General features: G+C 40.2%; 1 protein-coding gene and 1 non-coding gene across 6 annotated transcripts; one reads left to right on the top strand and one right to left on the bottom strand.

Annotated features, from left to right (window-relative positions):
* Window positions 1-533: 533 nt before the first annotated feature.
* On the bottom strand, window positions 534-41939 carry STAMBPL1 (STAM binding protein like 1). 5 transcript variants are annotated; one of them, XM_010971248.3, is made up of 11 exons: window positions 40901-40921; window positions 20802-20884; window positions 16732-16949; window positions 15334-15409; window positions 13493-13588; window positions 11054-11411; window positions 9884-10008; window positions 7811-7948; window positions 3592-3704; window positions 2122-2221; window positions 534-856 (listed from the first exon to the last, which is right to left on the bottom strand). In XM_010971248.3, exons 2-11 carry the CDS (start codon window positions 20829-20831, stop codon window positions 800-802), a joined length of 1311 nt encoding a protein of 436 aa, XP_010969550.3. In that variant the 5' UTR covers window positions 20832-20884; window positions 40901-40921; the 3' UTR covers window positions 534-799. The 5 variants fall into 5 exon arrangements, with proteins under 5 accessions (XP_010969550.3, XP_074230089.1, XP_074230090.1 ...); XM_074373988.1 differs by lacking the exon at window positions 40901-40921 and adding an exon at window positions 41238-41939 and having other exon boundaries at window positions 534-2221; XM_074373989.1 differs by having other exon boundaries at window positions 534-2221; window positions 40738-40931.
* LOC123613160 (U6 spliceosomal RNA) lies at window positions 31512-31617 on the top strand. The gene has a single exon (XR_006720511.1). It is a non-coding gene; the product is annotated as a U6 spliceosomal RNA (small nuclear RNA).
* Window positions 41940-54077: the final 12138 nt, after the last annotated feature.

Genomic DNA, 54077 nt, shown 5'->3' on the forward strand with positions numbered 1-54077 from the left:
CTGCTGACTTTCATCGGAGCTTTCTGTCTTCCTCTCTCCAGTGGCTCTGCTTTTAGTCCTCTAAACCAAGGTAATGAATCACCTGCCAGCTCAGGCCCTTGGATGCCTGATCCCTGAGTAGCTCAGGGCTCTGGTATCCTACACTAAGACTGACCGCAGACACAGCTCCCAGCCAGGATTCCATGACACGGAACACACAGGGTGGGCTTGACTGTCTGCAGCTGTGTTTCTTCTCACATGTGGAAACTGTTCACCTTCTTCAACCACCCACAGAGAAAAGCAGCAGAAACAGATGGACGTTAGAGACCACCTGGTACTCAGAATTTCTTGTCTGGAACTACACTGTACAGGAATAAAAAAAAATACAGTGAAACAGCTAAAGTTCCGGAAATGTATGCAGAGCCCTCTATATATACCAGACAGTATAACTTTTAAAAATTGTGAATCCCCATGTTGCATACCTGAAACTTATATAATATTGTATATCAACTATACCTCAATCAAAAGAAAAGTTAAAAAAAATACCAGACATGTTATTGTTTGCGGCACAATTTATTATCAGGTCATGGTACTTAGGTACATTATAGGTATTGACTGAACACCATTGTGACCTTTCTTGAGACAAAGCAACCCCCAAAGAAAGCTTCAAAATGTGCAAAATTAATAAATATCAAATGTTCTGATCTAAAATGTATAAATATAAAATATCAGTCATTTCTGGAAACATCTTAAGAAAATCCAGCAACCACATGTCCACGGGTAGGTGTCTGGTGTTGACAGTGCTAATCTTCGGAACGTATCACCTCAGATCCAGCACGATTATTTTTATGTCTTTTACCAACACATGTTTGCATATCTACGAAAGAAAAAACTGGCTTCACATCATGATGTTTAACGTGATTCTCTTTAGGGAGGGACCTAGAATTTCCTAAATTAAAACTATTTCTAATTAAAAACAATTTCTGCTCAGAACACATGCAATCATATTTATTCATTTTCGACAAGAAAATGTTTACAAACGGTGCCAAGTAATTTTCACTTTAAATAAATTCTAACTTGAAAACAATGTTTCTCTGATGTCACAGCCAGAGAACAGCCAAGCAAACAGAAAAAGATGCGGTCCTTTAATGTGACTTTGGGGCCATCCAAAGCTCATCAGGAAGCAGGTTAACAGTTTTCACTGAACTATTTGGGCCATATCAAGCCGACATAGTTCATGACATTGAATATGATTTTCTTTAATAACTGCTTGCTTACTTGGACTCTGAAGAAGACTGTATTTAAGTATCACAGAGACACATAAACAGAAAAGCAACTGTATGCATAATGAACTCTGCTACAGAAATACCATCGTCCCTTAGTAAACAAGACAGTCATGAGAAGAGATCAGAAGAAAATACAAAGACTGATTAATTTTCTGAGATAAGAAAATTCCAAACTAAGCAGTAAAGTTTTATCCCATATTGCGCTGCTACTATTTCTCTCCTTAAAAAAATAAAGGCACATTTATTTTTATAATGGAGGTTGTGCCTCTTTTAACGCTTCACTTATTTTGCCCCACAGACCCAGGAGGAGGGCCCTCTGGTGGCCGCCCATTTGCTCTCTGTATTTATGACCCCATATTTGTTTGGTTTGGTTTGGTTTCGCTTTTAGGTTCCACATATAAGTGAGATCACATGGTATTTGTCTTTGACTTATTTCACTTAAACTAACGCTCTCTAGATCCACCCATGTTGTTGCAAATGGCAAGATTTCATTCTTTTTTAAGGCTGAGTAACATTTCATTGTATGTATATGTATATATATATATATGAAATGTATATATATATGTGTGAATATATATATATATATATATACACACATAGTACATCTCCTTTAAGCCGCAGGGATGTAATGTACAGCACAAGAAATATGGTCAATAATATTGTAATAACTTAGTATGGGGATGGATGGTTACTAGACTCATCCTGGTGATCATTCATAATGTAAAAAACCATCACTATATACGACAGCTGAAACGAACATAATATTGTAGTCAGCTCTATTTCAATCAGAGGAAAAAAAAGGAGGAGGTGAAAAATAAATCCTACGTGCAAAGGATAACCAACGTTGTGTACTCACGCTGAACAGCCTGGGGTCCTTGGTGTGCGGATGAAAGCCCTTCTTTTTACAAGCGGAGACTTCAAGCATGCCAGCATCGGTGAGCCTGAAGATGCCAGTGCTAAGTTTCAGGGTTAAAAAAAAAGGTACGAAAACCAAGGATCATTTGGGCTTTCCATACGATTCATTTGAATGGCACAAGCAGACATATTCCGCAAATGGGATGGAGAAAGAAATCACAAATGAAAAATTTCAGTGATTTTTTTTAAACCAATCTTGCACTGACTGACCTAGAGAAAGAAACACTGGAGAGACCAGTGCCACTGCCCAGCGCCTGCAGGGCGGTAATGGGGAAGGGGCAGCTAACTGCTGTGAGAGACCACGGAGAGAAAGCTGAGACCCTGGGGGAGGAAATTACAGGTGGAAGATATGTCCAATTTTTCTAATACAGGAATAACTCGTTTTATGGCTCTCTACTGTATTTCAAAGATACTGCACTTCTTACAAATTGAAGGTTGGTGGCAACCCTGCATTGAGCAAATCTACTGGTGCCATTTTTCCAACAGCATTCGCTTGCTTCATGTCTCTGTGTCACAGTTTGGTCATTCTCACAATATTTCAGAGGTTTTCGCTCTTATATTTGTTATGATAATGAGTGACCAGTGATCTCTGATGTTATTACTCTGACTCGCTGAAGGTTCAGATGCTTGGTTAGCATTTGCGAGCAATGAAGTTTTTAAAAATTAAGGCATGTATTTTTTTTTGACATAATGCCACTGCACACTTAATAGACTAGAACATAAACATAACTTTTACATCCACTGGGAAACCGAAACATCTGTGTGCCTCGCTTCATTGCAGTATTTGCTGGTCTACAACCGAGCCCGCAGTAATTCTGAGGTCTAGATGGTGTATATGGCAGCAGGGAGCATTTACCGAGTGCTGGCGGTGGCGCCAGGCATTGTGCTAAGCCCTTTACATAGTAAACTATTGTCTAGTTTCACCTTCACATCAGTCCGTGAGGGGCAGGTATCAGGGAGGCAGAGGCTGAGGCTCACAGTGGTCAGGTATCCTGCTAAACACACCCCTTGAGGCTGGAGCCGGGATTCCAGTATCAGTTTGTCTGACTCCTCTGCTCGTAATCATGCTACAACAGTCACTGTCCCCCAAACCTAAGAAGATTTTGGAGGTAATTACACTAAGGCTAGACATTGTCTCACAACAGAATTAATATTACAGAACTAAGACCTCAAATGGCAAACTGGAATAGCATCCACTTCCAGGTTGTGCCCACTGAAGAAAGAGAACCAGTCATTCCTCCATGCGAAGGACCTTAGTGACTGCACGGCTACAGGGATGTGGGAGCCAGCGGGCCCTGACCTCTTTTTCCCAAGGGTGCAGTGTGCCTGCTCATCCAAGTGCCACAACCTGGTGTGGGGACACCCTTGAACCCAGCAGCCCCAGACAAAGCCGTACTTGAACCTCACTTACTCTTTATGCCTCGGTGAACAGACAATGGCGATGGCCTCCGGCAGCATGAGCTGATAGGAACAGTGCGTGTGAAGATCAACGCTGGATAAGAATGCAGTTTGCGTCGGATGTGTCTATAAAAAGAAAAGGGGACGATCTCATTGGGTGAGCTGAGTCTTAGCTGAAGCCATAGCCGACTCTAAGAAAAAGAACTCAAGTCAGGTACTTTTTCCTTTTTACCATCATTAATCAAGTCAGGATTCTGACATCTTGCTGATATAACCCTTCCCTTTGTGCATCTGTGGAATAACTATGACTTTGGGAAGACGCTCTTGGGAGGGGTCATGTACTTTCTGCGCATTGGGAAAGATAAAACTGGAAATTTGCCAGCGGCTTTAAATAGATCCTCATTTAATCACTACAATGCATCTGGGAGATAATTATGGTATTATCTCGGTTTTATGCACAAGGATCCTGAGGCTCCTTTAAGTGACTTGCCTGTGATCACACAGCTGGTAAGGAGCAGAGTCGTGACTGGAAACCCAGAGATATTTCTATACAAAACTATGGGCACGAACGGAAAGTTTGCACTAAATATACCACACTTTGCTGGTATCCTTTTGTGGACTGTCACTGCCTGCAAATGGAGGAACAGAACTCTGCGATGGTGAAGGTGTTTGGGACTCATCTTGCATGATAAGAAGGAAGGGGACTATATGCAATATCCTGTAGTAACCTATAGTGGAAAAGAATACAAAAGCAATTATGTGTATGTAAATGTGTGGCTGAAACATTATGTTGTACACCAGAAATTGACACAACATTGTAAACTGACTACACTTCAATTAAAAAAAAAGAAAAGCAAACAAACAAACAAACAAATAAAAAAGGGAAGGGGAGATTATAAATTAAAAGAACTATCTTCCAGGTCTTTGGCTACATGCAAACTTGTGTTTATGAGAGACAGATCAAAGGTTCCTATTTGAGTATGTAAAATACATGCATCCATAATGATTTTTAAATTCACAATAAGCCCCAACTACCCCTGAAAAAAGGAATGTGACCATTTAAATCATGAATCAAGGTCTTAGTCATGCTGGGTCCTGGCTCCATCACTTACTAGTTGTGCGACACCTTGGAAATTCCTTATCTCCTCATGATTATTTTGTCCATTGTAAAATAAGGATACAATCATTTTCTTCATAGGATCGTAATGAAAATTAAATAAGACAATCCATGTAAAAGTCTTAGAACAATGCCTAGCACACAGAAAGGAATCAAAACCATTAACTATCGTGATTGCTGCTGTTGTTATTTTAATGTTGTCATTAACTAAAGGGCATAGATTCATAGAAATCACTTCATGTTTTTACATGTAACTATGATCTGTTGAAGAAATGTTGGGGGAGGGAAATAGCTCAGTGGTAGAGCTCAGACTTAGCATGCACAAGGTCCTGGGTTCAATCCCCAGTAATTACATTAAAAAAAGATTAAAAGAATAAATAAGTGAGAAAGATATGCAAGATTTTAAAACTCCTTTATACTCTAATAGAACGAAGGTAAAACCATTGATACCTATTCACAGAAAGATACATGTTCTGCAAGGAAGAAAATAACTATTGGTCTGCAAAGACCTAGATCAACTGAAGAATAGAAATTCTCTTAACTTTTGAAACCCAGACTTTTAGTGAGGGCACACGTGGGAGAGTCTGACTGCCTGCCACCTGATTCACTGAAAACCTTCTATTCATATATAGAGCCTTCGATGCCTTGATGAAAAAGTAAGAAGTGTTCAAAGAAATTCTAGTGCTGAAGAGGCAGCCAGCAGACTGTGAAACAGACAAATCACTCTCCTGTCAATTTATTTCCAGACTGAAAGCTCACCATAAGACATTCTTTTGTTTGTTTTTATTGCTTTTGTTTTGTGGTTTTGTGTTGCACCTTAAGACTTTCTGAGCCCTTCATTTCTGCCAAGAGGAATCATTCCCACTGCAATAAAGACCGCTCTACCATGGAAGAATGGTGCTTCAACCCCATGCCACATTCTACGGAAATAAAAATGATGATGGTGTTGATGATGATGACGTTGTCAACAGCAGCAAATGCCATTTATTGCAACTGAATATTGTGCCAGGCACTGAACTAATCACTTTCCATGAATTATCTCATTTAATTCTTGCAACAAGAAGAGTAGGTAAGTGCTACCATTATTCCCACTTTACAGATGAAGAAACTGAGCCAAGCAGAAGAGTAAACAACACGCTGAAGGACACGGAGCTAGCTAAGTCTCAATTCACACCCAGATCCGTCTGATTCTTTTCTGACAATTCCTATGATTAATCCATAACTAAAAAAAATTAGCTCTAGAATTTGTTGCTATCCTTATGCCAATAAAAATCATCACAAAAAGTCATCACAATCACTCTAATTTAGAATTGCATCTTAGTGTTTTCATTGAACGACAACGGTGAAATAAACAAAAAGCCAAGTCATAGGATTCTAAGATTATGCCAAATTTATTATCTAAATGTCAACTTCATTGTTGCATACATTATATGCACAGGTCATAAAGGAAAAACCTTTGTTTATAATGTGGGAAATATTTTGTAAGATAAACTAACATTGAGTTTTCAGCATAAGTGTAATTTGACTGTCATTCTTTCTCAATTTATGTTACAATTCTTTGCTATAATTTGTTTTGCTTCAAAGCACATTTCTTCTTACAGAAAATTACATTAAACTAAATAATGCCTTTAAAATTCAGCTATTTCTAAGCAAACAGTAAGGTACATTACTTCCTGTTAAGGAAAACAAACAGACATAGAAAGTTTCTGCAAACTCTTCATTATAACTTCCTGTATTTGAGAGGTGGTTTATACTTTTCAAAGGGCTTTTATGTAAAGCTGGTATCTAGTTTACAGCTCACACAAACCCAGTGAGGGAGAGAAGGCATTCATTAGCCCTACTTAATCAATGAGGGCACCTAGATACAAGAAGGTTAGGAGTCCTGCCCAAGGGCACACAGTAATTTCCAGGTGAGGTCAGGACTGTATCTTCCTTGCCCTCTTGAATTACAGAGCACCAGATGCTTGGTGATCGTGTGTGCAGGTGTGGATGTGAATGTGTGTCCTGCCCCTACTTCTCTAAAAGCAAGTAAAATAAATAATGGCCACTTATCACTCTTCAGGGCCCCAGGATGTGCTCTGGAAATCTTGGCCAGCATCCATGTAGTGAGATGACTTGTCCTTACTCCAGGCCCAGATGTGTGAGACCGAACAGAAAAATGTCCCCTCGACAGATTAAGCCATAGATGGAAATGTAGAATATCATCACTTTTGACAATAGCCACAATTTTCTGAGTCCCTAGAAAAATGTGCCGGGAAACTCACTGACATTATTTTATTTAATCCTCACCATCACACGAAGTCCATTATTATGATCCCCATTTTATGGATGATAAAGTTAGTACTAAGATTGCTTAGATAACCTGCCAACATTCCTACAGTGAATTCTGAACAGAGCTGAGATCTAAACTGGTGTCTTTGATGTGTAAGCCCTTTCCTGCCCCTATGATAGCCTGGTGGATGTTGGAACCCAGTGTTTTTGGCCCCATCCCTTTGGTCGTATACTGTGGCTGTAGTGTATATTCTTGATCTGTAGGGGAGGTGCAGAGGTCCCTATCTAATATACAAACACCTGTTTAAAAGAAACATTTTTGGAAATTTTTTTTTTCATTTTTGGGGGCAGGAGGTTTATTTAAGTTTGTTTATTTATTTATTTATTATTTATTTAATGGAGGCACTGGGGATTGAACCCAGGACCTCGTGCATGCTAAGCACACGCTCTTATCACTGAGCTATACCCTCCCCCCAGACATTTTTTAAAAAATAATCTACATTAGGCCCACAGCAAAGAGAAAAGAAAAAATTAATAATTGTCTGATCATATTAGACAATTTTAAATCTGACCAGGTCTCCATTAAACTATGTAAAGTCATCAAAACAAGTCACCTAATTTCCAAATGTTTCCCTCTCTTTTAACTTTGGATGGTGGAAAAAAGTATACCATAGCGGTCCCCAAATCCGGATTGAAGAAAATGCTTTAAGACGATGACATTTATTACGCTTGAAAAAATTAAACAATTTAAACTAAGTCTAATTTCCTCCAGGAGGAAAACAGCCCGCCACCTAAATAAATAAATAAATACACAAACAAACTGAAACCCAAAGGTCAAACGTACATGGATCCAGCCCAGAGTGAGGAGATCGTGTTGGTCCTGAACACTGAATAATTCTTCTACATTCTCCACGTCACAATAGTCTGGTCCTGCAGACTGCTTTGGCACAATTAAGTGGGTAATAGTAAACTCATTATATGTCTGAAAAATGAAGAGCGAAAAGAATAGTAAGAGTCTGATAGGAAGAAAAAAACAAAAAGCCTGAGTAGGAACTGCAATGCTTTGATAAGCCTAGAAAGTACCCCACCACTTAGGTCACCCTCCTCCCACTCCCCTCACAATTCAAAACCAAAGCCCCAGATCTGAAAATGGATTATTTGGCCAAAATTTGAGAGTCAGTTGTTTGGAGCTTGAAACCCATTTTCACAATAGAAAATGTGTCATAAATAAGAGTTAGCATCCCAGCTGGTCCCTGGAAGTTTAGTTAATAAATAATGTTGTGCTATGTTACATCTGCAGTGGAAAAATCAGAACAAAGCCAACAGGAAGTTTATTTGGAGGCGGAGATACTGAGAATTTCGTGGTTTTACTGAAGGACATTTCTAAGGTTTGTGAAGGTTGATGGTCTTGTTTTTATTTTATTAATTATTATTTAATTTCACGTGAAGACTTGTGACATTCTTCTATTATGGGGAGAGGTCATTGAGATTTTCCATAATTAAGGTAATGTTTTAGATTTGCGATTAGATCGAGAGAAAGGAAAAGTAAACTGACCCCCTCAGGTAAAGATAAGAGTTGAAAGGAAGAGGCTTGTAAACTAATAATAGGATCCTCAGATAAGAGATGTTTATGCCATGAGGAGCCGTCCATCTCTCCACAGCGCCATCTTTTCCCCCATCTTAGGATTTTCCGCAAACTGGGCGCTATTCTTTCGGCCTTGAGTACAACCCTTCTCCCCCTCCCCTCTCCTTTCATGGCTAACTGTACGTATTCTGCAGGCCCAGCACGGACAGCACCTTTCAAAGAAGCCCTTCTTGGTCCTTCCAGACAAGGTTTCCCGTTTACACTTTCCCATGATACCTTGCACCTCCACTGAGCGCACGCAGCCCTGCTTATAACTAATCATCTGCCTAGTTCTTTATAAGCATCATGTAGGCGTCCTGTGGCAAAGACTGCGGCTGTTGTAGCCTGCTGAATGCCAATACCTAGCCCAGTGCCTGTAAATGTTTCTCTGATGAAGAAATGAATGAAGAATGAATTAATGAATGAATGACTCCAACTAAGTACAATGTGTGGTCTTGGGGAGGAGGCACCCATAGCACACTGCCCCCTGCAGGGCAAACAAGGTGGCTGTGGGCAGGAGACGGCTGCTCATTCCCCTGGGCTTGTCTTCTAAGCCTCCTCCCACCTGGAGGAAGCGTGAGGATCCAACACTGGAATGTAGTAGGACAATGTGTGTTGAATGAAACATTTAATTAAATGGCAGTTCCCAAGTAAATGTTTAGGAGTGAAAATGTGCCTGGACTCGGAAATAGGCACTGATACTGAAAGGAGAGTACCCAGGAGCACCTTCCAAATAAACACGGTTCCTTTCTTGAAGCAGAAATTAAATGCACTTCTCTTTTATCTCCTTCTATTCTGACATTGTCTTTCATCACTTACTTCTGATTAAAATCTTCCTTAAATATGATCCGTGTTATAAGATTTCATCATGTTGAAACTACTGCCCTTAAAAAACCCCACAAAACTCTAGGGTTTTTTTTGCATGTATCTGAAAAAGGGTGGCAAAAAGCAGGTAGAGTTAATTAGATGAATGTATGTGAAACTAACAATTGCAATGGAAATTTGATTTAGAAAACTGGATGGCTCTGGAAATCTGAAACCCACCATTTTTCTAAACAAAATTTAATTTATGGTTAGATTAGTTCTTTACAAGAAGCTTTTATAGCATCCCTAAAGTTTTAAAATCCATTTGCTAGAAGGATAATTCCATTAATAATGACAGCAGTTTTATGAAATTAATCTATGTAAAGTTAATGTTTCTGACACTTAAGATGCTTTTACTCTGCTCAGCTTATCAGAAAGTCAGTTCTACTGAGTATCCTGTGCAGAGAAGATATGAAACAAAGACATTACCAGTTTTCCACAGAGTATTCCACACGTTTCTATTCCTCTCACTGTATTAGATTCTGCCAGCATCAGAAATTTGTGGCAAAGATCTCTTGATAAAACAACAAATCGCAGTCCTTCGACCACTAAATCTAAGAAACAGAAAAGGAAGAAAAACCTAAAAAACAAATCTTACATCCCATCCATCATAATTGTTTTTTCAAGTGACTGCAAGTAAATCCATTCTCTGGGTTCTATTTTAAAACTCTTAAAAGTGAACACTGACTAGAAGGAGGGTAAAATTATACTTTGCATACAAATTATTTATATACAAGTGGGAAGGTGCATCTTTGTGCCTAGGTCAACCCTTCACACGTATGTAAATGAGTGTGTTTTCTTTCAGCACAAAGCGCATAGGCTGCATAGAATACATTTCATACTCTCTGTAAGGCACAGGATAAATATTCTTTTGTTTGTGTGTTTACCATGTGTTCCTTATATCTTATGAAAGTTGGTGATCGTTAAGTAAAAGCACCATGCTTTCAGAAATAATTGGCAGTAGAGTCATTTATAAAGTGGTTGTCTCTCATCACTTCTTCAAAATAAATGGAAACACAAACTCCATCTGACAGTGTCTGCCGGGAAGAATTCCCTATTTGATTTTGGAAACCTGCCAGCACTGATGCAACAGTCCCAAGCAGCACTCATTTTTGGCAGAAACACATAATCCATTTGGAGGTTAACTACCCATGTGTACAGATCCTCCTGGGCCAGGGATATGCTAAATATTTAAATTTAATGACTGAGCAAAGTTCTAGACAAACAAATTTTGCTTCATCTTCTTTCCTCTCCAATGTTAAATGTTTACCTTTCGGATTCACGCGTTTCTTGGTTAAAATACGTGAAAGAAAAAAAAAGTGCTGGAAATTCTTCTCTTAAAATCTCTGTATCACGACCAAATATAGTCCTGTTTATTATAGAGTCTCTGCTCTATTGGAAGGGGGCAGAGATCACATTTCCTAAATGTTAAGGTTACCTAGAACAAAAGCTAGATGGTACTGAAAGACGAGCTCTCTCATTCACAGCCCATCATATGGGGAGCAGTAATAAAATGAGGAGGCCCCGCCCAGAGGTCGCAGTAATGTGGTCCCAGCAGAACAGCTCCCCCGTCTTGTGGGAGTGTATTTCCTCACTTACTCTGCACAGCACTTAGAGTCGCAGCTGGCTTTAAGGCCCTGTTTACGGGAGGAGAGTGGCCAGCGTAATTGGTTGCATCACTCTTATTAGGCTGATCTGCAAACACGTTCAGCAGGGAATTGTTCTGGTGTGTGGAGAAGCAGGACAAAGCACTCCCATCAATCTGCTCCGACAGCGCTGGGGTTTCCTGGCTGCGCATCTGACCCCGGGCTAATTCTTGCTTCTTGAGCTGATCTTCAAAAAACAAAAACTGCTCGGATTCCAGCTGCTGCTGGCGCATCTGAGCGATCCGCTTCCTTTCCGCCTCTATCAGTCTCTGATGTTCCAGTTTTTTGAGAATTTCAGCTTTATATTTGTTCTAAAAAATGTAGTTGCCAGAACGAAAGGTTAGTTTCTAAGGCAAAAATATCGCACTGGGATTAGACACTTTCAACCTTCCAGCAGACAGAGACACAGGAAGCCACTGTGATATGCCCGCAGGGACACTCCCGAGACCATGAGGAAAACGTGTGACATCGTGGTGAAAGCCCCTTAACTTGATTACGGGGGCAGTTCTAAACCCATTCATATTTTACCAGAGACAGGTCAGGACAGTCAAGTTCCCTCCATTCTCCTGTGCTTTTAAATATTAGAAAATCAAGACCAGGATTGTCTGCCCAGCCTGAATGACCAGATCATATCTCAGAAATGGTTGTATCACCCTAGACCACACTGTCCAATATAGTGGCCACTAGCTACACGTGCCTATTTAAATTTAAACTAGTTAAAATTAAATGAAATTAGAAATTCACTTCCTCATTTTAAGTACCACTGGCTAGTGGCTCCCATCTCAAACAGTGCCAAACAGAACATTTCCATTCTCACAGGAAGTTTTTGGGTCAGTGCCGCCCTGGAACCTTCTGCATTTGCCTCTAGAACTCACAGTGCTGGAACTTTATGGAGGAGGGGGAAATCACTGAGACGTGGTTCTCAGAATGTGGTCCAATCATCTCTACCAGAACAAACTAGGAGTTTGGTTAAAAGTGAAAATCTCCAAGCTCCCCAATCTTAACAAAGATATCCAGCTATTATTAGGTCAGAGGATACATCTTTAATAAGCTTCCCAAGTGATTCTGATGAAAACTAGACTTTGGGAGCTACGATAGGGCAGGAGTTGGGTCGGGGACACAGTTTACAGCAGCCCTTTAATGTGCACATGGACCCCCCTGGGTCTTATTATAGGGCACACCGGGGTGGGGCCTGGGAATCTGCATTCTCACAGGCTCCCAGATGATGTGAGTGTTGCCTGTAGCCAAGGCTTTACCCATGTGTCTGTTCATCTCTCCAAGGCATAAAGGCTGCCATTCTATCCCCTGAAAGATGTCTACCTGTTGTATATTTGGGTACCACTGTGGACTGTGAAGTGACAGGTAACCAAAGGCTGACCGTGTAACAGTTCCTGAGGGCCTTCCTCCCAGAGAGACCCCGAGGGGCTGACCGTACACACTGCTGAGCATGGAAGGGAGACCTAAGTGGGCTTTTCCCTCCATTCCTATTGCCCTGTATGAGCCGCCAAAATGGTTTTTGACTTTCATAGTTCAAGTCAAATCATTGGCATCCTCACTGGAAGAAAGCTTCTGATTTCAACATTCCTTCTGTCACTTAGTCAACACACCTCCCTCCAACCTGCCTTCTCGCTACACCAAAGAAGTAGGGAAGGACTGTGACCGTGTTCAGAGGTAACAAGATTGCACTGAACTGCAAGGCAGTAAAAGTGACACCTTCCAAAGCACACAGAGACATACTCAAACCAAACAGCAAACAACCTTTATCACAACGCTATAAACATTAAGAGTTTCGGTGTTGAAGCTAGAGAGCCTCTAGACTGAGTGGTCAGTTTCCTCTTTCAACACCCTTCAGTCTCTTAGACATCATTATCATTCTCACTCTTCATTTAATAAGAATCCAGAAGTCACCACTCCTTGGTGAAGTGATTATATTTCACTCGTATGATTAGCTATTGCTTCATCTCAATGCAGTATTGACTATAATATTTAAGAATCTAATTCACATTTCCAAGGCCTGCATAATTAGACACATTAGAAACCATATACTATTCTCCCCACCTCTCCTACTGCCTCTGTTCATTACTAGAGAACAGCCATCTGGCTTAAGGTTACACTGGCAAGATCTGGTCAAAAAAGCTCTGTTTAAATCACTATAAGAAGTCTACCCTCTAATGTTTCACTTTATAATTTGTTGGAGGGAAATGAAAATACCACATCTTTGGTACAAGTGCTTAACCTGGACATTGACAAGAGTTTTTTATGGGTTTCACATCACTATATCTTTAATTTTTTTTAGTTAATGCATTTAACATTTGAAAAACACAAGAAAATGAAATTCAAAAAATATTTGCATAGAAAACGGTCATGAAATAGATGTACAAACTGAACTTACTTTGCTTTGCAGATATTCTTGGTATTCTACATTGTATTTCTTTAAAAGGTCCTTTTTCAATTCATCTGTTCTTGGGAATGCAACCTCCTTCAGTTTCTTTAAAAAAATACATATATACATAGTGATTAGTGGGATGGTCAGTATAGTCTTTCAGATCGTCAGCTGAAAAAGAAAAATAGCTGCTATGTGTGTCAGAAATCAAGACACGTGTAACCAAAAATGATGGTGAAAAAAAAATCAGCCTTTTCTGGTGCTCCAAAATATAACTTTTCAGTAGAGGAGAGAAAAAAGTATCCCCTTCGTAAAACCTTTATTAACTCCACTGGTTAGATACGCATTTTGATTAGAGCGGTACCTCCGTGTTAGGTAGTGGGTTTGCAACTGCACATCCATGTAAATTATATGGCATTAGAGTTAGAAAGGACATCGGAGAACAGGGTAGGTGGAAATCCCAGGCTTGACAGACTGTAAAAAGCAGCTGAGGCACCTTTCATAAAAATGTAGCTTTCCAAGCCTAATCCCAGATCTACTGAATCAACATGTTTAGAGAAGGGACTGGGGAATCTGGATCTCAAACAACTTCCCAGTGATTCTTAGTGGAGGAGAATCTGACACAGGAAGCACCATCCCCTTCTGCAGAGATGAGGAAGCAATGGCTGAGAGAGCCCGAAAGGCTTGCCCGGTGTCATACACCTAGCTAGTCCCCCTGTAAAAGACTAAAACCCAGATCTCCTAACTTTGGCCAAGCTCTTCCACTAAAATTTCTCTGCTCTTCATCTTTTGTCATCCATCCATCAATTTATCCATTTATTCAACAAGCACAGAGAAAATGTCTATGGTTTTGGAGGATTTTTCCCCTCCCCTACAAGTAAAAATAAGAATAACCCTAAATTAGAGTAAAAGAGACACCTTGGTAGCCTAAGACCTTTGGTTTCCATACAGAACTTTCTGAGAGTAAGTGAATGAGAGAACTGAAGGGAAATGCTACCAAAAGACCTGACAGTGAATGACCCATCAGATGGTGTATGGAAATTAAGAAATGTAGATGACCACTCGACAAAATGTGTGTCCCACTTACAGGCAGCCTCAGGTCTGATACGAGTGGTAAAAAAGCCTTTATTCTATTTTGTGGTGAAGTACATTTTGAGAGTTATTTAAAATTTCATGCTGTGATTGGCTTTGCATATACTGTTTTTGCTTCCATCACATAAAATCAACCCAAAGTATTTAAGACAAGTAAATGGAAAACATCTTTTCAATATTATTTTTAAAAATATATTCTTAGTTAACAATATTTGATACTATATATGTAGCAAAGGTTGATGATAAATAAATGTATTTCAACAACCTTCCTTTTCCTTTGGAATATTTCAGGCCACCCACTAAACACTTCATTGTCTCTTAGGCTAGTACTATGAGAAGCAAGTAATTAGAACTTTGTGGCTACCTTCATAATCAATACTGATTTTCAAACAGGTGCTGGGTTCAGGACTGTATGGAATAATCAAAATCAGCCAAAAAGACTGTCTTGAATACATATGGGGAGGTAGACAGCCATTCTCTCCATCTGGGAGGCATTATGAGATAATTCCTCCTTCATATGTATTGAGTACTTTCTTAATTTTTTTTCTTTTCTTTTTTCTCCCAGGTTCAAGCAGACCTCCCACAGTAATGGTGATTAAAGGTCTAAGAAGCGATTGAAACATCATAGCTAATGGAATGAATTTTTTTGCTCTCAAATTCTTGAGAGGATGAGACAGAGGGGAAAGGAAGGGAGTGGATCAATAATGGATACTCATGGAGCATTTGGTCCCTCCAGGGGAGAGTCGATCCCACAGTACCTTCATAATATCCTGCTTTTCGGGTACTGCACACTGCTGGTAATCTCGATGGTTGGGAAGCTTTTCTACAAACAAACTAGAGAAAGAGAAAACATATCCTTAGTATTATACGACAGAAAAAGCTCAGTGAGGATTTCTGAGAATGAACCTCCTTTGCAAGAAGGACATGGTTAATGACATTGTTTAACCTATATTCTTTCCATCTGCATTGCCATCAAAGGTTGGCATTATAGGATAGTTAAGCTCAGCAAACTAAGCACTGAGGTTAAGAGAGTTAAGGTCAGGTTGCTACCTGAATAGACCACTTCACTTTGGTTTTTCTCTGGTCCTGGGCACTTAATCCCATGAGAGCACCATTTTCCTTACATGTACTGCTGGCAACACTGATGAGCATGTGAAACGTAAGAGCTTGGAAGGACAGATGTAATCCCTTCTCACCACTGAAACAGACTTGAAGGACCACTGATGAATCAGTAGTGACGGGGTACATACATTAAACATTCTTGCATGAAAATTCATAACTAAGAGAAACGACAGCCAGAACCCCTAACGCATTAGGAGGTGATAATTCAGAGTTAATTATTTTTCATTACCTTTTGATTAATCAATGTGATTTTTTCAATTAAAACAAAAATAAGGGGTTTGGCTCAGATGAAGTAATTTTTGGTAACAGGAGATTCTCTCAATCAGTAAGCTGGCAAATTGGTAGGGAAAATCCAATCCCATTTCTGTTATCTCAAACCAGGATATGTTATTAACAAATATCTAGCTAATGTGAAATGTGGTATTTTTACATGGCTATTTTGGTGTAATGACTTTCACTCAACATTTTGGAAGCTCTTCTATACGTGCAATTCTCACACAGCTGAATATTTGCGTTAAAAAAATACTAACTACAATGTGAAACCGACTACTACACACGACCCACGAATCAGTTCTTTCCTGTGATCACCAACTTATCTCCTAGTCTCAACCCATCAAATCAAATTTTAAAACTGTAAATGGCATGTCCCAAGTTCTTCAGATGGAGCTACAATATGACTTCTGCCCTCATAAAGCTTGCATTGTGGAAAGAGAATGACACAAAACAAGAAATTTTTTTTGTGAAGAGAGAGAAGGGGGCACAGGTTACTGGGTTGGCCTGTTGAGAGGCGTTTGATATACACGAGCCTTAACCTGGTCCCTGATCTTCTTCCATCCCTAAGCCTCAGAGATGGTTTAAGGATGCCTTTGAGGACATTGCTTGGTAACTTAAAAACCTGGACGTTTGACGCTTTTGGAACCTGCGAAATCGGTCTGAATAAGAAAACATGCCTGGCATCCAAGCTGTCTCACCAAAATACCCTGTAAATATTTTTTTTCCAATTTTCTCCAAGTCCTCCAAAGTAAAACACTTACGTTATAAATTTATTATAAAGAACATAGGCATTTTCCAAGTTTCCTTCTTCCATATACACGGACGCCATCCTCTCCATTTCTACTCCGGATCGAAAGTAGCGGCGTGGAGTGATATCTTCACTGATGGTAATGTTACAACCCAACTTGCTTAGGGCGCGGACTCGCTCTTCCGGACTGAGGGAAACATCTGTATGGTCAGGCATTGCAGCCAGCTTTTTCTGCAGAGCAAAATTTGAAACTCTGGTTTTAATAGGAAATGAACATGATTGAAATTAAAGATGTATTTTCTGTATTAAATACCAGACATCAATACCTAAGGAAAAATTTTCGTAAGAGTTAATGTGATAAAAAGTGATGTCTTTTTGCTTAAACATGTAGTCTACACACCAAAAAGACACACATCTCCAGGGTAAACATACCCTTTTACTGGAATAGGACTTCTTGTAGGTTTCAGCTACAATCATGTGGCAGGTCCTGGGCATGTACATGTTTTAGGTCATTTTAGGTCAAATATCATTTGACCCTACATTCTCATGAAAGCAGGCCAAGAGATGGATTCCTGCCAGGGTAGGAATCATGTCATTGTACTTGAAGGGTCTCCAAGAGATGATCTGGATTCCAAGTTACTATAAGGATTCAATCCTATTCTGGAATACATCTGGTTTAAAATAAGCTTTCAGGGCCTCCCTGCATCTTTATCAAGTGAATAAAACCCCACCAGGAAGTCCTGGAGCAGCCTTTTGAAGCATATAGACACCTCCTACTTTTTGCTTTTTTTAACGTAAAGAGACTCTTGGCTCCCCACATAACAGTGATTACACTTTTAATTAGTCCCTGACTGAGAAAATAATGATAATAATTACTAAGAAAAAGCCAATGATATTAATTACTACGTCTGTATTTTATTTAAAAAAAAAACAGCATCTATGCACATTCAGAAAAACACAGAATGTATACATTCAGGATAATTATTCAATTATTCAATTAAAAGTCAGTGTTTCTAAGAAGCCAAAAAGTCAACGTTTTTTTGTTTTTTTTTTTTTTCTGTTAAAGGCCATACAGCAAGTATCTTAGGCTCTGTGGGACAGAGTCTCTGTGTCAGGACTCAGCTCTGCTGGTGTGAACACAGCCATAAACAACACTTAAACAGTCCTGGCTGTGTTCCCCAAATCTTTGTTTACAAAAACAAACCAGTGAATGTGGTCCTCAGACCATAGTTTGCTGAGCGCTGCTTTCGACCAGTGCTTCTCACAGGATGGTCTCTGTACCAGCAACATTGGCAGCAAGCAGAAATTCCTTAAAAATGCAAATTCCTGACAGACGTCAGCTCAGATCTACAGGCCCAGGATTCCTAGATGTGGGCTTGGAGAACCAATGTTTTAACTAGGGCTCCCCGAGGCACCTTTGCCTTTGACAGTTTGAGAACCATGGCTCTGACCAGTCTGCCATCCTCTGATGATCCAGACAGAGCAAATTCAGCTTCCCAAGGACCCCTCAGTCACTCAAGGGCAGGTTGCAAGTTTGACCAGAGTATGGGTGGAACATTTGAGTAAGATCAGCAGAAAGGTCAAAAAGAAATCCAGGTAGACATAATTTTTGTCAGGCCATGAATTGCTGGACCAACCTTCAGAGACAGAATGTGGTGAATTAAACATGTGCCATTTTTCCAATGCCATTTGGTCGACGTTGATGGTAATTTTATAGCAGGCAGAACTCTAGAGACCTGGCATGATTTTTGTTTCTGAAGGTTTAATATAGAACCAGGGAGCCATTCACATGGTTCTCAAGGCCCCATGAAGTCAGAAGCAGGCCATCCCTCTTGTACCGTCTATTACTGTTTTGCTCTGGCCTGGAGCCATGTGGGTGAGTCCTCCTCCCTGTCTCTTTCTCCCCAAGGAAGCTCTCAGGGCCTGGGCTTCCTCATGCTGAAGGTCTCCAGCTATTCCTCTTCTGCTTGGATGAGGAAGTCCGTTCAGTTTAGAGCAGAAGGGATAAGAAGACTTACCAGTCACCCACGTTCTCTAGGTCCAAGTTAAAAGGAATAAGGGCATCCTTGATTTTGATCCTTCTCTGGCATCTTAAACCTATTTCCACTTGGTCCCGAATTCTGAGATCAGACAGGTGTGACTGGTGGCAACACCAACACTCAGATTCTTCCTAAGTGATTTCATCTTAAAGTCAAGCACACTTCCATCTATCCAAATCCTGTTGTGCTGCTCTTCAAATTCCCTGAAAGCCTTTCTAATTTTAGAGAAGCTGTTGGAAGCTTCCCCTCAGAGCTTGTGAACGCTGCACCTCAAGCCTGAGTACACACCGTCTTTTCCTACTGAGAAGCCTCCGACACCACAGCAATACAGCCACATTGTCCAGGCACACTCAGCTGTAGAGCTGGACGGCACTAAATGAAAAATACTGTTATTTGGCCACAGATAAATGCTTCAAAGACATCAGAGAGTGACTGGAAAAAATTCTGTGGAAATTAGGGTATTTTCTAAAGGGATGGATTCCCAGCCTCCTATGTGCACAAAAGTAACTAGTCCACTTTGTATTACTATAGAGTCTACACTGAGTTATAATTACTTGTGTACAAGTATTTTTGATTCCTTGTGAACTCTATGAGGGAAAGGAATCATTTTACATTCATCTCTGTCCTCTGGAGTGTAGTATATTCTAGTATATTCCCTGCAACACAAATGGTAATCAGGAAACGTATCAAATAAATGAGGAAGGGAGCAACACGATTATAATTAGATTATCTTTTGACCTGAAGATAAAAATAAGATTTCTTTTCCCTTTACAGGAATGGTGCTACCCTTTCTAAATTTAAAATTGATTTCAGAGCTACACTGGGAAACAGCCTAAAGTCTTCATCGATCTGTAATGTTTTATTTGCATAAGAGCTTCTTGCATGTAAATAAAATTTTCCAGATGAAAAAGCCTTAGTGTTCCTTTATACAATGACATGCCCATTAAAATTTTAATTATTCCTACATAGCATTCTAGTAAACCACACAAGGCACTCCATAAGGATCCTCTCTTCCTCTGCAGAGATGGCAATAGGACAGCCTTTATTATCCCAGTGCCTTGACAACAGGGGGTCAGAAAGTGAAAAGTTCTGACAATTTTTGGTTCCTCAAACATACCCTCAAAACAACTGAGCATCTGTGAAGAACTTTCTCAGAAGAGAGTGAACACTGAGTCATAACCTGTTTCAGAGCAAGACCAGGCCCTCCATTTCTTTATGTGCTGGTGCTCAGCGTTGTGCATATAGGGTATCCAGTATACTGCTGCTCCCTGGGCTGCCCCTCCAGGCTGCAGTGAGTGGGGCTGGGAGGGTTGTCAGGATGAGAGGAATGGTGATGACAGCTTTTGTTTACCAAGCCCCAGCAATAGGCTGGGAACCTTAAAAGTATAGTTTCCAAAAGTCTTAAGACACAGAGTATAAAAACAGGGCCATGGAGATTACATAATGTTCCTGTATTCAAAAAGACAGATCTGGGACACAGAATAAGCCCATGGGATCCCAAGGCCCCTGTTATTTCCTCTCCAGCACATTCATTCTTCTAAGATGTAGCTGGAGAACATGGGTACCATTCTGGGCTGCGAGGGGAAAAGATGAGAAAGACAAGAGTTTCAAGTGTGCAGACATTTACACAAGGGTCCCAAAGCAATACCTAGATGTTGAATATAAAATGTTTTCCTCCGTCATTACCACACAAGGTAAGCCTCCAATTTCTGTCCGTAAAGCAGCTGACGCACAAAGAAGTTGAAGGACCTGCTACAATATCAGCTCTGAAATTCTCTTCTCTGGTGTTGTGCTAAAGGACTACACTCCTGGAACCAGATGAATTAAAATTTTAACACATGTACGGGGAAAAAAAAGAACTATTTTTAATTCTAGCAAAGATGGTTTTATTAGTCACTTCCTCAAAGGAGGGGACCACACAGATGGATGAAAACGGCAAAGGCTCAACTTCACGAAGTAATTGTGACACATTTCACGTTCGGTGTTTCTGTTCTTCTTTTGGGGTTTTTGAACCATATGTAAAATATCGGTTGGTGTCACCTACCAGAGAATTCACAGTTAGTGGCTGATCCATGTTGTCCTGTCTCCAAGATGAAGGTGTTCGCTGCTCCTTCTCAATCACTTCATCTGTTTCCAAGACAAAAAGCAGAAGGAAGGTTATTTCTTGAAAACTCAAGTCTCAAATCCCAAACCCCAGGGTTAGTTCTGCCCCAGAAAAATATGAACAAATTGAAACAACTTACACAATCTGAGTTTTTAGAGAGACTAATGGAAATCTCTTCCCGAAAATACAAAACTGCAGGTGGTTATAAGGTTTCCTGAAGCAGACTTTTAAAGGTGGAGGTGTCAAGGGAATTAATTATTTCCTAGTAGCCAGTATGAACCTGCTGAGTGTTATCTTACTTAGAACACTATGCAAGGTAATACAGTGGGTTTAGTTTCTTCAAAAGGAGAAAGACCATTTTGATTGAAAGCATGGACTCTTCGACCTGGAGACAGTCTGGGTTTAAAGTAAGTCCTAGTACCTGGGAAGGTGGAATTCTAAGATGGTGCTGTGATTTCTGCCCCTTCGTGTTCATGGGTTTATGGAATCCCCTCCCCTTGAGTGTGGACAAGACCTGTAACTGGCTTCTACTCTCAGCAGAACATAGCAAAGGTGAGGAGATATTACTCCCATGCTTATATTCTGTCACATGGCAAAGATGAAGAGATTTTGCAGCTATATTGAGGTCCCTCATCATTTGACATTAAATTAATCAGGACAAGATTATCCTGAGTGGGCCTGACTTAATCAGGTGAGGCCTTTCAAAGAAAGGGACACTCTCCTGTGGGCCTTTAAGACTCAACTACCATGAGTTCCACAGCTGCAGCAAGATGAATTCTGCCAAGAATGACATGTACTTGGAAGAGGATCCCAAGCCTCATATCAGATCCTTACCCTGGTCGACACTGCCACTGCTGCCTTGTGGGACCCTGAGCGGAGGACCTAATTACGCTGTGTCTAGACCTTCGACCCACAGAACTGTGAGATCATAAGTGTACGAACAATCACTCTAGCTGTGTGACTGCAGGCAAATCTATAGACTTTCTGTGCATCTGAAAAAGGGGGGAAATCACAGGACCTATGTCATGTAGTTGTGATAAGGATTGAATGACTTAGCATATAAAGTGCTCAGAACAGTTTTGAGCCTATAGTAAATATCATATCAATATCAGCTATTATTAGAATCTTGATTTCACAATTGAGGAAATTAAGGCTCAGAGATGTTAAACGAATGTACCCAAGTTCAGATAACCCCTCAATTAATGTTAGTCTCCTTCTTTTTCATGCTAGTTTAGGTCAAGCTCTGCATGATCACTTTCCGCTTCTAAATTTATCTTGGCCTTTAAACTCCACTTATCACTTGGGTGACGCTGGACACCCATTCTCCTCAGTTCCCCATTTACGAAATGAGGAGGTTATGCTATCTTCTTTAAAGTTACAACATTCTGTGATTCTAGGAATCTCAGAAGATCATTCAATCCTTCTTTGCTGTTTTCTGGCCTGAATCCATGGCTGAAGAACTTTTCAAAGAAAGTCACTTAGTGTGTTCTAATCTTTTAAATGTTTTCCCTTCCTCCTCTCTAGTGATGCCTGGAGTAAACACCGAGCTTGAGGCCTGCAGGCTGTAGAAATGTCCAAGAAAGAAATGACCTGCAGAGAGCCCCAGTCACAGTATAGTTTAAAACCCAAATTCATGCTGGAACCTCTGAAGGCAGGCAATTCCATTTGAGAAATTATCATGTCTCAGTGAGAAGAAACCAGGAAAAAAAAAATTCAAAGAGTTGAAGAGACAGAACAGAGGCTTATGGAAAATTTGAGGCAGGGTGGGGAGAGAATGAGCCAGGGAAATACCCATGAGTCATTGATTAGGGTCTCCTAAAAGCCAAGAATTAATTCTTTTAGGGGTTACTCAGATCTGTAAACAGAGAACAAATAATTTTAAAAGTTAGTAACATTAGAACAGTGGTTCTAAAAATTGTATACACCTGAGGCTTGTTTAAAATGCAGATTCCTGGAACACAAAAGGATTCTGAATCCATGGTTATTAGGATGTGATCCAGATGGTTCTGATGCATGAGACTTTCAGACAACGCTTTGAGAGACACTGCATTGGAGAATGGATCATCAAGATTCTTAGCTGCAAGCAAAGGCACTGACTCTCAAATTCATAGAATGATCATGGCAAGATCACAAATTTCCAAGAAGGTCAGAGAAATTGGGCTTGGAGGCTACATACTCAGGATCATCACCCCAAATCCCACTGTTCTGCTGCCTGTCACTGACAGGTGGGGGGCCTGCATCTTCCACCACCAACACCAGCTGCCGTCCTGGAAACCACCTGGGGAGCCACCGCATTTTTTTATGTCACTAGTGTCTATTTCAAAATACAAGATGGAGGTGCCTGACTGGCAGAACACAGCCGAGGTCACATGCCCATAGTCAGGCTGCAAAAGTGGTTAAAAACTCAATTATCTAGCATTTTACATTTCCAGAGGAATCAAGAGTGGGATGTGCCCAGTGAGAAAAAGTAGATTCAGGGCTGGGTGCCCCAAAAAATGGTTAAGTGTGTGCAAAAATCAAACTTCTCTGTAATGAACTTCTAAATGTCTCAAATGTTTAGTTCAATATATCTTAAACACAGGAATTTACTAAATTGCTACAGATGAAAATCAACCACTGTCAACTCCCACATAAATTTATTTCTAATTCAGAAATGGAAACCAACTCCCCTCAAATCTAAGATGAAAGTTGGTAGACTGGTTGGTCAAATGCTTCTTTTGGACCATTGACAACTCAATGGCAGTAGTCCTGTATTTTTTTTTTTTTTTTAATGGCAGTACTGGGGATTGAACCCAGGATCTTGTGCATGCCAAGCACATGCTCTACCACTGAGCTATTACCCTCCCTCAGGTCCTGTCTTAATTCCTTTATTGTTTAATCTTCAGTCCTAGTACTTATCTGTTGCAATATAAACAATTACGAAAGCCAGCACAAACAGGTTATGTTCTCAAGACCAGTAGCTGTCAACAGCTTGGATGTGAGTCCTGGCTCCTTGCTACTTGCTAGTCACCCTAACTGGACCCTCCCAGGCTCAGTTTCCTCATTCACAACCGGGCTTATCACCACAGCCTCACTTCATTGATTCAGAGTGGTTGACAACTAACTGAAAACATTCCCTGGGAATGCCTGGTTTACTCTCAACCTGCTTCTTAATCTCCGCCCCCCGTGGAGCCCACATGGGAACTACAGCCCTGAGACACCGTTAACGTGCAGTATACTCCTGGAAAGCTCCTTTTGCTTTAGAGCTCCGGTTGTCCTGCCTGTACCTCTGGACCCTTTTCCTCACTGTAAATTCCAGAGACACAACCATTTTCCTCCTCAAACCGACCTTTTAAAGAGGAGTAGGGAGAGTGTCTGCTTTCTGTTAATCTTCGAACACAAGGGCATCGGGGAACCGGACACAGAAGAGGTATCAAAGCCATATATTCACAAAGATCACATGGAAGCGCATCCCATTCCAGCGGAGCAGCTAACAAGCAGCTACTGGACCCAGTGGAGCAGTTCCAGACTGCGCCCAGAGCGGGTGCGGCAAAAATCAAATCTCATCCGAGAGTGGCCTGGGAGGGGTCAGGACCCTCTCCAAACTGACATTTCTCAGCTCTGACTTTGAACAGTTCACTCTTTCTCCGCGCTCACACTGTTAACAGCCCAAAAGCAGGATCCTTCTGGGTTTCGGGTCCCAGTTGGATATCTCCATGTCCCAACTGCTCCCAAGGAAATGTGGCAGCAGCTCTCCGATTCTGCCCTTTAAAACCAGCAGCAAGTCATGCCGAGAACAAAAGAGGAAAATATCTGACCAGCAGTGTTTATGTTGTGACCTTTTAAGCCTTAACTCTAACTTACTGCCCTTAATTTTCCTATTCATTTAAAAAAATATTTTTTTTTGAAGTAAGCTCAGGATGCTGACCTACTTGTATATACAGAGCCAGATTTTCCAGAATACAGAGAGGAGACTAACCAGGCAGTGAACAGTCTCCTTAGAGACTAGGCACACAGAGAAGAGCCAGGGAAACCATCGCCCAAACGTGCCATTTTCTCTCTGTGCCCCTTTCCGGCTGAACGCTGTCAGGAACTGGACGAGCAGGTGGAGACTTCCGGCAGGTGAGGCTGGAACACCTCAAGCCACCTCCTAGAGTCTCGTTTCTCATTGGCCAAACCCACAGCCTTTCTTCTCCCCACTAGGTAAGAGTTCATGTTTTCTAGGAAGAACATGGTGCCAATTTACTCAGTTGGAGATAAATAAACAAAATCATCAGAACCTGGACTGTGGGCTGCAGTGACCTAATCTGACTTAGATAAAAGGAGGTAAAGGGTCACTCCCACACCCTGAATGACAGAGGCAGAAAGAAGGATCTCCTGAGTCACATTCTTACACACTGGAACCTGCTTTGGAAAAAAAAAAAAATGACCTAAGCCCATCCTTGCTGTTCATTTGGGAAGATTCAAACATTAAAACCAAAGATTATTTTTTATACTCAAAAGATGATTTTTTTATATAATATCTGTTAATCAGGAATATGCTGGGACCCAGATGTTACTTTATTTGTACAAAAATATTGATAAGATAAATATAAAACTTGATCCAAATACTAGAAATAGCTTTTACTGCCTTTTTTAAAATACTTGTAAGTACTACATGCGAAGACCTACTAGGTGTCAGGTGTCTGTCTCTTATCCCCCTAGAGGGATACCCCAGGTTAAACATACCTCGGTGGTATTGTTTACATTAAATCAATCAGCAAGAAAGCAGTTGCTACAAAAAAGATTAAATAAATCACCACACCCAGTGTATGTTTTAAATTACTTTGAGGTAAGTCCAGGCTACCCTGAGGGCAATCAAGCCCCCTTTGGGTCATAAAAGAATTATTTCTCATAGTGTAGTACAATTTTTATCCTGACCCTATGATGAGGTGGCACCCTTAGCACCAAATGCCCAGGCTTGGGGACCATATACACCTGTAAGAGAATCCAGCTTCCACCACTTGTGAGTTGGGAGTACTATGACATCTTATTTAACCTTTTTGTATACTTTATCTTCATCTATTAAATGGGAGGAAATAACACCTTTCCAGAAGAACTCAATGAAAGCTTATATGGGGTTAAAAAAAACCCAACACTCTGTTACAGTAGAATCTATACTCAAAGAAAATCGGTCCCTTCTCACATCAAATGGTTAGAGGAGTAAGGTTATGTAGACTTCATTATAAATATCAGAGATGACTGATGTTTAACTGGTTGCTTCACTGAAATTCGTTTTTGACAGACGCTGCCAGCTGTCTGTCCAGCAGCTGCCCACTCCCCCCGCCCCGACTCCTTCCTGCCAGCAGGGCTCAACCTCGCCAGAGCCTAGAACTGGTAAGAGACTTAAGTAAAGGGTGGAACAGGGACTCAGAAGTAGGTGTGTAAGATCCCAGAGCTCATACTCATAGTCACACAGCGATCCTGGTAATTAACATTTAACAGTTAATGGTGAAATCAGGGGAGGGTCAAATCCCTGGGCTTTGGACAAGAGTGGCAGGATTTATTGCAGAAATGAAATTTCAGCTCAGCATTACAAATATCTGACTCACAGTCTTCTCCCTGCCAAAGACAGAAAAGGGCATCCATTCCCTCCCACTTGTTTCTTAGGCAGAATGATTTCATGTCTGTGGACTGAGCACCTGAAATAGATAGTTAAGAAATTCAAATGCATAATTATTCTACCAAGACAGTTCAATTCAAAAATTTGCTGGTTTTTAATATAAATTCTAAATTGTGATATTCAGATTACTCGGCCACAAAAAACGAAGGAAATAATGCCATTTGCAGCAACATCGATGGACCTCGGTATTATCATACTGAGTGGAGTAAGCCAGACAGAGAAAGACAAATATTACATGATATCATTTACATATGGAATCTGAAAAATATATAAGTGAACTTATCTACAAAACAGAAACAGACTCACAGACATAGAAAACAAACTTATGGTTGTCAAAGAGGGGTGAGGGGGAGGGGATAAATTAGCAGTAAGAGATTAACAGATACACACCACTATATATAAAACAGATAAACAACAAGGACCTACTGTAGAGCACAGGGAACTATACTGAATATTTTGTAAAAACCTATAATGGAAATGAATCAGAAAAATATATGTACATATAACTAAAATCACTTTGCTCTACAAACTCAAAATAACACAATATTATAAATTAAGCATACTTCAATCAAAAATAAATTGTGGTATTCAAAAGGCATTTCATATGCTTATAAATGTACTAATTTAGTATTCTGTTGTATTTTTAAATGGTTCAATTAATATCTTCATAAAGCATTTAAATATTCATTAAACATTTGGAAAGTGAATTTGAAGTCTCAGGGAGAAATTCATATTTGGACACAGTTAATTTGTTATCATAAATCCATATGAGCTTAAACGTGTTATCTTGTTGAAATATCAAAATTTCCTGGAAATAATGTATTCTAAAGATAAGCCACTCAAAAGCCACTAACCTTTAATATACACTTTAACATACTTCCCTTTTTATTGCAATTTGCTTTTAAGAAAATACTATCCAGAAATTATTTAATTCAATGAAGCAAAATGAATCAGAAACACATTTTTAAAATAACATCATTTTGTTGCCAGCCAGTTGCCTGAAGCTCAGAGATGAAGTCAGTCCTTACGCATTCTTAATCAATTTTATTTAATTTTCATAAATTTCCTAACGGCAGTACTTCAACAAGATGAGTTTAGTCCAGCACTACCTTCAATAGCAAAGTTCTGGACTAGAATACTTCACCCACTGCTTCTCCAATGTTCCTTAGCCACAGGAATCTAACTGTTCAATCTGTTCCAGTAGACAGCTGCAGTCACATTTTTGGTTTTGCATTAGACAATCTCTTCAATGCAGGGGACAAAATCAAAATAGGCTGTGTCCCTCCATAACTTTCCCTGGCTGGTTACTTTTATTTTATTTTATTTTTTTATTTTTTTAAATTGAAGTATATTTGACTTACAATATTATGTTAGTTTCTGGTGTATAGCATAGTGATTCCATTATACATACATAATATATATTCTTTTTCATATCCTTTTTTATTATACATAATTATAAGATATTGAATGTAGTTCCCTGTGCTATACAGTAGGATCTTACGATCCAGACATCCCACTCCTGGGCATATCCAGAGGGAACTCTAATTCAAAAAGATACATGCACCCCAATGTTTATAGCAGCACTATTTACAATAACTAAGACATAGAAGCAATCTAAATGTCCATCAACAGGTCACTGAATAAAGAAGACATGGAACACTCAGCCTTAAAAATGAATGAGATAATGTCATTTGCAGCAACATGGCAGGTTGCTGTTAAATGCTTCAAGAGCCCCATATACTGCCAAAGTCGTTAGCAAGTGGCAGTCCGCAGTTCCTCTTTGCTCACCACACTCACTTCCTTCTGATTTTCCTTCTCTGTAGCTGACATCCCTCTACTCTGATGTAAAGTTTCCTCTGAGTGTGTTTCCTGGGCCACCTGCACCATAATTACTCTGTTGGGGAGGAGACTGGTTGTTAACAAAAAACAGATTTCTAAGCCTCACCGAGTCAGAATTTCTGGGAAGGGTGCCCCTCGGATCTCTATTTTTATCAGGCAGCCCAAGAGATCTTTAGGCACAATGAAATGTGAGCCTCACTGCATTGGATAAAACTGCTCTAAGACAGTTACAAATAACCTCCTGGGTGCCTGACCTTGATCAGCCAAATAGCGCTACTTTAGAACAAACTCCTGCCTTGTTCTAAATGAAGTAGAGGTATTTCCTTTCTCCTCCCTCTTCCCTCACCTTGCAGCTAAACTATTAGTCTTCTGTCTTTTCTCTTAACATACCTTTATTCCATGGGACACATTTCTTTCAAGGCTTCAGTTAAGGCTTAACCTGAGCACTGTGTCTTCAGTCCACCCACTTCCACCAGGACATCCAACTGTGATTTCTCACTCAATAGTTCCAAGGCTAGATACATCTTTCCCATAAGGATTAGCTCCAAATAAATTCATTCATTCATTTATTTACTCAACATTATTTATGAAGCTCCTACTTCCTGCTAGGAACTCGTGAGCAAAGAGACAGCCAATATTGAGCTTACGAAACTTACCCTCTGCTGGGAGCAGAGGTACAAAGATACTAAACAATTATCTGCACAAATAGATCATTAAAACTATGGTAACTGCTACAAAGACAAAAATATAAGAAACAGAGAAAGTTAGGCATTTTTTGGCAAAAATACCTGAGGAGTGATGGTGTGTCCTCAGTGCATCAGGAGACATGGACTTGCTCTATTATGTGTGATGTTAACTTTGATCATTTGTTTTATGTCTGTCAAGTTTCTTCCCTATAAAAATGCTATTTTTTCTTTTGTAATTAAAAATATCTTACAGGGAGTTACTTTGAGAATACTCAAATATACTTTTGCCCACTCATTTTAGCATCCAAAGATGATTCTTACCTGAAGCAATTACTACTGTGGTGTTTGAAAATAGTAAATTTTCTGCTTCTAGTTTTCTTTCTATTTTTATTAGTTTAGTTGGAGTTTTTGGTTGAAGGTTGTTTAATTTTTGTACAAAATTTAAAAATTTCACACTGTCAAATGAATCTGTACTTTCTTTTATGGTAACTGGGTTTTTCATCATTCCTTAAAAGGTCTTCAAACTTACTGATGATAAAAAAATTTTTAAAAATAGGTCTACCAGTCTTTCCTTCCAGTAATTTTATGGTTAGATAATTTTGGGTAAGTATCTTTGATCTCTGTGGAATTTATTTCTACATAAGGAGTATGACAAGGATACAGTTTCTTTTTACCATCAGGCAAAATGGCCCCGAGTCTCTTCAGTTTTGCTTAGCTTCTTATTTAATTCTCAACTCTGCACAATGAGGTGATCTGCCCACTTAGTACTTAGGTACTTAGGCATTTAGTACATATTTATTCAATTGAAATAGTTTCTGTTAATCATACCTCAGTAAAGGTATTGGCAATTCAGAGAGGAGGCAAGTGTGCAATATGGGTGAGGTACCCCAGGACTGGACCGAGAGTGATTAAAAAAAATGTAGAAGGGTAAATGGCTATTGGGAGAAATTCTAAGAAAAAAACCCAGAACTGGGAAGTTAAGTGGCTAAACTGGGATACAGGAGAATAAGCAGGCAAAGATATTGTAAATGTTGGCATCTAAGGATGTGGAGATGGCAGTGCTCTGACTTCTCCCCCATCTCGGTGAATGTATCAACATCCAATCAATTACACAAAACCTGGCAAAACCTGGAAACAGCCACCCTGCATCTCCTCCGTCCCTCAACTCCCCATCCAATCTACCACTTACATCTGCAGAGTCACCTGCCAAAATAATGCCTGCAATCTGCATTTCCTCACCATCCTTCCTCACAGTACCCTAATCTGTCACCCTTTTCTCTGTCTGCATCACTAGAATAACCTTCTCATTGGTCTATTTGTTTCCGTCATGCTCCCCTTTGTGTAATTCTACATGCAACAGGTATGCCATTCAGGTATTGTCATTCCTTCCCTTAAAACCCTTTAAGAGCTTTCCATTACTGTCAGTATCTTATATCCTTAATAGGTCCCACAAAACTGGGTCTGACCCAGCTGCCAACTCATCAGCCTTCTTTCGCACCTCCTCCTCTCCACACTGGCATCTTTTTGTCTCTAAGATGGTCTATGCAGATGTACCCCACCCTCATTTCACACTTCTACTTCTTCTGCATCTTACCAGAGCCAGGTTAAGCGTCTCTTCCTCAGGCAACATATTTTTGACCACATCCAGACAAAGTCACACTCCTAATCATGCATGCATGAAGAGATATCAGAAAAACCCAAATTGAGGGATTTTCTACAAAACAACTGGCCTGTGCTCTTAATAAGTGTCAAGATGATGAAATACAGAGAAAGACTGAGGGGCTGTTTCTGATTAAAAGCGACTATGGAGACATGACAGCCAACTGCAGTGTGTGATCCCGGACAGGATCCTGGACCAGAAGAAGGACACTGGTGAAATGTGGATAAAATCTGTAAATTAGACAGTGGTACTGTAATGATGTTAACTTCCTGCTTTTAATAACTACTGTGATTATGTAAGGTGTTACTATTTGGGGAAAATGAGTAAAGCACATACAGAAATTCTGTGTACTATTTTTGCAATTCTTTGGAAATTTGTAATTATTTTAAAATATTTTAGAATGTTTAATTAGTGTCTTTAAATCCCTTCAACAAGTAGGACAACAAAAGGAAAAAAGTTTGCATCATATGCGACAGGTGTAATATCTACTACCTCTATATCTGCAGAACAGTAAGAAAGAGATAAAGAGCTGAATAAAAATGGGCCAGTGAAATGAACAAGTCATAAGAGAAATATAAGAAGCTAAGTAACACGTGGCAATGTTTAATTTCACTAGGAGATAAGAAACTATTAATTTGAACAGGTATTTTCATTTATTTGATTGATAGAATTCACACAACTGATCATACTCAATATCGATGAGAACTGGAGGAAAAATTGACAATTTATGTGTGGGGTGTGTGTGTGTGTGTGTGTGTGTATGTGTGTGTGTGTGATATGCATTCCTACTGAGAGAGCAATTCCAATTCTCAGATTTCCCCATAGTGCCCACTTCAGCAGCACAAATACTAAAATTGCAATGATACAGAGAAGATTAGTATGGCTCCTGAGCAAGATGACATGCAAATTCATGAAGCGTTCCATATTTTTTAAAATCTCTATGTTGTACACCTGAAACTAATCTATTCTAACAACTATACTTCACTTAAAACAAAAAGATTTTCCCATAGACTCTTCCACCCAAATAACACATACACACACACAGACACACACACACACACATACACACTCTCCCACTGCAGCATGGCTTAAAAATATTAAAATTTTGGAAATGGAAACAAGTAGCCATCCAAAAGGGGTTATTTGAAATGAAGAATCTCTATAGTAGATGAAACCGATAGAAAAGATTCACATCTATATGCACTGAACCAAGAAGTTGTCCAAGTTAAAGCATTAAGTTAAAAAAAAACACACACAGTTTGTAGAAGGACATGTAAAGCATGGCTCCACCCTTGCAGCACCAATGCATACGCATTTAAATGCACGTTGGTGTTTGCAAGCCAAAAGTCTGCACAGCACACACTAGATTTTCCTCAGCTGCCCTCTCAAGAGGGGACTCGTGAAGGATTTCACGTTCAATTCATTCATTTCGGTACACTTTGTTACAAGTATGAATCACATCGTAATCAGAAAAATTATAAATTTTTTTAAGCCTGTAGATGGTGAGGAGGTAGTTCCAGGTTGGAAGCCTAGCCCTGCCAGTTTCCAGATGGGTGGATTCTGAGCAACTACTCTCTCGGTTTGTTTCTCTGGTCTAAGGTGAGAATAACTGTGCCCTCCTTGCCTCACGGTATCATGAAGATAGTCGTAGTTGAAATGGTTATTCAAGGGCTTTCTAAACCCAGAGAGGCCCTCTGGCCAGATGACTGGCCTGGGTGGCCTTGGTGTTACACACCCTGACGTGCAGCTGCCGGAGAGAGCAGTTCACTGGGTACAGACCTTCAGGAACACAGAGCGGGGAACTCTGCTGTGTGGACCCTTCAGTCAGCCATGCAAATTCGAGGTCCCAAGGGCTCACCCCGTTCCCTTCTGCCTTTCTGGTGACAAATGAGACAGTGTTGCCCGCCTGACGCTTAATCCTCTGTTTTTGACCAAGTACTGTGTGTCCTTACACCTGAGCTAGGTTTGCGTCAGGCTAGGCCCCTGCTCAGAAAAGCAACTGGTAACCTAGTGCCTACCGGAAAAGGTCTGAACACCTTCTTGTGATTATAGGCTTTGTTTTCCATTGCACCCCAATCTGTAAGTCTCCCTCTACTTCACTGTTGGATCAAATTCCCCCTGCCCTATCGCATCCCAACATCTATTTGGAAGGCAGTGCAACAATCTCTCTAAAAATTCTCACCAACTTTGTGTTTTTCTGATGTCATCCACCTAATAACAGGTATTAATGAGAAAATTAAACACAGGATAGGGTGCCACTATAAAAACTCCCAGGCAGCCTTCATGTATAGGTTATTACACAAAAATGTATATAGAATTCAGGAGGAAGAAATGCGTGAAACTTGAAAACAAGAGGTAGGTAGAATTCCACGGTAGAGTGCATGCTTAGCATGCACAAGTTCCTGGGTTCAATCCCCAATACTGCCATTAAAAAAAGAGAAAGAGAGAGAGATAGAAAAAACTTAAAAACAGAAACACAAATGTGAATATAAAATTAGACTTAGTTCTTAAATAGGTTTTTCTCTAAATGTGCTTTCTTGACCACCTGCATCAGAATCCTCTGAAAAGGTTGTTAAAAGAAGGCTCCCAGGCCTTGCCCTAACTTACTAAAAAATTACCTATGGGGGTGGCATGGAGGTCATTTTGGTTTTTTGAGACCAGTTTGAGATGCACCTGCCGGAGCTACCTTTCTGAGTCTTTCAGTAACGTTACATTTGACAAAATAACCCTTACACCATATGAATGTGGTCATCTCCATTTCCTTCAAATGCCATACTTTAATTTCTTGAGGTTTTCAATAATTGGACCAAAAAAGTCCCACGTCCACTAATGATTCCAAGTGATTTTTATCTTTTTTCCCCTTAAAGTAGTATATTGATGCTGTAAGCTGTTTCTCTGTCCCATTTTTACAAAAACACAATGTATGAAGGACTTTTTCCAGGCTTCTCTTTTCTAATCTCATTCCATCCACCACGTCTGATTGCTTCTCCTGGTGAAGAAAATTTACCTTGTGGAACAGTTTATAAACCAGCACTTCAAGGACAAAATAGATTGGAAAAAGAACTGGAATTAATCCACCAGAAGATGGAAGCATGAACCCACAGGCGTAAAGGCCTGTCCAGATAGCTTCTCAGTGGTCCAAATGCACATTTCCAGTGTTAAAGGACACGGTTCTAGCAACAGGATAAATAAAATTACGGGGTCCTGAGATGAGCTGAGTTTAACCATGATCGCCATTACTAACTGCAGGGTTTTTTATGCCTTTAATTAAAAGGTGCACAGTTGAATATTGCCCTAGCCATTCAAGTTTGAAATGAGACACCCTCAAAAAAGACCCACACTGGAGTTTCCCTCTGAGAACCGGCAAAGGTAAAAGGGCAGGCAGTGTTCACCTGGAGGCTGGAAGGGTTAAAAATGAGTCATCCTTGGCCTCCTGTTTCCAAATAACCCAGAATCAAATCAAGTCAAACAATCAAAATGAGTAATTTGTGACGGGGTCCCTGAGTAACTGTCTCTTGTATGAGCCTGTGCTGAATCTTTGGTTCAGTTACTGTGACACCACAGAAACATAAGTAGAGCGAAAGTTTAAGAGCACCAAATTTAGAAAAAAAAAACAGATTCACCAAAACTCAAATTCTTTCATCCTTAATCAAGTTTAAACTCACAAAATTTTAAAATAATTCCTTTAAAAGAAACTCTAGTTAAATAATTACGTATAATTTACACAAGAGGGTAAAACAAACAATGCAGACTATATTTTTAAAGATGAGATTTAAAAAATGTTCCTCAGCTAAATAGTACTCATGAACCTTATACAAGCCCAAGAAAAGCTTTTCTCTCCTTAGAAAAAACAATACTAGTTGCAGATTTCTGAAAATTATTTATGAGAAAAAAGAATTATAAGGACTAACGTAATGGTGAAATATTGAAATCAGTGATGGCATATTCCTGCCTAAACAAGTTGTGGAGGAATTTAGAATTTTTTATTTTGTTGCTACAGCAGTCTTCGTATCTATAATTAAAGTCTGGCTTCTTTTTTTTTTTTTAATTGAAGTATAGTTGAAATACAATATGAATTTTGTTGTAGGTCCAATAATAAAAAAAACTAGCCTCATAATTAGACATAATTATTTCAACAAGTCAAAGAACAGCTAAAATTTACTCTGCTTTTACTCTATAAAGTATTCTGAATAAAAATGGTTATGAAATGTCATAACTTCACTGTGGCTCATGAATGGGAGATAATATGAGACTCTGGGAGTATGGACAAAGGTGGATGGCTTAGAAGTTTTTCAGAATACTGATATGTATCCAATAATAAAATGTAAACATACTCATTTGCAACATCTCTCCTTATCCAGAGATTCTTTATATATAATGCAAATGTCTCCCTAATATAACATATTATATAGTATAATATGTATTACATATAACATAAAGTACAACATATACATTGTATATAATGAATACATTATATTATAAATACACTACATACACTGTATAAAAAGTATATATTACATAGTTAAATAGTATTACATTATACGTTTTATGTATATAACATATATATTATGCATTATATTAGGGAGACATATTCTCTCGCCTCCAGCAAAGGAATCACTAGGTATAAGGAGAGCTACCACAAATGAATATAATATTATTGCATATGTCAAGTGTTAGGCAAAAACAAAACAAATCCTATTTTTAAATCATATGTGAAAACACAAATTGGAACACTTCCTAATAAAGAAGTTAATAAAAAAAAACACCATTTACAAAATACCAAAACATCAAGGAAAAAATAACAAAAATTTTGTACAACAATCTGGGTACTAACTCTATGTAGGAGATGACAAATCCTACAATAGAAATGATTAGGGTCCCAGATCTCCATGAGGACAATCCTCACTTTTCTTGTTCCAATCAGTGTCCCTAGCACTGGGATATACACAAGTTAGGAAAACAGACTTTGGAGCTGGATTGTCTGTGTTCGACACTCAGCTCTACCACTGCATCCTAGCCTCTGACCCTCAGTAATTTACCTAGCCTCTTCCTGCCTCAATTTTTTAAAATAGTACCTTTGCATAAGATTGTTTCATAAATTAGTAACAATAAACAATAACAAACACATATAGCAATTAATCTTGTTAGCACTTCTCAGCACTTTTCTTTTATATCTTTTTATTCATTTAATCCTCCTCAAAACCTTATGAAATAGAAACTAACATCCCCATTGAAAGATGAAGAAACTGAGGTTCAGAGAAGTTAGGACCTTACCCAAGGACACACAGCTTGTAAATGGCAAAAAGAATTCATGTTCCTAACCACTCCATCATCCTTGAGATAACATATAAGGGGAGTACTGTGCCTGGCATATAGCACATATTTAATACCTAATATTTATTAATAAGTATTTGTCAAATGTTTGCAAGATTCTGAGGTTACACCAGGGCTCGGGAGAGAAGAATGCTGTAATCAGCTGGTGGTGCGCTCCCCAGATGTGGATTATTGGCGTGGTCACACTGTTCCCCAGGTTTACTATTCCTCTTCCACATAAAACAAAAAATCTTGATGTCTGTCTGAAGGTTTCCCATCTTAATCTCAGTGTTGCTAGGATCTTACATCAAGCTGTCATTATCTGACACCAGATTCCTACCTCCAGTCTCTCCTACTAATCTATCCCCTAACCACCTGCCAAAGTGCTTTTCCAAAAAGGTGCTTTCATCACTTACTCCTTTCAGGAAACTGCTTTGAATTGGCTACTCACTGAAACCAAAATTCCACCCCATTGCGTTCAAGGGCCTCAATCAGACATGGAAGAAACATGCCTTTAACTCTAGTTCAAGTGATCAGGTGCCTGCTTATCAAATGAATACTTGATAAGAATGGCCGTGCTTCATTACACAGAGAATAGCAGTGTTTGTGTTACTTCAACACAGTGATAAGCAATTTTTAAATTTTATTTATTTATTTTGGACACAGCCCAATAGAAAAAAATTTAAATGTTTAAGGATCTTATTTGATTTTTATTCAGAATGAAACAAGCTTGACTAGAGCACAAAAAGGGAAGAATATCAGAAAGAAAATGTGCATTATTACTATACACTATAATGTTAATGTCTAGGCAAATTTAGTCAGCTTTCGAATCTTCCATCCTGAAATTAGATCATGAATCATAACGTAAACTTCTAATGACTGTGGATGGAAAGTTAGAACTATCAAAAAAAAAAAAAAAAAAAAAAGGAAGACATCACACATAAATCAATGAAGTTAGAACACCCTCTTACACCATACACAAAAATAAACTCAAAATGGCTTAAAGACTTAAATATAAGACAGGACACCATAAATCTCCTAGAAGAAAACATACGCAAAACATTCTCTGACATAAATCACAGCAATGTTTTCTTAGGTGTTTCCCAAGGCAAAAGAAATAAAAGCAAAAATAAACAAATGGGACCTAACCAAACTTAAAAGCTTTTACACAGTAAAGGAAATATTAAACAAAATGAAAAAACAACCTACAGAATGGGAGAAAATATTTGTAAATGATGCAACCAACAAGGGCTTACTTTCCAAAATATACAAACAGCTCATACAGCTCAATATTAAAAAAAAAAAACCCAATCAAAAAATGGGCAGAAGACCTAAATAGATATTTCTCCAAATAAAATACACAGATGGCCAAACAGCACATAAAAGATGCTCAACATTACTATTAGAAAAATGCAAGTCAAAACTATAAGGAGGTATCAACTCACACCAGTCAGAATGGCCATTACCAAAAGTCTACAAATAATAAATACTGAAGAGGGTGTGGAGAAAAGGCAACCCTCCTACACTGCTGGTGGGAATATAATTTGGTGCAGCCAGTATGAAGAACTAAAAACTATGGAGAACAGTATGAGTTCCTTAAAAAGCTAAAAACAGAGTTACCAGATGATCCAGCAATCCCACTCCTGGGATAGTCTATCAAGAGTAGACTCTAGTTTGAAAAGATACATGCACTCCAATGTTCATAGCAGCACTATGTACAATAGCCAAGTCGTGGAAGCAACCTAAATGTCCATCAATGGATGAATGGATAAAGAAGATGTAGTATATTTATAATGTATACATACAATGGCATACTATTCAGCCATAAAAAAGAATCAAATAAAGTCATTTGTAGCAACATGGATGGACCTGAAGATGATCATACTAAGTGAAGTAAGTCAGACAGAGAAAGACAAATATCATATGATATCACTTATATGTGGAATCTACAAACACAATACAAATGAACTTACTTACAGAACAGAAATAGACTCACAGACATAGAAAATAAAATGATAGTTACCAAAGGGGAAAGAGAAGGAAGGATAAATTAGGAGTTTAGGATTAGCATATATAAACTACTATATATAAAATAGATAAACAGCAAGGACCTACTGTAAGCACAGGGAACTATATTCAGTATCTTATAATAAATAATAATAGAAAAGAATCTGAAAAAGAATATATATATATATATAACTGAATCATTTTGCTGTATACCAGAAACTAACACAACATTGTAAAACAACTATACTTCAATTAAAAAAAAAAGACATAACACCCTTTATATTCAAGATCATGCAATGCACCCATTGCCAAGAGTAACTTGAAAGGCTAACTAGAGCATATCAAATACTAATCACCAGCACTTATAACAAGAGGCTGCTTTTAATAAACACAAGTTACTACATAATCACCAGTCTGAATTAATGTCTGTAAGCCAACCACATCAATGGACCAACATAACATGGATTTACTTTAAAATTTAGTAAGAAAATCAAAGGTATGCTTTGAAGACTTTACAATCTGCCAAATGTTTAATTGGCTTTTCCACTAAGCATGAGGAGATGCAGGATTGTACTAGAAGTTCATCTGATTTGCTTAGAAATGCAACTAACTTCTGACAAAAGGCACATCCAGATGTAGCTCCATCCAGATCATTCCTGAGTTGACATCAACATTCTGATGTCAACTCAGGATTTCTAAATGTACACTCAACACATCCAACTGAACAATTCACATGTTCACAGAGCTGAAATAAGCAAGTCAGTAAGTACCAGTCCAGTGGTTTGTTTTGTTTTGGAGGGATTGTTATTATTCCTTTAGATGAGGAAATTGATCTTAGTTCATATATCATTTGCGTTCAATGTAATGAAATGTTGGATGATTCACATGAAGTTACGGCTAAAAACAATCGATAGTAGAAGAGGTGATGTAGTAAAGGTAAGAAAATTCTAGAAGTGGTATTCATCTAACAAATATTTATGGTGCAGCTAAGATTCATGAGCCTTCTGGGACAGAAAGCTCTCATATTTTCAGAGATGACCATGAATCGTTTCTTGCAGTTTCAGTTGAAGTTACTTATACTTCTTTCACAGGACTGAGAAAAAAATGCTAGGATTAGATAGAATCACAAATCCAATGGTTTAAAATGTGTCCAATTGGTAAGTGTATCATCCAGGAAGGCACCTGGCATTTCATGGGCAGCACTTGGTATTTTTTCTTCCTCTCCCACCTTGAGCAAAAATCACCAGGCTTTTCTTCTCTGTAAAATTCAACCTCACTCCCTGGATTGTAGTTGTAAGTAGGCTTAGGAAGGAGTCCATGAAGGAGGAAAGTGATCTAACGGTGTTTAGTTAAGTCCTGCGTGCTGAAAGTAAATAGAGGTAACTATTATTGACAATTCTTTATTGTTATCAGTCCTTCTCAGAAGCCAACCCCAGAAACAGTCTCCTCTCCAGGAGCAAATCTCTCTGTTTGAAGACACTCTTGGGACAATGATGCTCCCATTTCTCCCTCCAAGCCTCTCACAGGCTATGAGTCCTATGAAACACAGCAAAAGGATGCAAGAAACTGGCCCAAAAGACCGAACTATGGGCAACGGACTAGTACTCTCTACCAGCTGATTTAAAGGATGCTTGTTGTACAAAAGAGTATAAGAAAACAAGTTTCTTCTTAAAATTCCCAAGAACCAGCTGACACGTAAATTACAGTTGGAGTGGTATATTCAAGGGCAGATTCCACAGAGGCAAGCAATTTGCTGTATACATGCTTGAACAGAAAACAAGCAGCCAGTTCATTTTCCAGGGAGATTCCAGTAAAATTTCATACCTTTGAAAGAAGAAGCTGTAATGGAGCAAATAGTAAACAAGAGGAGCCTATTTCTCAAAGGCATTAACTCCATATTAAAAAGAAACATACAGATATTTACAGCGTAGCTGCAAAATGCCTACCCTAATAGAGTCACAGAGCAACATTTCTGAAATTCAGTTTAGCATCCATTCTACAAACACAAGACTGCCAACTGAAACAAGGTCTGCAAAAACACAGAACACAGTGGCTTAATCTCTGTGTAAAACAACCATAGAAAACTACCTCCCCAAAACTTGAAACATTCCTGTTTCAAGCATTCAGGTGTAATTCATCTGCTAGGACCAATCTGCCATATTGACCTTGACAGGGCCTTGAATCATGAGATCATAGATCAGCATCCTGGTGATATCCATTATAAATCTGAAATGCCTTAAAACCTAGGACTTATTTCATTCTGGGTGATTAGCAGGATGTGTGGAAAGCAGTGTGCTCCCTGGAGCTTACTTTGAAAGGTTTCTGTTTTACTTACTACCAAACACAGGTTTCCAGAAAGCCACAACCACGCCATGCAAACACTTAAGATTTTTTTTTTCAATCCTTCCGATCACGTTCTGTTTCCTGAATTACTTATTATTTATTTATTTTTGAATTTCAGTAATTACAGCACCTTAGGCTCCTGGCTATCAGTGGTGTGGGTTGTTTCAGAAAGTTCTGGAAGATTGTGTTTTGGTGACATTCCACTTCTTTGTACATTTCAGTAAAGGCTCTCAGTTAAGGCTTACAAATTATTCAGGTGAAGGAAAATGTCTTAAGAGTGGCTCTTAAACAGCGTAACAGTAAGCATCATCTAGAAACGCATGACACATGTCCTAGAGGGACGCCTGTTTTTCCGCCCCTTGCCCCTTCTTTCCCCACATCACGCACCCCCAAAGACCGGACGGTGTGTTCTCTGAAAGCCGACACCATCTCCGAGGCCACATTCCAAGTCCGAACCAGAAACACACGCGTGTAGATAGATCCCGGCCAGCGTCCCGCCCTACCCTCAGGAGCCACAGCTTCCAGCCTTCCCCAGCAAGGTGGAACTAACCCCCGGGGGCCCGCTGTGGGGCGGACAGAGGCGGCGCAGGCGGAGGCAGCCGATCGCAGGACTGGCAGGGAGGAAGTGAGCAGCCAGCAAAGTGCATTTTTTGCCCGCCAAGCAAGCCCAGGCACGGATGGACGTCGCCAGCGGAAGAGGGGCCGGCGCGCGCCAGGCCACCGGGCACACACAGCTGGCGTGCACACTCGCCCGTGCCAGTGCGCGCACAGACACAGACACAGACAAACACACACACACACACACACACACACACACACACACACACACACACACACACACACACACACACACACACACACACTCACGCGCGCGGGCGCCTACTCACCAGCAGCCCCTGATGTCCGGGGCCCGCGTGGGACGGCGACTGCAGAGGCTGTCCCCGCGCCTGCCGTGTGGCCTTGGCATCCGTCTGGCCGCCGCGGTGGCTTTTGCTAGAAGGCACTGCAGCCGGGTGATAAGGCACCCGCTGAGCAGGCGCCCGCTGGCTTCCCTCGGCCGACCCTCCTCCGCTTCTCTGCCGACCGATGGAGCTTTGCTAGTTCCACTCGCTCGGGCTCCGTGCGTTCCTCTCCTCCTCCTCCTCCCCTTCGCTGCCGTGGCTCCCCGGCGCCCGGGACGAAGAGCTCCCGCGAAAACCCACGCGCAGGCCTGGCGATCCTGAGCCTGCAGCAGCCTTCCCTGCTGCCACCGCCGCCGCCGCCGCCGCCGCACGAAAACAAACTATCGCTGCGATGGTCCCGGCAGCCCCGGCCCCGGCCCCGGCCCCGGCCCCTGGGTGCCGCCTCCGCCCCTGCCTCCGCCCCCTCCTCCTCCGCCGCGGCCGCGGCCTCCCAGGTTCCTCGCGAAAAGCTCGCGGGTGGAAGCGGGTCCACGCGGCTGACCTAGAGCGAGTATGAAACGACTGGGTGCGACTCTCATCTGAAGCCCTGCACGCCCTTCCTCAGCCCAGAACCACGCGGACTTTCGTTTTCTCCACCATCGATTTCACTGAGGTGGACCAGAGTGGGTGCCTATTGAGACTGCAGTGTACACGTGCCTGGATTGGGCCGTGGACTCTCATCGGAGTCGGAGGCAGGATAGGGTTTTGGTGACAATCCCGCTGATACCTCTCATTAGGAAATCCACCTTGAGATTTATGCATAACCCACCGCCACCATGAAACACGTTAGTCCTCTTCCCCTCTCCCCACTTCGTGCACTTGGGGAATGCAAGCTATTATGATATCATCTGGATATTGTATTATTACATTATTATCATGTGTAGTGTTTTTTAATATGGTCCCGGCACTGAGCCAGGCACTCTATACGTGAAATCTTATTTCATCCTTTCTGCAGCTTTATAAAAGGTACTCTTACTTTCCCTATCACTGAGAGACGGAGGAGCAAGGTAATTTGTCCCAGGTTACTCACCTAGAACGTTGTAGAAGTTAAGATTTAAATTCTGAAAAGACACCAAAAGCTATTCTTATTGGCTTATAAATCTATGGATATACAAACACTGCTACTGCTGGATGAAACACAGATACTTTGTCACTTTTTCTGAGTTTGGTTGGGAGGTTACTTCCCAGAGAGGGAAGTTATCACAGAGAGGGGTAATGGAATATGGGCTTTTTCTAATTAAATGTCTAGCTGAGACTCTGCCACCAACTGAGCTATTCGGCCTCAGGCGTTTCACCTTCTTAGGCCTCATCTCCCTGCACTGGTTTTTGAAATGAAGTGGTCTGATTATTGGAGAGAGCCTGCAGCCTTGATTTAAAAACAAACAAACAAACAAACAAACAAAAAAAAAACAATGGTGCCATTGCTTTTTTCTAATTTTGAATTTCAGTCTATATTTTAAAATCAGGACATTTTACAAAAATTTAGATTTGGGGCGTGTTCTGGAAAATTGGAAGAACTGGCAACCTTTGGTTCATGGTGGGTTCTAGCAATTATCAGCTGGAATGAAGCAGGTGTATCCTTTAGCATCCTGGGGAGATGCTCCTCAGTTTTCCATAGTCCCCACCACTCCCATACGTCCCACCTGCTGACATTGAGAATATGGCAGATAAGTGAGTTTCTAGTTCTGAACCAGATAATCTCATAACCTACTAGATAGTCAAAAATTCAGTGATAATTAAGATTAATTCAGATTCCTAAAAAGTATCATGCAGCAACGAATTCCAGATAAATGTTTATAGTGGTCCTTGATCATGGTCTTGCTGCCTAGAACCCAAAGTCTTATAAAAGCCAAAATGGTTCAGTACTCACTGTCTCCACCCTCTAGCAGCTAGAGCACCATCATGTGACCTAAGTTCAGCCCATCAAAGGCTGCCACCCAATCTCTGAATCTGGAGTCTGGTTCAAAGAAGAAAAGACATTTTAGAAATAATTCCAATATCTGTGAAGTGGCTTTTGTGCCCATAGGCAGCAGTGTCAGAGGTGAGAGGTGGGACTACCCAATGGCAGTACCTGTGGTGTCCTAAGTGGGCTGTTTGGGTGGTGTGAGCTTTCTGCTCCAGCTACCTACCGAACTACCCTGCCTGTTTGATGAGCCTGATTCCCCAGCCTTCCTTTTTCTTTGATATGCTACCTAATGGCCTTTCAAGACATTTGTCTTCTATTTAAGTTAACCAGAACTGATTGCAGTGTATGTCATGAGAACTCTGACATCGTGACATTGGATTGATCCAACTTCTGCCTCCCTTTCATTAATTGAATTAATGAAAAGTGGGCACAGGTATACTTAGACAACTTTTGTCTTAGAGAATTTTAAAGTGTTCTCTAATTTTGCTTGCACTTATAAAGATTCTATTTCAATATTAATCTCCAAATGCATACTTTTTAAGATAGGACTTTTTTTGTCTTTACCAATTATATTCACAAAGATTGTGTCGAAATTAAAGTTGCCCTCCATACTGGTGAGAATGCAATGAAAGGAGGCCCTCATCTGGTGGTGGAATTTTAATACACTTCCAGGAAAAGGAATTTGTCAGTATGTTCACAGAAGCAGTAAAATATACATGTCCCTTTACTCCCAGCAATTCCACCCCCAGGAAATAATTTTTCTGAAGAAAATGTGAGGAAAAAAATTTTTCCTTTGAACTATTTATCACCAACTTTGGACACTAAAGTAATGTGTACGATGAGTTTTAAATAACATTGAAGCTGCTTATGATACAATGTTAAATAAATAAGAAGGATACAAAACTGCATATACATATCATCTCAAGTACATGAAAACACAGGAAAAAATCTAGGAGATTGTATGAAAATTACTTCCTAGAGATTAGTTATGGGCAGTTATAATTGCTGTCTTTATATTTCACTATAATTTAAAATTTCTATAATGGGAATGCTTTCATTTTATTTAGGAAAAAAATGTTTAATAGTTAAAAATTGAACACTATTGGTAGCCAGAAAAATATAAAGTAGTATCCATCACAGTGCCTCACTCATAATAGGTGCAGAATAAATGTTTGGGGAAAGGACAAAGGTGGGAATAAAGAAGGGAGGGAGGGAGGGAGGTAGGGAGGTCAAACTATTTCACAAAGAAGAGTGATGAATTAAGGGATTGGGACTCCCCTGTCATTTGCTTAGTTGATAGCGTATATAGAAACAAGACATTACATTCTAAATTCTTTATTAAGTTATGCTGCATTTGAGAATTTCCCAACTGTGACAAGTGACAAAACATCAAGACCTTTCTCACTGGATGAGTACCAGGGAGTCAGCACTCAGCGTTTTTCCTGTCCTACAACATTGGAGATAGGGTCTGTTCTGAGAAACTGGATGAGCACAGGTTGTTGGTAACCTGGACACAGAGGCAACCCCTTGTCTCTGATTGGCCGGAGGTCTGCCACTCTCACTGGGGCACCCACAAGTCCATGAGTGTGGCGTTGTCTGGATTCTCCCCATCTGTAGACGTCCTAGTAGGATCTTATTTGTTGGAACTGGCAGTACAAGGAGAAAGTGGGCAGGGTTGAATTTACATTAATAGAGAAACCAAAATTGCATTTGCGTACTCCTGTAGTTGTTTGGTGTGTGCACATAAAATGGTGGTCCCTGGGGTAATAACCAACCTCACTGGAGGTCCTTGCTGAGACCAGATGGATGGACTGGACTCCTGGTTCTTTGTTTCACAGATTTACAATTTCCTGGCTCTGGGTCATCCTTAAAGTCAAGGGAAAGAAAGACTTAAAATATCCAACTGATTCTATTGGAAGAAAACTTCATCTCAGAGATTATGTACTTAAGCCTGTACTGAGCATGTACTTCAGAAACGATTACATTCTTAAAAACATGTATTCTTAAAACTCTAGGGTGTGCTATTGTTTATGCCAGTGGTTCTCAAAGTATGGAAGTGACCCTTGAAATCTTTTCAGGCAGTCAAAGCTACCCAGTTTGTTCAGCAAGGTCAAAACTATTTTCGTGAAAACACAAATCCATTCTTTGACTTTTTCGCCCTCATTCTCTCATGAGTTGGCAGCGGAGTTTTCCAGAGCTACGTGTATGTGTCACCACATCTAGAATGCAGGCGCAGATAGGAAAAGCCAGTTATCGCCTACAAAGCTACATGTGAATGAAGGAGGTTTGTAATAATAGAAGACAGTGCCAATTTTCTCACTAATTTTTGTTTTGTGTGGGAAAAATAGCATTGTACTGTCATGAAAATGAGATATTTAATTTAACATGTAATCAGTTTATTATTTTTAATAAGTTGATATTATTTTAAATGCTTCCATTTTATTTTCTAATATAGTAAAAAAAAAAAAAAAGGATAGATATCACTCATGTAAATGAAAGCTCTTTAGGGTCCTTGATAGTTTTTAAGATTGTCTGAGTGTGGAGAGTCCTGAGGCCACAAAGTTTGCAAACCACTGGTCTATGCTATTAAGGAGCTAATAAATTTTGAATAACCTATTTTTCCCTCAGACCTGGTTTGAGGAATATCATAACCATGGCAACTAGCCTGTATCAGTAAATGCAGGAAGCAACTGCTCCAAAAATGGAAACCGCAGGCACGTTTGACTTTTTCCACTCAGGAGATTTATTTTGGTGCTCTCTTCCTGTTAGTGAGGCTTCGAGAATTTCATGTCCACTGTGTCCATTTCATGTCCAATTTCATATCCAGGACACTAGATACTGGATGAGGTTTCAGAATTCCTGGAACCTTGTCCTCTCTGACCATTTACCACTGCCCTGGGCCTCGTCCCTCTGAGCCTAGCTTTTTCCATCAGAAACAGGAGAATGGTGGCTCTAGACAGCTCTTGAAGAAGTTGTGAAGCTGATGATCATCAAAGCATTTTTGAAATGAAAATGTGCTTTGCAGATATAAGGCTTACTAAACAGTTCATCATACAGGCAGACATTGGCTGAAAATGTAAATTCTCTCCTCGGCTGATATGGTCTGATCTCTTGAATTTAGGAGCAGAAGATTTTGATAAACATGGAACAAATATTACTAGTGTTTGGAGCAATATGTTTTTTTCTTAAAGAGCTTCTCTTTGGGCTTGTTTACAGATACAAAGGATGTGTGTGAAGGACAGAAAGGTGGAGGGAGAGAGAGAGGGGAGGTGGTAGAAAACATCTGACCCTCACTGTCAAAATATATCCTGAAACAGTCTCATGGCTCCTAGGACTCCTTCAGTGCGCTAGCAATCCCTCCGTGGTAAGCTTCGACTGTTATTTAACAGCTATTCAGTAGGTTGGAGCAGAAAAAGTATAAAACACACAAGAGGGCATTATATTTGTTATTTAAATTTAGAATTTCTTTGGTCAACAGGAAAAGAATATCTTCCATTTATAGGAAAAAACGGGCCCGCAGAAGTTTTTACTGGAGTGAATGGTACCATCTGAAAACATAACTCTTAAATTTGTCTGTGACTGTATAAGCAAAGACATGACCTTTTCCAAGGACGAATAGTAAAAATAGCAGATCCCTAAATACACATTCAGGCATGTGCTGCTTGCTGGGCTTAACGCTCAGGCTCGTAATATAGATAACACTTCTGTCTTTGTCTGCTCTGGCTGCTGCCACAAAATACCACAGATTGGGTGGCTTACACAACAGAAATTTTTCTCCTAGTCTGGGAGGCTCTAGTTCAAGGTGCTGGTGGACTGGGCTCCTGGCTTGCAGACACCCACCTTCTCACTGTATCCTCACACGAAAGGAAGGGGAGAAAGAGATCTCTCTCTTTCTCTTCTTGTAAGGCCACCAATCCTATAGGTTTGGGACCCCAGCCTTATGACTTCATTTAACCTTAGTTACTTCCTAAAAGTCCCTTCTCTAAAATACAGTTCATGTTAGAGGTTAAACCATCAACATTTGAATCTTGGGAGGGACCCAATTCAATCTCTAGCAACTTACTTGCCATTTGAAATGAGTACAAAATTGATCTCAAATGAAATCACATAGTTTCATACAAGTTGCTTAGAAACTGCAGGATTCTTCGACTCTGAGGCACAAAATAATCATGCATCTGTCATTGTTCTTCACTAATTTCTTCCATTTCTCTGACTAAATGTCCAACTTTGTCATCATAGGTCACTCTGTCAAAATACACTACTTATGTTTTCAGAGACTCAAACACATATACACTGTGCCCTCCAAAAAGAGAAGGGGGAAATTCTGGGAGGTGGTTGTTATTGCTTTTCTTTGACTTAATCATTTTCTTTTTCAGTCAGAAGAATCTTGATCACGCTTTGAAGTGGAAAACAAGGTACCTTTTCCTGAATAAGCAGTATTTTCTAGTTAGATAATCAGAAGTTGCCACAGATAACATCTAGTCCAACTTCCTTACTTCAAGAAGAGGAGACTGAGATCTTGAAAGTGGCAGTGACTTGTCAAGGGCCCTGTAGACCGCACCACAACCTGGTCTCGTGTCTGTTCCATTACAGTCAGGAAACTTGCTTAGCTCCCCCACTAGCCTGTACTGCTAGATTTCACCTTTACTGATTGTACGTTACTTTCACACACATGATGTCAGTCGGTTGTCTTAACCCTGTGAATCAGAAAGGCCCTGGGACGCCAAAGGGTGAAGGGCTGTGCTTCCACAAATGGGACCCAGAAAGGAACGAGGGGAGAAGACCGCAAATCTGCAAAACATGCGACAATAAATGTCAGAATTAAAGTGGAGCTCAAGTGCTGCGTGGAAACAAATGAGTGTCCGTTACATATTATAAAGGATAAAGGAATTTGTGAGAGTCGGGTATGAAGTGGCAGATAGTCGAGCACAAAAAAATGAGTACTGGTGCCCACACTGACACTCATGCATCTTCGCGTGCCATGATTAGCAAAGTCTTTGGTCTTTGACCCAAGGGTCTATGTCTTCTACTACATCCACTCCACCATGGCAGGTGAACCTATGAGCAAGTAGGGCAAAATCTCAGACCTTTCAGTTCTTGCATTTTGCTACTTTAGTCACTCCCATAGCTGTCTTAAGAAATGGGAGGAAGTTATTAGAATGGAAATGGCACTCAGTTCCTTTTCTCTTCTGAACTTCCAACTCTAAGCCCGGGTGGCAGTTGTTTCTAATTGATGGACCCTAGGTCATGTGCCCAGATCTGAGGTGAAAGGAGTCTGGGAAATCCAATATTTGGTTTCCTACCGTTTTCACGGTGGGAAAATCTCTAAACATACAGACAAATGTTCACTGCATCAGTAGGCATTCTATATTTCTCAAATTGATACATATGTGACAGGAATTCTTAGAACTTTATCAAAGTTCAGATGCAAAGACAGAGGTTCATAATATCCCTCAGGGAAAGGCTTTAAATTCCAAAGGGTTCTTAGCAGAGATGGTTATGCCATTTGGCAAAAACAAAACAAAACAAAAAAACACCAGATGGCACTCTAAGTGGTAATTATGTTTCTGCTTTCTTCTAACTGCATTGAATGATTTTAAGAGGGATTTGTACGTTTGTTTGTTTTATGGTTTGTTGATAGAAAGGCAAGTCAGGGCACACCAGACTCCTTCCAGGAAAAGAAGAGAGATGTGGCCAGATTCCAGTGTTTCCTGTCATGTTTCTAAAGAAAGTGGTTTCCTATGGAGCCTGGGATGATTCAGGGCTGGGATGAGGCAAGTTGCAGGTGCCCAAGGACTGCCATTACCATAGGTGGTACACAATCACCACCATTCAGAAGGACAAGGAAAGGAGCAAGACTGAAGATGGGAAGATTCTCTAAAAGAAGGGTGAGTAGTTGGGAGTGGGGAAGAATCACTGAGGGGAGAGGGCCCTAGAAAATCATATTCGTTGGAGGTTCCAGGCCCTTCATCATGTAGAAGCCTTGACCTTTGTGTGTGTGTGTTTTATTTTTCAATTTTAGAGTAGCTTACATATAGAAACATGGACAGATCAGTAGCTCAAATAATTATCCTAAAGGGAACAGATCTGTGAAATCATAACCCAGATCAAGAAATAGAACATTGCCAATACCCTATTGCTGTCTCTCAGATTCGAAAACCTGTGTTCATTTCAGTTATGCCACAGCATCTTTTATTTTTGCAATATTTGGTTAGAACGCCACTTAGGTATAGATTTAAACAATTCTGAGCTCAAAGACTAGCAATAATCTTGTCCAGCCCCTTCATCTCATGGATAAGGAAAATGAAGTCTACATAGGATCAAATTGACATGGGAAGTCGGAGCAGAAATTAGAAATCTGGCGTGCTAACGTTTTATACCATAGTCCACGCCAAGGTCCAGCACTAGCCTTAGGCGTTGGGAGCCCAGCTCACCTGCTGTGTGAGCTCACCAAACAACCCAGCTGTGCCAGCTGCATTTCTCCTTCTCTCCTCGGAGTGTCAGGACCTGCCCCCTGCTGGCCCCCTCGGGTGTGCTCCGTCATCCAGGAGGCTGAGGTGAACCAACAAGCATTTTTTACCCCTGTCCTATGTGACCAGGAGCTACAGGGAGAAGAGTCTTGAGGTGAGGGGCTGGGAAACTGTGCAGGAAACCTGACCCTAGCTCCTAGCTAACTGGGCCTTCTTGTTTGACCACCTGCAAATGAAGCTGTTTGCCTCTGAGCTTGTGTCAGGAGGGCCTCTCTGGGAGGAGAGCAGTGGAATAATTGTGGATTTATCTTCTGTGCCGCTCGTCTGGTCGGAGTTAATAATGCCGGTGTTGTCGTGCGACAGGACAGTAGCTGGTCCAGTAGGATTTTCAAAAGGTCAGGGAATCCAAGCTCACAATTAGCAATATGGAGTTTCCGTGGTCTAGGGGTGTCTGGGGAGCTGAACAGAGCCAGGTCTGGAACCCAAGATACTATTATAATAGCAAGATGTCTACTTGCCTCTAAGTCATTTGGTCCCTTTTGTTTGTTTGTCTTTGTGGGGGAGGTAATTAGGTTTATTTGTTTATTTACTTATTTTAGTGGAGGTACTGGGGATTGAACCCAGGCCCTCCTGCATGCTAAGCATGCACTCTACCAATGAGCTATACCTTCCCCTTAGAAATGATATTAAAGACTATTTTGTAACATGGAAAACGTCACTATGTACTGCTGAAGGGCAAACATGAGAGCAAAAATTTGTGCCAAAAAATCTCATTTTTTAAAAATAAATAAGTAAACATATTGTGTGTGCGTATCCATAAGAAGAAGACTGGAGGGATATATGCCTCAAACAACACTTTATTATAAACTAGAACCAAACAAACAAAATCCCATAAAAACTGGAGGCTGCACTGCACAGGCATGGAATGGGGTGTAATTCAAAGAACCTTAAGGCCTCCTAAGGAAGTAGACATAAATCATCTTTTTTTAAAACCCCTCGGATCGGGATCAGTAGTAAAAGTAAACTGTAGGTCAAAGTGTAACATAGGCGACCTCCTCCATCCTGGGTCAGAGTAGTAAACTCACGCCCTAGAGTGCACAGCTTGTCTCATACTGTGAATCTGGCTTTACTGCAAAACTGAAAGAGACTTATAATTTAAGTCATTCAGCAGATTCTTGAGTCAGTGGAGAAACAGTGGAAAGTTTGCAGAAGTAGGCAGCTGTATCTTGGAACAGCCATCCAGTGTAACAGGATTTGTTAGCAATATGGTTACTTCCTTGTTTTCTTTTCTGTTTTTACCAAGAAATAAAAATAATTTCTCTTGTCTCAGATATGTTAAATGATCTAAAAAATCAGGAAGCACACATCTCAGCATTCCACTGACTATGGGACCAGGGGCGTGATGTTTACTCTTTATGCTTCCATTCAAGCACATGGTAATAAGTAATTCTGTGAGTACGTGGTAGAGGATGTTGCAGAAATAGAACACAACTTGGAATTAAGTGTCTTGTAAGAGCTAAACAATGAAATGATCTATTTTAAATTTAAACTTGCAAAGCCAGTATATATTTTTTTATTTTAAGGGCTGGCTGACCCGATTTCTTTCTCCATTACCATACATTGCTTATTTATTGGGAAATTCAAAAGTGATTTCAAGTTTGACAAGATTTTTTTAGGTCTTGGAGTAAAGACACTATATTAGGACAGAACAATAAGCATTACTGCAATTTGCCTTCTGAATCCTGGACTTTAAGTGAACAAATGATAGAAAAAGCACTGGTTGACAAACAAGAGAATTGCGGAAAGAGATGGCAGAGTTTCAATGTGTAAAACTCAGAAACACAAACATTCTGAGTAGCAAAAGTTATTATTTTTTAATTTATTATTTTATTGTTATTGTTATCTGATTAGATAGCAATTCTTAGCATTAAAAGGTGCTCGAATGAAAAGAAAAATCCTTGTGTTACTTAAAGAGGAAATAATACAGCCAAGGAATTTATCCAAGTTGTAGATTGGGGAAAAAAAAAAAAGACTATGATAAGATAGCTAAACTCTTTCACTCTTACATTTGAAACCTACTGGGTGATATGCTAATGACTTTCAAAATCTTTACCTCTAGAACAACTCTTACTCCAAAGCTCAAAAACCGTATAATAAACTTCCCTTTGAATATCTCCCGCTAGATGTGCTACACACAAGTGCCTAATTCACAAATTATGCAGACTGGAACAGATCATCTCTCTCCAACCTTTCCCTAATCTTACTTCTCTTCCAGTGTTTTGAGTTTTGGTGGAAGGTATGAAAGTCTACCAAATTTCCCAAGTAGGACACATGCATGTCATCCCGGATCTGCTATTTCCCCCATGTATCTTATATCAGATTGAGAATTCCTGCTAATTTTTTTTTTTAGCTTCTAAACATCTCTAGAGTATTATTCAGAGTATCTGTCAGAGTCCAGTAAGGAACCCTACTAGATATTTCAACAGAAAGATTTCATAAAAGGAATCAGTTATGTGGATCTTGGAGGGCTGAAAAGGCAAAGAGGGAACCCTAAGGCAACTAATAGAGAGGATTACAGGAGCAGCTAGCTAGCTGCCACCTCTCAGATGGAGGGAACAAGGAGCAGAGGTTGGGGTTATCAGAATTTAGCAGCTTGGGGGAAGCACCCTGAAATTCTTGGGACCCAGACTTGAAGAGGGGCCGTTGTCTGGTTGTTGCTAATCCTGCAGGGGCTCAGGGGAGGCATTTCATCCCATTGGGCTGTGAGAGGGAGACAGCTGGTGCTGGTACCTCTGAAGAGTATGATTAGACTGGTTGTAATGAGAGGGACTGTGAAACAAAGCTGGACCAATTACTGTCTCTAGGATGACAGGCTATTGCTGGGCTTAAGCTGATAGGATCAGCAAATACACAGGAATGAGCCGGTCTCTTTCTTCCTCCTTAGCCTTGTGGTCCCTCTTGAGTGCTCCCTATTGGGAGAACCTAACAGGAGGCCAGCGGGGAGAAAAGAAATGCAGTTCACAGGGTGCTAGTGTCAACATCACAGAACAAGAGATAAAGAAGTGTATTTAGCACCAGGAGACGGTGACAGTCAAATGATAAAAATAAAACAATTTAGTTTGAAGTCCTTTATTCAAGGAGAAACAACCCATGGACTGGGGGAGTACCGTGTCCTGGAAACAGTGGGATGTTTGGGCAAGAGTGAGTTTTATAGGTTGTTCGAAGCAGAAATGCAGAAACAGGGTGTGACTGGTCAGGAGGTTGGAGACTTCTTCATTAGGCTAGCAGCTTAATCAGGGAATAAAGAAAATGTAACTGGTTTAAATTGATTGGCCTGGGGTTGCCTATCTGACTTTATTTAGAACAAGGATATCAGAACAGATTCTTGGTATTTGAGGACTGGCTGGCTGGAAATACTGTGTTTCTGGTAAAGCAGAGTACTTACAAGAACATGGAAGTTATGTAAGTTTTGGTTTGCTCTGACAGGGCACCCTCTGTCCTACAGAGTTCCTCCTTTTCTCTCCATCCCTGCTACTGCTCTTCTGCCTTTGGTACCACGATCTCTCGGTTGACTTCATGCAGTAGCCTCCTAACTGGTCTTGCTGATTTCTCTCTTGTCTGCCTCAACTCCACTCTCCACACAATGGCCAGAGTGATGGCTTTATTACACACATGAAATTCTGATCGTGACACTCCTTTAATTAAGTCCCTCCAGTGCCAGCCATTAGACACTGTTAGTGAGTCAAGATCTCAGAGTAGAACTCCCTAGGTATGTTCTCCTGAACCTCTCTTGGAGGGGGTCACGTCTTCAGGATACACCTTGAAGGAGCCTCATTTTTCCTTCCAGGCTGTTAGGTGCTGGTCAGCAGAGGCTGGCTACATCCTCAACTGGTATCAAGTGGGCTCCTTTAATTCTAAGCCTGCAGTGTCTGACTGAAACATTATTTCTTAACAGAAGACATTTGTATATATGAGTTATTTCCTAGAACTTCTTTTTCTTTTCCATTTTTGTAATTATGGACTCAGTTTGCTAGAGAGTGAATCCTAAACACTTCTTTAAAAAATGATGTGTTTCTCAGACCTCATTATGACAGTGCTTCAGCATGAGGGGTCCATGGGAAGCTTGTCCTGAACCCTTACACCTTCAAGATGCAGTCCAGGGAGCGAGGCAGAATCCAAGTAGATGAGCTTTAGTCCTGCTGGAAATTACAGAACGCTTTCAAGTTCAGTCAGGGAGCAAAGAGCTTGGAGAAGCTAGCGACAACCTCAGCAGAGAGGTAGTAAGAGAGGAAAATTCTGTCCACACAAATTAGTTAAAAGAGGTTACAGAGAAAGCTAAAAGGGGGTTACAAGATTTACATAAGAGAATGAAGCACCCATTGGAAATACCATTAATGTTTAAGTCAGTAG

This window comes from Camelus bactrianus, chromosome 11 (assembly GCF_048773025.1).
Source record: "Camelus bactrianus isolate YW-2024 breed Bactrian camel chromosome 11, ASM4877302v1, whole genome shotgun sequence".
In the NCBI taxonomy this organism is placed as follows: domain Eukaryota; kingdom Metazoa; phylum Chordata; class Mammalia; order Artiodactyla; family Camelidae; genus Camelus; species Camelus bactrianus.

Excerpts from the sequence above, each read along its gene's own strand:
- STAMBPL1 (XM_074373988.1), bottom strand. The coding sequence starts at position 20,831 with ATGGATCAGCCACTAACTGTGAATTCTCTG. Across the intron at positions 11,412-13,492 it reads AAGAATATCTGCAAAGCAAA|AACAAATATAAAGCTGAAAT; the intron begins GTAAGTTCAGTT and ends TACATTTTTTAG. Across the intron at positions 7,949-9,883 it reads GAATACTCTGTGGAAAACTG|ACATATAATGAGTTTACTAT; the intron begins GTAATGTCTTTG and ends TTCATTTTTCAG.